The sequence below is a fragment of the Helicoverpa armigera genome, chromosome 2 (assembly GCF_030705265.1).
Source record: "Helicoverpa armigera isolate CAAS_96S chromosome 2, ASM3070526v1, whole genome shotgun sequence".
In the NCBI taxonomy this organism is placed as follows: Eukaryota; Metazoa; Arthropoda; class Insecta; order Lepidoptera; family Noctuidae; genus Helicoverpa; species Helicoverpa armigera.
In genome coordinates, this window is record NC_087121.1 from 9128306 (window position 1) to 9189253 (window position 60948).

Consider the following 60948-nt stretch of genomic DNA (forward strand, 5'->3'; position numbering starts at 1 on the left):
TGGTTTTCTCTTTCATATTTTTTAAGGTAAATTAAACTTTATATTTTTGTTGTAATAACAATGTAGACTTGTTTGTGTTCTAAAGCCTCTATATTTTATCTCAAGTTTGTTGAATTGGATTGCTGTAAATAAAGTCCTATGCATGGGCAGTTGATTTTTATTTTGACTACTATCATGTACTGTGTATTGTAAAATATTCAACAAAAATCTTTTGTGTAAAATATATTCAGCCAACGTAAAACGTGCGCAACAATTATGATCCACCTATAACACTATTATAATTTATAACACAAATAATTCCATCCTAAACTAACAAAAGAACGATAAATTTGATTACACCAATCAAAAAACAAACAACTTTTCTCAGGGACGAAAACTAACGGAATTATTCCCCCGTATTACCCCATCAAATTGAATGGATACCTTCCAATGGGGATAATCAGAGATCACAAAAAATGGCGTATATAGTGTATCAAATATCAATGCGACGTCATATCCGGATTCGATACGGCAGTTTTCAATTTAGGATAACCGGTTGGTTATACATATACAAACATATGTGCACGTTTTGTTGTTGCGAATTTTGCGGATTATAAAGCTGTGAACACAAGGGGGTGTGTTGTTATGCATTATTGAAAGAAGTGTTGGAGGAACTTCATCCATGTAGCATCTTGTAGCTTCATCATAGCAGTAGTTCTTTATTGTAATAATTAGTAAACAACTCTGTATATAAACTACTTAAATATTTACTTATACTTAACACAAGGTAAAGATACTTTAATGTAGTTTCAAAATAACCGTCTGTAGCAAGAAAGTCTAATTAATCAGTCTGTTTGAGATCTTTTGCGCTTGGATTAATAAACTGATTTAAGACGTATCATACTCATTATGTAATTTAATAAATGTTTCAGTATAAAAATTCTTGATTGCACAATACTGGCTGGTCATATGTATGGCAAATGACAATAACATGTATTGTCATTTGCTTGGCAATGTTTCCCTCCAGTATGTCCACGCCCTACCGCTTACGGTCCGCATCGGGCATACGGATGGACCAGGGATTACCGATATGAAACTTGACTGAATGAAATCGTTACATGTTGCGATACTCGTTCCGTAGGTTTTAAAACGCAATACGTACAACTTACTTGCGGGAATAACGAGATTAGGTACGTAACAATATTCTGGCTCTCGATATGGTAAAGATTGAGTAAAGTATTACCTATAAGTCACGTAAGGACTTGGTAGGTAATAAGTGGCAGATTCACAGTTTGCTACAAACAATTAACATTTGTAACCTCAAACAATATGTAGGTAAGTGTGGCAGGCGCCTTCAAATCTCTGTTTAATTAAGTTGTACGTGAAATTAAACTACTGCCCATATTTCAGTTTTTGAGGTAATTATTCTCACAGGGTGTGTTAAAAACCGCGATAAAAAGCTAGTATCATACATTTGTAATTATTAAATAAACTAAACACTAAATAACAAATGTGGACTAAATAATTTTGTGTTTTCAATTTACACTTGATAATGTTCCACAAACTAAGTATGCCAAATATTATGTGAATACTTAGTGGGTGCATTTTGCCTGCAAATTATTTGGCAGTAAATACTTTAAACATTTTATTCGCTAGTGCAGCGAATTGGTTATTACTATTCACTATTTATAATGATGAATGTGTTAATTACGCTGTGGCCGTATGTTACTGTAATAGGTCTAACAAATAGTACCTACTATAAACGAGGAATTTAATTGGCTTTCTGTTGTCTATGACTTCTTTCTTTTGTTTCGGTTTTATATAACTGTAAGTCTTCCACATTACATTAATTAAATAAATTACTAATGGTTTATGTGGATGATCCATGCATTATAAAAAGTTCAAAGGCTATGTGGCAAAGCAGGATTGTACCTTTCTAAATTAGAAGTAATTTTACAAGTAACCGTGTCAAAAATTTGTCCGCAAAGTAGTTAACCTCTTCAAATATTTAAACTAGCTGTCATTTTACTGAAAAAATCAAACGGCTGTCAGTTTCAAAACCCAGTGCGTCCATATTTCAAAAATCCGGCTTGGTTTTCGATGTCCAAAATGTATGTCCGGCAAACCGACAGAGCTTGTAGACCGCTGACCAACCCTTCAATCAATCAATCAAGTCAGCCAATTGCAGTCCACGCTGGACCAACTGGTGTCAGCGTCCGTTTAGTACGACAAACTATAGTGGTGTTATTTGTAGGGGGAGGTACAAAAATACATGATGAAAGGTTCATGGTCTATGGAAAACCATGGGTATGTCAACACGTTAGGGTGAGTATAGACTACAACATTTCTGTGTAATGTAATTTTTTTTTTATCTTTGAAATATTCTGTATTTTTCTTATGATTCAGTCTTCGTTATAAGTAAATCATGTCATAATTAACTGCAGTCTTCTTCTTCTTTTATCGATAGGGAAGAAAGAAGACTTCTTCTTAGGATACAATTACTTTTTTCCAATTCATAAACTTTTTTAATTAGATGTGACACAAAATTGTTCGCAAGGTACCTACATAGTGAAAAAAAAGAATGAATTGATTAGGAGGCCATCATTTTTTAACTTACCTTATTATCTTATTACGTAGTTCCTATGTATATTTTTCTATTCCCAAAACGTCTATATATCTTGCTTCGTATAAATAAAACGGTACAATCCTACGACATCTTCACATTTTCCAATACCAATAGGAATGTCTAATGATACTTCACTCTTCTCTTAACGTTATCTCAATAAATGCAAGGTCTTCTTTTACTGTCCAAGTCTGATTTACAACTTCCTTGAAAATACGATGGATTTATACGTAAGAAAATCGTGTTGAACTTTCAACGAAAGTGTTAGGGAAACCTGAGTGCACATTGAAATTATTCAAAGTCGTTCTTTTATAGTTGAATCTTTAATTTGTGTAAATCATGAGTCTACTATCTACTCCTTTTATTTGAGGCATTTTTACGTATTATGCACAGTGACAATAATAGTTTATGGTCATCTTATGTCAGATTAAATTCATCTTTTAGACATTAACATAGGCACGAGAGATTTTTTGCGTCGTGCCTTCAAAAGAGTTACAAACACTAGCTCACAAAAATTCTAAAGACATGTCTCCGTTCATCAATGTCCCTGGATTTTTTCTAGTCAGTAAGAGGATGACACTTTCTTCTATTATATAACTCTATTTAAAACCACTGTAACCTATAGCTATTCAGTCAATAAACAGCAATATCAGATTCAGACACTTACATGACAAGAAAATAACTCTCGATAGTTTTTCAAGCAGACTCCACTTGTAAGAAATCCGGTCGCTCCATAAAAACCCAGTCTTCACGTAGTTACAATAAATCTGCATTGCTATTCAGCACACGCTATTAACTTCAAATACTGGTTAATCTTTTCTTTTAGTTCTTATCTGAATTCTTACACTAATACATATAATAAAGAGGTAAAAAATGGTTTGTACCTTAAAGGCTCCAAAATTACTGAACCGATTTGAAAAAATTGTCCACTGTTGGGTAGCTGCACTATGCCTGTATGGCATAGACTTAATTTTTTCTGAATACAGTAAATCAAAATCATGATTCCGGTTCCATAGGACGCAAGTGAAACTGTGAAAAACCGATATCCCTGATACTGATTTCAATAATTAAATATTTCTTATTATAAGAATATTCTAGTGTTCACAACTTAATCAACAGTCACTTTAATAAAGCCAGTATTCTTTCAAAATGTGTATTACAAATCTAATTAAGCTTTCTCTTATCATACTCGTAATACCGTCCATTGTGCCCAAAGCCAAGTGCACTGTTGTTAAAACAAAACAAAAACAAATGAATGAACTAACTACAAGCGAACAGAACATTTTCTCCAAAAACTTACACAGTAAAGACTAAAGAATCGGCCGACAGTTGACAAATACGTAGTTTAAAAAACTAAAAAACACGCGCGCACATAGTATAGAGAAAGATTGGAGCGTTAATGTAATCTTTACTCTTTTTGGACAAAACGCTCCACGCTTTTTTTGTGCGCGTGCGTGTTTTGTAGTTTTTTAAACTGTTATTTTTTTACTTTTTTAATCTAAATCTTAACTAGTCATGTATCAGAACCCAGAGCGTGTGCAAAATTGCATCTTTATCGAATAGTGGGAAATGGTTCAAATAAAGATTCCAAGTTTTTTTGCATACATAGTTACAAGTGAAGAAGCGTGTTAATAAAAATAAGAAAATCTTGACTCCAAGTACAGTTTTCAGTCGGTTCAATACCGACATTTATTCTGATCTTTGTAATGTGCGTACAACCATTCATCTTCATACTGATTTATGAACCCAAACAAACTATCGGCCGACTAAAAGTTTGCAGTATGCGACTACTCTAATTAAAGAATGTTGCAATGTGAAGGTTTCGCGTACTAGCTTGCGGTTGCACCGAACTTTTGTAATGGCTGCAATAGCATATTTATGTACTCACAGCGGTTTTTATATATCTGTTTTATTATTATTTTTGACGTTTTTATGAGCTTAAATTATGGGTTCAGTAATAGTGTGGGAGGTTAAGCTGCACGTGAGAGATATATCAGTGAAGATAAATAAGCAAACAATTTGTTTTGTTGTAATCTCGAATTTGTTTCATTATTACTAAATGGGATTACTGACATACAGCTTCTTCCCCAAAATATGGATCAAATTGGAAGGAAATAGGAGCAGTAGCCAGGTCATTGCCATACGTTGAAGGGCATTATGTATGAATAAAAAAAAACTGTAATTCGTGAACTTGTCCTGTTCACCGACAACATACCTAATCATCAGTTTGTTTTTAAAACAACTGTTTGTTGTGAAATTTCACAGCAAAAGAATTAAGAATTAATTAATTCATTTTAAGAAAAAATACTTTCATATTGTTGGGAACTAGAGCATAAAAACTGCCTCACTTACAAACATCGAAACAAACAAAATAAAATCAGTCAACAGGACAACACAATCTTTATGGCAACAAAAACAAATGAAGGCACTACATGATTTCTTCCCTTATAACAGGTTTGTCGCTGAAAACCAGCTCGTCGAGTCCATGGAATGGCGAGCTAAAGGAATCGAAGTATCTTTTAACTGGTCTGTCTCCTTTTGTCATCAGCATTACCAGAGACTCCAAGAAGTTCACCAGCTGTACTGTATTTTGGCTGAAAGGAAAATTGGTTTGTTAAAGGTAAGAAGTAAGTATTACAAGGACTTGATATAGAGAATTCAGGCTACTAGGGCAATCGTCAGAATCGCTGTCACTCCTCAAGGATTCCTAATTGCTACCAGCTGCCATTATTTGCTACCATTTAATAATAATAATAATAAACTTCTTTATTCAGATAACTGAGATCCATACATTAGGTACACAATACAATTAATATATAATAGTAAGCAGGGACTTAGTCCTCTGCACTAATTTCCACATTAGTGGGCAGTCGTGCCTACTGGCTATAGCACTCAAGATGCTGTGGCGACTTCCACGCAACCGACTGATGAAGGATGCGGTCTTTTTACGCCATATTGCTGCAAAGCCATCTGTGTGCGCAACAGCAAACATTGCTGATGCGCTACAGAAACGTGGAAGCCGCAACAGCGCCCTGAACGCGTTATTAAATTGGACCCGCAGAGCATTGTATGTTCTCTGAGTATAGTTAGCCCACAGAGCTCCCGTGTACAGTGATGTACAATACGCTTTAAATAATGTAATTTTAACTGCGTCTGTACAACGGGAGAATCTGCGTGCTAACATATTCGCCCGAACTGACAATGATCTGCGTTCCCTCTCCATATCGACATCATCTTTCAAGTCATCGGTGACCCAATGTCCAAGATATTTAAATTGGTACACTCTAGATAACGCTTCACCGTTCAGGTGAAGTGGCTGTACTGGTGGACTTTTGGGACCCGATTTAAAAACCATGTAAACAGTCTTTTTCACATTATATATAAGTCCGTGTGAAGCCACAAAAGACTCACAAGCTGCGAGCAACTTCCGGAGAGCTCCGATTGAGGGGGCCAGCAGCACCATGTCGTCCGCATAGCTGAAGTTGTTACAACAAACACCATCAACATAGCAGCCGACATGCATGCCGCTGAGCTCCTCAACCAGGGCGTTTACGTACAGGTTGAAGAGTAGGGGTGAGCTCAAACCCCCCTGTCGCACCCCACACTCCAACCTACTCGCATCCGAAAGTTCACCCGCCCACTTCACACGATTCTCTTGATTGAGATACCAGTACCTCAGGATTGATGCCAACTCTGGTGGCACTCCAGAACTTGCTAACTTCTGCCACAAAACATCGTATGACACTAAATCAAATGCTTTACTCAGGTCCAGGAAACAGGCATAGACGGGAGTTCGTCTATCCGTGTAATACTTGACAGTGTGTTTCAAACTAAATATCGCTGTCTCTGTGGACAACCCAGCTCGAAACCCGAACTGAGCGTCGTGCAGTTGTATGTACTTAGAAAAATAAGAGTTGAGCACACTGTCAAGTACCTTGGCAACGATAGTCGCTAAAGAAATTGGCCTGTAATTGGTCTTATCTGCCATGTCTCCTGTCCTGTTCTTAGCTATTGGTACCACCAGCGTTTGCATCAATCCGTGGGGAAGGTATCCGTGACTTATGCACATGTTAAACAACATGGCAAGCACTCGAGGTAGATGGTCGCCAGCGTGTCTCAAGTGTTCGACACTGAGTCCGTCATGACCGGGGGATTTACCTCCTGTCATCTAAGGGCACGGCAGTGCCCCAGCCAAGACTCGAGCAAAGCGGGCACGGCCGTACCATCTTTTCTCGAAGCGTTTCGCGGCTATTTCAGCCCCCTGTATCTTCCATGTGAACAAAGCTAGAAGTTTAGATTTTCGATGACCAAGAGTAAGTATTAGAATAAGCTCAGTCTCAAAATTACAAGACATTTGAATAAATAGTTTACGAGTTATGAGCGATCAAAGTTACACCATTTTGTCACTGACTCACTCACTGACCGATCATCAAAAGTCTAAGGTACTTCTAGCAAACTGAGAACCTTCAAATTTGGCACCAAGACAGGTTATTAGCTACATATAAAGGGAAAATTATAAAAACCTTAAAAATTAATAAAAAAATAGGAAACAAATTTATATTTGCGGTTTTTCAAGAACATTGTGTATGAATTTTGACTGCATTGATAACTTTGTTATTTATTTATGTACAAAATGTGACTTTTTGTTTTATTGTTACATAGTGTGGTATATTGTTATTATGTATTAAATATGAATTAAATACATATGAATAAAAAAGCTGGGTTAAATGAAATGAATAATGATAAAATCTTTTATATAAATGCAGTGCGATAAATACTCCATGCTCGCTCATAGATGGCGTTGTCCTGGTCTAAATCGCGCTATGGTTACGTTACATAGCTCAGTATAAGTAGTACTTAAAAAAAAAAACAAATAATTTCATGTGATAGTGCCATCTATCTCTGAAATAAACCCCTTTGATTCTAAAAGATATTCGATTCGAAAATTCGACGATTTCGAAAAGTTTTTACTTTATTTAAAAAAATGCATTTTTCGTGCTACTTTAGGTGTACATATTTAGTTTGTAATATATTTAGTAAGTTGCATGTAAGCTAATTTAATTTGTTATATACTTAGAAAAGAAAGAGACCTACAAAAAATAAATTAGATCCCACCAAAAACATTAAATGTAAAAAAAAGCCAAGCCTCTACGCAATTCTTCCACCGTAAAAAGTTGTGAGATCGCATAGAAGCCAAGTCCTGTTCAACTTTATTTGTAATAATAAATTAATATTTTGTGACTATATCAATAGTTTTGTTCACATTTCAATAATATTGTCTTGGCCATGAGCACAAGTTAAAAGTCGCTCCTTGTGTATCCCCGTGTAAATACCGTTGGATTGATAAATTTATATATGGACATGATTTTACGATTGGACTGATTATGGACTGATTGGAATTTGAGATCACGATAGACTAAACATGCGCCATAGTACATGTGCAGTTCATTGATGTTGGATGATTCTGACTGTCGGTCATTTAATAACAATAAACTAAAAGTATTTAATTCTATGATATTAAACTTCATGTTTGACTTTCACCTCTTCCAGATATGCTGTATTATATATATTTATAGTTTATTGTGCTCATGGCCAAGTCAATATTCTTGGAATGTGAACAAAACTGTTGATATAGTCACAAAATATTAATTTATTATTACAAATAAAGTTGAACAGGACTTGGCTTCTATGCGATCTCACAACTTTTTACGGTGGAAGAATTGCGTAGAGGCTTGGCTTTTTTTTACATTTAATGTTTTTGGTGGGATTTTCTTTATAGCAATTTTGACATCTTTTGAAAGCACCATTGTTGTAATATCAGTATGACAGGCGACACCATCCCGGCATGGCGGACCCAGCGGAGACTTAATGGAATAATAGTCTTTAAATAAATTGGCTATTTCTTTGGGACTAGAGACGCCATCGATACTTACAGGAATACTAGGCTTAGTGTTGCTATTATTCGTACATTTCCAAAAATTTTTAAAATCGGACTTTGAATGATGCTTAGCTAAAATATTCATCCTGATTTGTTCCTGGTGGTTCTGACACCACTTTAATTTACTTTTAAATTCTTTACGTGCCTGTGTCATTTCAGTAAACGTTACCGAGTTACTTGGTTTACCACTAGATGCCCATATGTTGAACTTTAGCCTAGCATTCCTGTAAGACTCGCTTACATGTTTATTCCAACCAGCCAGCAGCTTTTTACGTCTACCCTTATTTGTTACATAAGAGAAACGTGCAGCGTCACATAAAATATTTACTATATTTATATACATTTTATCTATAATTTGCTTATGACTATATAAATTACAATGTTTACCACTACAAGATTGAAACTCTATAGGGAAATCTACATATTTTAACTTAGCATTACATAAATTTTTATATTTATTAATTTGAGATCCATTTCTATTACCCCAGTGTACTTTATTACATGGTGATGTTTTTAATTGAGTTTTATGCAATACTATATTTAAATTACACTTAATAACTAGTGGGTAGTGATCAGACCAATATATGTCATGTTTCACATATATATCTGTAATACAGATAGCAGCTGCCTGAGTAACAATACAGTGGTCTAACCACCTTTTACTATTATGTGCTTCACTAATGAAAGTAAAAGTACCTTGCAAATTGTGATGATTTAGATCCGCACAAATCCACCTTTGCTCGCGTGAAAAGCTTAGGAGCTCATCACAAAAACGTTCACCGGGATGTGCGTTAAAATCCCCCAATACAAATACTGACTCTACATTGCTGTCCTGTATGATTGCACTAATTGCGCCTAAACAGTCCGTAAACTCGGGTAAGTTCTCACTACAATCGACGGGCATATATACACTTAACACTAACACAGATCGATCATTTAACGAAATACGGATTGCTGCGATTCGCGGATTTACACAGGGTATCACTGACACATTCTGAAACACTGACTTGCGCCACAACAACGCCACCGTACGGCCGTACGCCGTACGGCCTGCCTCTCACGATGCCAGCTGTTGTGTCTACCGCCGATGTACCGGTACTGCCAAAGTCCACGTGAATAGTATCAAGAAAAGGTAGATCATGTGGCATAAGCCACGTTTCTTGTAGGGCTATGATATCAGCGAAGTCGCACAGTTCCTTGATTCCATCAACTGATCGTTTTACATTTTTGCAATTGAACGATATGAAATTCGTGTCGTGTATATCCATAATCAAATATTAAATCTGTTCTCCGTTCTGCACAATAGGTCTATAAGGTCTGAATCGCCGACAGATGACACCGTCGGGCCAGATTTCATTATTTAAAAATATATCTAATGCATTTCTATTTACAATTATTTTATAGGCATTATATGGTTTTTCAGTTTTCATATTAATCTTTTGCAGAGATATCTTTTGTTTTGTTTTGGACATTATGTATTCGGTGACATCATTCTCAGAAGTATCTTTATGTACATTGGTCAAAAACAAGGATATTTTTATTTCAGCCGGCTTAAATTTATCGTCTGGCCCGATGGCTGCCTTGCCTTTAACTCCATCTTGTCTATTTCGCAGTTTGCGCCGCTGAAACTCCTTCCATTCCTGATCAGGATCTGCCACCTTCCAGGCGCCACCTTGACGAACCACATCCGCCATAGACATTTTATTTTTATTATAATCATCAGTACAGTATATGTCCGGTGACACATTTTCATTTAAATTTTGTTTGTTAACATTTTGTTCTTTCGAAATAATATTGGTTGCCTTTAATACATCAACATCTGCACGTGCATGCGCAGTAGACAAATTTTGTACTTTTGCGCAAACACCTGCGCTTGGGGGCGGGACCTCCTGGCTCGCGCGCCGCGCTTCGTCGTTCAAGGTCACGCCATTGTCACTCAAAGCGCGCTCGACGCATAAATCTTGCGTAAATATTACATTTTGTAATTGTTGTGACGACAAATCACAATTCTTGTTTATGGACTGATTACATCCAGCATCGCCATTGGTCTTTAATTCATTGACATAATCAATCGTAGCATAAGTTTCTTTTATATTCCTGATTTCTGATTGCAATAGAACGATATCTTTTAACAATCTCGTTACGTCGACATGGTCGAATGTTACCGGCGGTAATTTTTGCAACTCCCTAGCTACGAAGATAGGAGTTTTATCAGGATCAGTGCTCTTGAAGAGGCATATGATATCTTCGATATCCTTTTGCTCCTTGTTCTTACGTCTCGAGATATTGCGGGTAGTAGTAGAAACCGAATTGAACAGCAGGTTTTTGGCCTCATTTATTTCTGCACCAGAAAACGCACTCACTATTATTCTTATTAAACTTTCTTCATCCATAACGTCTATTTTGTTTTGTGTAAAACATAATAACTCATTAATGACTATATTGCACTGTGTACACTTTATTACTTGCGCAGCCATTATTTCTGCGCCCGATCGCTTACGCGGTCGCGCGTAGACTGATTTTGATACCATTTGATACCTTCGTGGTTTTGGAGATACTCCACTCCCAGTAGGACGATACTTAACTTAGGTACTTAAGAATAACAAAAGTTGACATGCACATTTTTATTTGCAAATAATTTTGGTAGAATCTCACCATAAGGAAGGAAAATATCAACACGGATTTAAGCTTGAAAAGCACTCAGCAGTATCATTTGTACCAAACAGCCACATTATCACACTCTCTCACTCCTCATTTTCACACATAAATCAATCAATTACCTTTAAAAAGTAAAGCAAAATGCATAAGATACGTTGAATAAATAAATCAGGGATTCCGATCCCCCCGGGTATAACGAAATCATGAATGACATAGAACGTTTGACTTGATTCCGCATTTACTGAGCAAAATTGGCGAATTAACTTGATTTGCCCTTTTTTCCTAGCGATCAAATTGGAGGGACCTTATTATACTGTAAAAGGAATTTAATTTGGTTTGTTTTGTTTTTGAAATATAGCTGTATAGCTAGTGATAGATATATGAATAAAATGGATGCTATTATAAGACTCCGTTTGCGTTTGATTCCAGGGTCTCTTCAATTGGTGTTGGATTGCACACCCGGTAGTCCGATAGGTCTAGTTTGTGGTAGTAATTAAGTACTATCACAAACCGTTGTTTGGGGACACGATGGTGAAAATTAGTGTATGAGCTTCATATAAAATTGGACTGATAAAGTTCAGAGATGAAATGAATTCAATGACACAATGAGACACCATTTTCACACACGACATATTTCCATAACAAAATATTCGACACTCAAATGGATGGAATTAAAAGTTGGACGTAGTTTGCTTTGGGGATGTCAAAAAAACAAATATTAAAAAGTTTTAATAGCCTATCCAGAGCCTGCTATCGCTCGGTATTTAACATGAACACTCGCACATATTATGTATGTATGTATCTATACTGACGAAGAATTAAACCATCTATGTATATAAAAAAAAATCCTGTTAGTTACACTATTGGTACCTCAAGAATGGTTGACATGTTTAAGCTGAAAATTAGAGAGGAGGAAGCTTAGACAGACGGGAGAAGGACATAGGATAGTATTTGTCACCATGCGTCTAAAAGCCATTATCACGGGACGAGGGTAAAACCGCGGGTGCGCGGGATGTTAGTGTTTTACAAAAAAAAGTGTAAGCTTTTTGATATCCTCATATGATGTACGTTAAAGTTACCATTCGTAAGCAAAACGAACGATTTCTTGTTTTCATAAACTGGGCAATATTTAATTCAACGTCAGTGGCCAAACACTTCTCATGTTCCTTAAATGTAATAAACCTGCCCTCTGAAGTTTATTCATTAAGCTCTTCTATGATACATTTGTCTCACCCTGCTCTTCTTTACAGGGCCTCTAAAAATTACAGTAATTCTAACAGTGAGTAATATTATTCAGTACTTTGTTAATATAAATTAAAGGCTTCACCGATATCTCGGAATTGTCTGTTAATATTAAAGAATCAGTTAACAACAATATGTTTTTTCGAAAACTGCATTTTTTCAAATTTGAATCTGGAGTTTAAACAGCAAGCTTTTACAAAAAATGTTAGAAAATTCGTTAATTTTCATGAAACTTGCTATGTATGTATAGATTACGTATGCAAAGATATCAGACTTTCAATTACTTACCTGAACGTGATAGTAGTAATTTCTTCAAAGTACGTGGGCATTTCAGTATGATCTTCAGTGCATAAAGTTTGTATACTGATCTGAAACATTCGTTCTAGATTATAACTAAGACCTTCTCTGCTCCCGGGGTTGCGGGATTGGTCGAAATAGTTACCCTGGCCCTGGTACATAAAGGGTTTAAGAAGGAACATGAAGGGTTTTAGTCAGTAAGAGTGTGACACTCCCTCACGCTGCTAACCCGCTGCAGGATCATTTGATGATTTACCATTTTATATGTAGTAAATATAGTTTAAACCGTTAACGCGATTGACGCAGGCTATTTACTTGTGAATAAAATTATACACAGCCTTATGTATGCAGTTAATGACTACAAACGAGAAAATTATTCCTATGTAAATATATTGTGAGACAATTTCTGATATCATAAAAGAAATACAGTGTGAAGGAAAAACCCGTTTAGAAGTTTACATATTTAATGCAATCAGTACAGGTAGCTTGGAAAAGTCTGAAAATGGCACAGTCATGTATGTGCTACCTATGGCTTTATAAAATAGTTTAGTTATATTTTTACATATTTTTAATACTTAAATTAAGGTACAATGTGATCAGTAACGAGTTTTTTTTCATGCTAATCTTTGAATCATCATCCGAGCCTTTTTCCCAACTATGTCGGTCGGCTTCCAGTCTAACCGGATTCAGCTGAGTACAGCGCTTTACAAGGAGCAACTGCCTATCTGACCTCCTCAACCCAGTTACCCGGACAACCCAATACCTGCTAATCTTTGAATAAGACTATAAAAATTAAGTTAGCCTGAAATGGCCGGTGATTAATAGAAAAAAAAAACTGATTTTTGTTATAAACGCTAACATTACAATAAATAAAATACTATTTCCAATTAAAGGTAAATGGTAAACATGGTGGTATAAAATGCAAAAATAATAAATAATATTTACCATAGATATAATAGCAGCAATTTGAGCGATATGTGATAATTTGATCTCCATACTCGTATTTCACACATAAAAAGCGTTACTTTTAAAATCCTTTTTGTTATTTTATTTACATATAAATATTTTATTCACATTTCTCGAAACGATTTTTCGCATAAAACTATACCTATGGCCGTGAGCATTTTTATCGTTTATTGGTAATAAAATTGGACTTGCTTTTAGTTTACAAACGTAACGAAATCTACTGATATTGTTAAGTTATTTTTCTTAGTGCATTAAATTAAAATACTCTCGGGTAACGCTTCAGGTGAAAGAACTATGAAAATCGCATTATTACACACATGACGTTTTCCAGAACCGTAAAAAAGCAAGAATTCTTTTTAGCTTAAATTTTAAACACAATTTTTATTACAGAGCAAAGCATAACCACTTTTCAGTCGCAATCGGGTAAAAACACATCGCATAGGCACTGCGCAGAAAAGGTACCATACTCTCAACTAAAACTACTTATATCTTTCACGCGAAAGTTTATACGGGCAAATGGATGTATGGGTGTTTGTTACTCTCTCACACAAAAAGATAAGAACTGAAACTTGGCACGTAGATGTATCATGTTTTGCACTTCTAACACACATTAGTTCTGAGGTACTAGGTTCCGTCCGCGGTTTTTCCAATTCCTTGAGAAATATTTGGCTTACCCCAATAAAATGAAGCGTATTCGTATACTCTCTTCCTCGATAAATTGGTTAATTTATGTGATGGTTATCAAACAATGATAGAATATTTAGCATAAATAGGGTCAAGATCAGCCGTTGTGTAGATTCAAATGTATTCGATTTTACTGAATTGGTGCAGAGGTAAAGCCAAGGGATGGACATTAGATTAGAAGACTTTTCATCTAAACCTTGGTACGGAAATAATTTGTCTCAAAACGTGAGTGATACCGGAGGCGGAGGCTAGTAAATAAATAGTAATATAAGTTCAGATGCGTTTGGAAAATTTCAAAACCCAAGATAATGTAGATTTCATTCACATTACTTGTTAGTAAACCTAAGATAACCAAACTGGGTACATCAACGGGTTGTGTAGGTAATCCAATCTACACCTTATGACTACTATCGCACCGTCATGCGACCAAAAACTTATTATTAAGTTACACAATCTGTTTACAGGTTACAGAATTAGGTCTCATTAGATTAAACCTGTTTAACAACGAAATTGTAAACTACACTGTACAAACATAACAGCCTAACTAATTAAAATTAGTATTAGTCTTCATTTTCAACCTTATAGGTGTTTTTAAGGAAGCTGGTGGTTAAGTACGTCGCACGGGTTGTTCGATCATAAGGTTAAGCAACGTTTATCGCGGTCAGTCCGTGGATGGGTGATCATGTATCTTATAATGAGTTAGTGAGTTCCTCTGTAAACACAGATTGTTACGTACGTTTATGGAAGGCAAATTGATCCCGGCTGCCATTTGAACATCTTCGGTAGTCGTGACAGCTAGTCAGAAGCCATATCTGTGAACCAGTCTTACCAAGGGGTTGCCCTGGTAAATGGGTTGAGGAGTTCTGATAGATAGTCGCTCCATTTAAAACACTGGTGCTCACCTGCATCCAGTTGGACTGAAAACTAACCCCATTATATTAGGGCAAAGGCTACCAGGCATCGCTAAGCCATTTTGAACCTTCTAGCCCAAAGCGCTTAACAGCGACATCGCAAATAATTACCCAACAGAGACCAAGATTTATGTAATGTGTTGTTAAATACAAGCGCTGTATTAAGCGGCTGTGTGTGATGCATTATCGATGTCATTATGTGCATATGTGGACGAGTGGGCAATCGGCGCGTTGGAGGAGTGCTCGTTTCATGCATTAAGGAGATTGTAGTGGATTTCGAGGAGTGAAGTTAGTATGAGATGTTTCATGGTCATGCAGGTACTAAGCAATATGTACTATCACACCAGTAAATTAATACGTTAAAAATCTGAGAGCAATACGGAAAATATTAACTGAAAAAAGAAACTAAAGATAGAGGAATTGATTTCATTTATTATGCAAGATTTATTTACTTTGAGGAATTCTGAAAATCATATTCTCGTATAAAAAAAAAACACAAAGAGTAAGTATTCAAATCATATTGTAAGTTTATTTTTAGACCAAAGACGAATGGATGTTTTATCAATACGCAGGTGGAAGCAAAATTTACTTACTTTTACAAATTCTGAAATATATATTTTCATGTAAACAACACAAAGGATAAATATTCCCTTCATATTGTAACTCTATTTTTACTCCTCCCCTGTAAACGTATGAACAAAAAACTTTCAGAAAATAGTTGTGCAAAGAAAACGAAATCCTCTGGAATTGAGCATCAACCTAAAAACGTGATGACAGTTTTATCCGTCGGATTGGTGCATCCAGCAAAAACTAAGGTGAACTTTACCTAACTATGTATGTAAAAAACGTATGAGAAGATGCGAATTGAGATTATATAAAAAGCTACGGAATTTTGTAGGTATTAAAATCTTTTTCTCACAGTTTTGGAGCTAGGATTTTGTCGATAAAAATTAAATAGAGAAAAAGAAATCCGGTAGATTAATGGTCATTCCCAATTTCTGTCTGTGATTCTGCTTACTAAATATAAGAATTTCTGCTTACTAAATATAGGAATTTCACATTACTTGTATGAGGCTATTGTCAAAATTATATCTCTAGTTTGCAAATAAAGACAAGGATAGAATATTGGGAACGGCTGTTAATCAACAGGATTTTTTCTCTATTTTACTGTAAAACAACCAAATAGGTACGAAGAGATCGTTTAAAAATCCATCAAGAAAACTCTAGTACAGTCACAACATTATTTTTACCGCAAAAAATGGAAAAATCCCTTTTTCAAAATGATTTTCTATTTTTTCGCAGCATTTCATAGGAATCTAGACGGGCGGGATTTCATAATGCGTTGCATTTTCTGTACGAAGAACGAGGGGTCATTAAAATCTGCTGGAGCGAGATAATGATAATTAGTGATGTGCCGGGAACGTTAGTCGAGGGAATCGACTAATCGATTGTAGGTTTAAGCTGAGGATAAAAAACTGCAGTGGTCGTGTTTTTTTTTTTACTACGTTATATTATGGTCTGCAAAATTTTATCTATTACCTAGTAGGTTTTGCTAGAAAAAGCGGTAAAGCGGTAAAGTGGGGAAGAGTTCTTATTTATAAATCTCATCCAATCGATATACAATACAAACATGTCCTATTACTTCTGTAGCATTGGCAGTCTTTCCATTTATTAAAACAATAATATTGCAGTTTCTAAAATGAATTTAACCGTGCACAATGGTGTTTTATTAAAATCAAGTTTTAATAAAATTAAAAAATGTCTCGATTATTCGTTTCACTATATCGACTAAACACAACCACAATTTCACACCTCTAGCAGTAATGATCACGACTGCAGACGTTCACCGAGTAATTGATATATAACGAATTTTAAATTATAATGGCGTTTCGAGACCTCCTCTGCCATTATATTATTATCTTATAGCTACAAATTACGTACTTATCATAACGAAGGCCATTTCGAAAATGTTTTATCGATGTTAAAAAATGTTGAATTGAATTTGACGGTGAAATAGTTTTAGATATTGAAATGGTGTTGAATATAAATGACGCGAAGGTACTTATATTTATGATGATGTTTTATGGATCAAAATGAGAAAGACCAAAATACAGTAAAGACGATATTGTAAGTCTGAAGAGTTTGTTTGTTTGCTTGAATATACTAATCTCGGTATGACTGAACCAATTTGAAAAATTGTTTTAGTGATAGATAGTTACTTATGTGCAAAATTTTATACTAGAGTGCGCGATATTTTTTTACGTTACAAGTTATAATAATAATCCATTTATCAATCTCCTATATGCAGAGTGGAAGTCCTATCAAGTCAACATAAAATTGTGTCATCTGGTCGCAATACAGTACAGTCCAATTTATTCAGTTTTCGCTGAGCATCCATCAAACTTTACGCAAAAGCAAACTTTGTCAGTTCAGAATTGTTCCCTAAACGTGCACATTCACATTTATCAAATAAGATGTGTGTTCTCCCTAAAGGGGTATGACAGTAAAAGCTTCTGTTATGTTTCTACTAAATTGATTTGTTTCTACCATGCCACGAGGGTATTTTACTGAAAGTGCTTTATTGGTAGAATTGTTTTGGAATAGTAAAATACGCCAGTCACTCAATTAAGTATGGCAAAAGATGACACTACGTTTTTGACCCTATGTAGTTTTTCTTAGGTACCTATTTATTTATTGGAAAACTTACAGCTAAGTACAATACTTAAGTAAGTTTACTGATGCAATGATATCAGACTAATATTATAAAGACGATAGGCGTATTTGGTACTTCTTCCATGCTAACGGCTGGACCGATTCTGACGACAATTGGAAATCATATAATATTAGAGGCTATTTATTCGGGTGCAGGAAGTTATTCCCTCAAGGAACTGCTAAAAACTCTGCTCGTTGATAAAAGGTCACATCAACTTTCTGATCAAAAGTTTTGTTTGGGAACTTATTTACAGTAATAACTCTAACAAACTTGCTGACACAGATATATTATTGGACAAATGTACGGAACTAACAAAACAGGGTACAGTATAAATGAAGTTCTAAAGTTTAAACATTTGGAACTGTAGTTAGATGCAAACACGATTTATACGTTTTGTAGGTATTTCTATTATAACAATCATGTTTATCATGATTACCTATTTCAAACTTGGATAACTAGTATTCATTTAGCAATAAAAGTCTATTTAAAAACCCAAATAATATAATATAGAACACTAAACTTTCTAGAAATTAGCAGACTAAGAATAAAATACCCTTAAACATCAAAGAAGTGCAAAAATCTATTTAATTTGAAATTTTGTTCAGGTATCTTAAGATTTTATTTTTAATTATCCAGCTTCATCTCTCACGCTTACAGTATCCCACACTGCGCAAACAAACACGCATGGCGATTAGTATGGGCAAATCCCGCCAGTTTTTGTGAGGCAGCAGAACATTTTAGTCGGTGTCGACAACAGACACTAACATCAAATTAATTAGTAATGCTCTCGTAGTAAATAAGATATTAATGTTATCATTAAGACCATAACAACAAAACTCGCTTTCCCCTTTCATACTACAACATACATAGGTATTTTATTTCGTCGCGTCACGGCTGACAAATGACTCGGCCGACGGTGCGGGTCACTCTAGTTAGAAGCAATTTCGTGTCACGATGATTTTTTTATTGCTAACAACTTGACCGATATTGTATTAAAATTTTTGTATTAAGTATGTTGTATTGTTGTGTATCAAATTGCCTGTGAATAATTGATAATTTTGGTTGGTGAAGTGGCATTTGTTTATGATTATGATGAGGAAACAATACTCACCCTTATTCATTTCTTTGCATGCAAGCTAATTTCAAAGAGTTGAAATAAGCATTGGTTTTTATTACGCGTTCAAATAGGGGTTTATTTAGTCTTGCTTTGCATTATGAAGACATCTAAATAAAAAAAGAAAACACAATAAGAATACACAAAGATACACACACAGAAATAAACCCAACTCGATAGAATCTCGACGGAAAAGTAAGACTTCATAACGATCAATTACAATTTCCCGCAGAATTTGGAAACCAAATATCTAAAATTATCTCCGCAATAAATCATTTGTGACGTCAAGAACCTTGAAGTAAGTTTCATAAATTAAGTGTAGGATAATATTCTTAGGCTTAGCTTAAATATAAACCTGCCTAATTTCTTAGGAACGATACGGAATAAAGAGGCTAATTATTATAAAGATTTTATCGACTACACCTGATGAAAATATTCTTTTGAGGTCGTATTTTAGGATTTTATCGATTAATACGTCAATCTTTAACAATCGGGGCTATGATTTATCATAGTACAATTATTTGATACATTTTGAATGAAGTTTGTTTATATTTTTAGCATTCTAATGGTAAGTGGCTGATGAAAGACAGTATCAGTTTGCTCTGTTCTCCTAAGCCAGTTCTTTCTTAGTTTTAAAAAGTCCCAAACAGAGGTTCTTGTGTTTATACTTCAGATTCGTCAGGTGGTTGCTTAATTCACCTTTTGAAAACTTTGTCACTGATACAAAAAAGCGTCTATTAAAGCTGTAGCTATACAAAATGGCTACCATTGAAAGAGAATAATTGAATACCTAGTCAAAGCATTAGGACCCACTTTTCAGCGCACAGGTTTTTGCTTGTCAAAGTTAGCAGTTTGCCATGGAAAATGCAGTTTAAACCGGACCAAACTGGATTGGTGAAACGAGACTGTGAAAATCTACGCTCAGTGAAGAACAATTTTGAATATTGACAAAATTTTAGTGCTCAATATATGAATGAGTTGTAACACTCTTTTGTCAGTTGGATAATTTTGACAAGCTAATAGGTATATATGTTACGGGTAATGCTAGAAGGTGGAGTAAACCTAGGTTTACCCGGGTTGACTTAGTATTACCCAAGCTTCTTGGGTGAAGTCCGAATAATAAGTAAAATAAATATTAATTCGGGGTTTACCCATGCTCACCTAGGTCTACCCAACTCTGACTGGGTAATGTTAGGTGTTGCGTAATTTTCGAGCCCGTGGCGTAATTATAGGACGAACGTGGTACTATTGGGGAAATGTTCTCAAGGAATCATTTTTCTGTGTGTCATGATAAACTGATAAATATTGAAATTATATCACCAGAAAAAAAAGCTTACGAGAGGTTGAAATGAACAGTCGCTTTCGGGAGGCCAGGGTTATAAAAGGTGTAATTGCAAAATAAAATGTGCTACAAAGAAGTGTTCATGCAAAGCTGCAGGAAAATTGAGAAATTCAAACAAAATGTCACAGCAGTTTATCTTGCTCAGACAAATAATTTCAATTTGAACAACAACGACCGTTATTAGTTTTTATATTAAAGCTATTAAGTTTATGCTCTTGAAGCAATTACGATCGCCTTTGTATGTGTTTTAAATAATAAATGTTTAAAATGACCTTGGATATTCATTTCACTAATCAAGTAGACACATTTTTAACATTACCCAGTCAGAGTTGGGTAGACCTAGGTGAGCATGGGTAAACCCCGAATTAAAATTGATTTTACTTATTATTCGGACTTCACCCAAGAAGCTTGGGTAATACTAAGTCAACCCGGGTAAACCTAGGTTTACTCCAACTTCTAGCATTACCCGTAACATATACATACATCTAGTTTTTATGTATGTTAGGTACGCGTATGATAAATTGTGATGTGGTCGAAGGTGGAACACCCTCGCCAATCTAATGGCGTTATCCCCCTGCATTGTTTTAAAAGACTCTAAATTTGATTAGCCAAGAAGTTTAAGATTGAAAAACAGTAACGGTGTTTTTCCTACACATAACCGCTTTGATTGACTCAATATTTTTCTGAATTTATTTCTGAATCAACGTTGATGTTATTTTTATTAATTGGTCAACAATGGTTTTTTAAAGCGTTTGTCAAAATAAAACAGACTATCAATTAATCGAAGTGTCATATTTTATTACTGAACTGAAGCCACCCCTGTCTCGTAAACAATATAAAATAATTGTCATTAATTTTACAACAGACCCAATATGTAATCGCATGAATTATTAATAACCGAATATTATCGATATTCATAAAGATAATTCAATGATTCAATGACGCTGTAATTTATTGGGCTATTAATAATCGATAAATTGTCAGTTGATATTGGCAGTTTGCGTTGTTACATGGTCGTGGTACATCGAACTTCTATATAGGTACAACCTTAGAGGTATTGAGCTAATGTGACGATGAAGATAAAAAATGACATAGAAATAAGACGAATTTATGGGTATAAAAGTGAAATAAGTTTACTGTTACTAGCAACAAAGGTGATGATTAACAAATAAGTCACACTTCATCGGTATATAAATAAAGGACATATTCCTCTAAAGACAATTAAATTATTGGAGTACAATGTCACTGGCAGTCTTTTCATATCGCCTTATCTTACCCATACTAGTTTATAGCCTTCGCACGTGTAATAAGGCCTACGTCACAGTTTGTGAAAGTTGATCTACATACTTACATAAGTTCTTCATTATTGGAATCATACTTTTGTACTACAATAATAAGTTTCCGTAGTGTAGCGGTTATCACGTGTGCTTCACACGCACAAGGCCCCCGGTTCGATCCCGGGCGGAAACAATTGATTTTTAGTTTTACTTTTTAGTATTATAGGTATGTTTGAAAAAAGTCGTGGTTGCCTATTGGGTAAAGAACCAACCTCTCAAGTATGGGTGAGGATGAGTTTGTATATACTTTCTAAGTATATCTTAGACACCAATGACTGTGTTTCGGATGACATATTAAACTGTAGGTCCCGGCTGTCATTGAACATCTTTGGCTGTCGTAGCGGGTGGTCAGAAGCCAGTAAGTTTGATACCAGTCTAACCAAGGGGTATTGGGTTGCCCGGGTAACTGGGTTGAGGAGGTCAGATAGGCAGTCGCTCCTTGTAAAGTGCTGGTTCTCAGCTGAAACCGGTTAGACTGGAAGCCGACCCCAACATAGTTGGGAGATGATGTTTAAGTAAAATGTAAAGCATATCTTTGCCTAATAATAAGCGACAAGTTTGAGCACCAGTCGTAACTTTTTGAAAGCCTAGTTGGCACTTAAGAATTTTTGAAAGCAATTTTACTGGTTAGTACTTGGCAAGAACTTAGTAATAGGCTTAGCTGTTAAGACTTCTAAATAAAATGACCCAAGTTTTAAGGGATTAGAAATAGGAAGGTTGGTGAAATGACAACTAAAAGACGTATTTTTATTTGTAGTTTGTGTTTCAAAATAATGCACTAAATAAGTCATTGTCGTGAAATATATGATTGAAGAATTGAAGGTTAACTGAATTAATTTTTAATTAACTGTTTTCAAGATTTTTTTGTTGCAGGTCTATTCTATTGAATATAAATATTTAAACTGTAAATAGTAAATAGTTTCATTGGATTATCTGAGGCGAAGGCTTCTTTCAGAAATTGTAAGTTTGCAGTCATGCTAATTTCATATTTTACTTCAATAGCATTATTCTTGCTATTCTATTCACACTGGTTTACCTCCATTACCTATAAGAAAGGCACTTGCACCTGCATTGTGGTACGAGTAACTTCATATTTGCTACCTCTGGATCTAACAAACGCGTAGAGTGCAGGAGTATTTTTCGCATTCACCCGACAAAGCATATGTTGTGGAATATCATTGAGATATCTGATATATGTCTTGTTTGAGGTGGTGCTGGAACCTCCTGGTACCTCCTGGTAACCTGGTACTTGTTACCTCGTTTAACTGTCTTCTTGTTAACGTAGTGATAAGATTTTATACCTAGACCTAATTTCCACTTGTACTGCACGCTATAGAAAACACACGCATGGTAAAATGAGTTCCAAAATAATTTTCAAATAGAGAATGAGTGAGGTCTTCTCTCTTGTTTTAATTAAAGTGAATTTAGATGATTGTAAGGACTCCATCGGACAGGGCCGACATTCGGAATAGTGCTGTAAATTTATAATTTTGACTTGTATCTTGTTATTTTGCTTTTCCCCGTAAAAGCGCAACAGACAGACAGAGTTCCTTTCACTCAAAGAGTTATAACAATGATAGCTATAATATTGTTATGATCTCAATGTCACCACTTTGGCCGAATGCAATAAGTGAAAGGTGCTCCAGTTAATTCTATTAAGCTAAGCAAGTAGTTTAAGCTATTACATATCAAGTTTCCGTAGTGTAGCGGTTATCACGTGTGCTTCACACGCACAAGGCCCCCGGTTCGATCCCGGGCGGAAACAGTTACTTTTTATTGATTCCAGAAGAAAGCTTTATAAGAGTTCGGGTTTTACAAAAAGCCTTCTTTTTCGGTGCCTAAGGCTGGTTTTACCAACACACAGATTGCGTGCAACATACTATATATAGCCGGAGCCGACAGTCAGCAAGACTGTGAAACTATCTATTATAGTAAATATCAAGGCATCAAACTCCATCCCCCGCCCTTCTCGTTCCATCTCAGTTTTCATTTTTCCAATATGAATATCCCAAATAGACCAAGTACCCTAAATTAAGAATGAGCTTGTGAGAGCCTGCTATGGTTCATAGAAAACCAAAAACGAAAATATTTTATTTTTTGAGAGTATTTTACAGACAGCCCGGAGTCTAGCTTTATTTCAGCTACCTAAATGGTTTTAGGGTTACTGACCGCAGATTCTCTCGAACGTTGCCTTCCTAGAATCTAGTCTTGTTAAGTTATATTATATTGTGGTTTAATATTGTTTAATATTGCAATGCCCAATTATTATAATGTAATTCTCCAAGGCTGGAAGTGAAAGTTGCTCTAGTTTATTTTATCATACAAGTCAATTAGACCAGCTGCTGTCAAGTTTCCGTAGTGTAGCGGTTATCACGTGTGCTTCACACGCACAAGGTCCCCGGTTCGATCCCGGGCGGAAACAATTTTTATATGTTGTGTTCTGAATATCAAACTATATTGAGTTGGTTCGTATGTATTTTTATCCTACACCGTCCTACAGGAATATTGAATTTTCTGCTGCTATGTTGATATGTTTATTTTTATTTTTATGCATTGCAGCTATCATCCGTAACAACATGTAGGTTTTCATTGTCATGTTAATGTACAACATAATATTAATTAATTCAATTATGCCATAGTATGACCAATGCTACACGTTAATCCATTAATTACGCCAGTCATAATCAGGCTCATTACCTGTAGTTATTACTTACGCATGTATTATATAAATTGACAACTCAATTTATGTATTGAAATAAAATAAACGCTTACGTCAAAAAGAAGAAATCTGTGAAATACTTCATAAAATATATTTATTACTTGGTGTGTACTTTGTTTCTTCTGGAGCTGTTTGTCTACCAGGGCTGCCGGAACTCTTTCGAACAATCTCGCCCGACAGGAATCTGTAGAAGGACGAAATTAAATAATGATTGCTGAGCTGTTTTCGGTTATAGAAACTACAAAGTTCCTTGCTCTGGAAAAACTCCTGTCCTACAGTTAACTACCAGCATAAAAAATATCCTGTTGTTTCCAAAGTCTCCTTAATTTTGAAATTATTATGTCTACTGAATCAGCACTTTTGCATTGTCAAGTTAACAAGGGTCAGTCCTAACCTATCTCATTTCACCATTCCATATGCTGGGAAGAAGTTGTAACTAAGACTTCAACTAAATATGTATACTTTGCTTTCCATTCAAGTATTTCTTGAAACAAAATGTACATCCACAACCAAGTGATACCAACTGTTAACATCTCGAGTTCATACGAATGTGTGTCGACATTTTAGCAGCCCATTACCGCAATGTACCGAATGGCTCCGAGCTTTGCTTTTCCGGAACAACGTAATGGATACCTAACTTGCTGTATATTCGACTGTTATCTAGTTACTTATTCAATTTGAAAATCAGGTTGGAATTAGTGGTCCTGTATTTGATTTTTAGAAATAATTTTATACGGTTGCTATCCAAAGTTATGCATTTATACTTAAAACAACTGAATCACCACTATTATCACACAATAACACCACGGCTTGTGTTTTTACTATCTTTGTCATCAGTCCGCATAATAATATGCACTTAATTTAAGGCAAACAATATTTTAATTTTGTGGTGAATCCGTGAATTCAGTACACACACAAATTAATAAATAAATATACAGCATTTTAAATCATTTAAACAATGTTTACGTTGTTAAAATAATGATGAATGTTGAACTTCAGCGCGGTTTTCACAGTACCGCTTACACCATAAATAAACTAGGTATCATTGTTAATTTAAATAATACATCATTTTAATTCCAGTTCAAACTTATTTCTTGTAATTACTGTAACAGCCATTTTTTTTATCGTCCCACTGCTGGGCACAGGCCTCCTCTCACACGGAGAAGGATTGAGCATTAATCACAACGCTTGCTCAATGCGGGTTGGTGATTTCAGACTATATAGTCCAGGTTTCCTCAAGATGTTTTCCCTCACCTTTTATCAGTCATTGGTGTCCAAGCTATGCTTAGAAAGTACATACAAACTTAGAAAAGTTGCATTGGTACTTCCCTGACCTGGAATCGAACCCACACCCTAGTACTCGAGAGGTTGGTTCTTTACCGACTAGGCCACCACGGCTATATCTCATTTCTTGTAATAAGTTCCCGAAAATAATTAATTTATATTTTAAAGTAGGTGTGGGATATGGGCAGCACAATAATGTTAAGTCAATGTTGTATTGGTCAGCCTGTAGTTCCGGGAAAATTTTCTCATATGTCAATATAAAATTCTTGTTTAAATGTCATTATGTTGGGTAAATATTTGTATTTTAATTCAATTCCAGGGATTTTACAAAACACTTTTTCACTTAAAAAGTATTCGAAACTGAATTCAAAACTTCACCATGTTAATAAAATAATTGTAGATTTAATAATTATGTTTTATTATTGCTTAATTATAAACGACATTTTTCCTTCACAAAAAAAATACTTCAGGAGGTCTTTTTTATTTTTGGAAAATAAATGAGTTTCTCTTAATCAGAGCTCAGTGCTTATTTAAATTCTATGAGTCCACCTGGATGTCGTTATCCTTATTTTATTGTTACCTGGCTCATCCACCATTCATTCAATCTTGGCTTTATTTAGGCCGAAGCTTACCTAGATGGTTTTTTTGTCTTACTCATTTTCTGTACCTATTCGCCGAATTTCTTTCCAGTTAATGATGATTGGTGGAAATGAAAACGGTTTCAGATGGTCCCTTGGAACATACTTTCCTATATTTTATTTAAAATTAAAGAACAACTTATCTATTACTTCACGCATAGGGTTATAAACGCTGCACTTGTTGAAAAATCCTATTTTTTTTTAAATAACCGAATAACTAGATGAAAATAAAGAATAAGAATAATACTAACTTAAACGCTTATATTCATACGAAAATAAAAACATTTAAAAAATCATTATCATTAAACATAAAAGATAATACAAGGAAACCTAAATCCCACCAAAAACATTAAATGTAAAAAAAAGCCAATCCTCTACGCAATTCCTCCACCGTAAAAAGTTTTGAGATCGCATAGAAGCCAAGTCCTGTTCAACTTTATTTGTAATAATAAATCAATATTTTGTGACTATATCAATAGTTTCGTTCACTTTACAATAATATTGACTTGGCCATGAGCACAATAAACTACAAATATAATACAGCATATCTTGGAGAGGTGAAAGTCAAACATGAAGTTTAATATCACAGAATTAAATACTTTTAATTTATTCAATTGTTACTAAATGACCGACAGTCAGTATCATCCAACATCAATGAACTGCATGTGCTATGGCGCATGTTTAGTCTATGGTGATCTCAAATTCCAATCAGTCCATAATCAGTCCAATCGTAAAATCATGTCCATATAGAATTTATCAATTCAATGGTATTTACACATTATTTCAAGGAGCGACTTTTAACTTGTGCTCATGACCAAGACAATATTATTGTAATGTGAACAAAACTATTGATATAGTCACAAAATATTGATTTATTATTACAAATAAAGTTGAACAGGACTTGGCTTCTATGCGATCTCAAAACTTTTTACGGTGGAGGAATTGCGTAGAGGATTGGCTTTTTTTTACATTTAATGTTTTTGGTGGGATCTAATTTATTTTTTGTAGGTCTCTTTCTTCTCTAAGTATATAACAAACTAAATATGTAGACTTAAAGTAGCACGTAAACAACATTTTTTTTAAATAAACTAAACAATTTCGAAATTGTCGAATTTTTTAATCGAATATCTTTTAGAATAAAAGAGATTTATTTCAGAGGTAGATGGCGCTATCACATGAAATTATTTTTTATTTTTTTAAGTCCTACTTATACTAAGCTATGTAACGAAACCATAGCGCGATTTAGACCAGGACAACGTCATCTATCGAGCGAGCATGCAGTATTTATCGCACTGCACTGTATATGAAAGATTTTATCATTATTCATTTCATTTTAACCTAGCTTTTTTATTCATACGTATGTATATTTAATCTATACTAATATTATAAAGAGGAAAACTTTGTTTGTTTGTTTGGTTGTAATGAATAGGCTCAAAAACTACTGGACCGTTTTTTAAAATTCTTTCACCATTCGAAAGCTACATTATCCACGAGTAACATAGGCTATATTTTATCCCGGTACGGGCAGTAGTTACCACGGGATGCGGGTGAAACCGCGGGAAAATGGCTAGTACATAATAACAATACACCACACTACGTAACAATAAAACAAATAGTAACATTTTGTACATAAATAAATAACAAAGTTATCAATGCAGTCAAAATTCATACACAATGTTCTTGAAAAACCGCAAATATAAATTTGTTACCTATTTTTTTATTAAGTTTTAAGGTTTTTATAATTTTCCCTTTATATGTAGCTAATAACCTATCTTGGTGCCAAATTTGAAGGTTCTAAGTTTGCTAGAAGTACCTTAGACTTTTGATGATCGGTCAGTGAGTGAGTCAGTGACAAAATGGTGTAACTTTGATCGCTCATAACTCGTAAACTATTTATTCAAATGTCTTGTAATTTTGAGACTGAGCTTGTTCTAATACTTACTCTTGGTCGTCGAAAACTTAAACTCCTAGCTTTGTTCATATGGAAGATACAGAGGGCTGAAATAGCCGCGAAACGCTTCGAGAAAAGATGGTACGGCCGTGCCCGCTTTGCTCGAGTCTTGGCTGGGGCACTGCCGTGCCCTCAGATAACAATACAAACAATTAACACTCAACATAACACAATTGTATTTACTTCACAATAAAAACAAACATTCAAAACATACAAAACATTGAGAAAAGCGAAGTAAGTTGTTCAAGATTTAGAATTTGCGAGGCAAATGCTACAGAGAGGCTTTATCTCCCAGACCTTAGCCCAACAAAGCTACTCCACTCAAGTAGTTCCCAGGATAAATTGAATTTTATTTACTAGCTTGGAAACAGGTTTCTTGTGTTCTCAATAATAATTGGAAGAGGTTTTATTCTATAGTTTTATTGCAATTCTAAAAAAAGGCACAGATTGTATGTTAATAGTTTAATAGCTGCTACATGCACTTCACGCATCTAGATAAAAAGTTTAATTCCTTATCTGATAAATAGGCTATCTAATACTGAAAGAATTATGTAAGTCGGATCAATACCTAGTTCCTGGGATTAGCGTGTTGAAGTTAAAATCTCTTCAGCCTTACAATATAAGTATAGACATTTATAAAGGAGTAGGTAGCCATAGACATTCATAAACAGTTTTGAAAAATAGCTCTGGAAACCATATTCGGAATACGTTAATCTATTGCCAATCAACACCCTTAATAGCTACCATTAAACGTAAAGGATGCAAATTAATTTTCGCAGAAAAGCCCCGCAAAGTTCCACACATCATTACCGAAATTATTAGAAGTAAATCATGTAACAATTTTCGTTTATCAGCTATATGCTCACTGACCACAGAGGAAAGAAAGATTGCGGAGATTCCGTAAGGAAGGTAGGTCAGGCAACTCCAAGTGGCGAAGTCAATTGACGTAAGTACGGTAAGCGTGATCCAGTTACTAGAACTAACAAATATATCTGACATATCAAATCAAAACCAATTAATTTGTCAAAGATTAGTCTAGAGGTAGATTGATCGGTGCTTTTATTTTGAAAATAATGCGGGTTCCCTAGTAAGCGTGTAAGGGCGGAGCTAGTAACGTTCCTCGTCCTCCAAACGCCCGCTTTTTTGGCACGCTACTTTCTTAAAACATTTTGCGTTATGACATCTCCGCTAGTGATTTAGTTCTCCATGCCACTGACACAACTAAATCCAATTATGGGGCTAATGGCTGGCTCAATCAATGTAGCCTTGGAACTAATCCTTATAATGCGTACCATCTTATCAAAGCAAGTTCGGTTCTATAACAAAGGGGGTTTAGCTCCACCAAGTACGAGGCCCTTCGTTTGTTTGGACTATAGAAATCTTGAGAATGGTTAGAAGTGACGTTATTGTAATTAGAGTTTAGAATTTTTAATGGAACTTTAGATTTTGATGCAGTAATTTAAACATTGAAATATGCTTGACACGAATAATTATATAATTTTTTTAATGAATAAAGAATGAGATCCTTAATAAATTCATGTTATTTATTTCTGTGGCTCTGATCCGATTTAATACCTTGAGGGTAATTACTTACTCATTTCGTAAATTACCTAAGGCGTAAGTTCTATTCTGTGGCTTAGTCTAAATATTAATCATAGGCATATCTTAAGTCATAAGTAAAATAATGCTGTGTTCGTAAACTACGGCTCGTTTTCATTAATATTTGATTTTAATAGAAAACGCCCTTTCTCTTCATAGTTTTGGGAAGTAACATAAGCAAAATAATCATAATATCCCTTGTCTTATGGTGGTAAGCTATTTGGTTGAATACGTGGCGTAACTCCCATGTTGTTAGTCATAAAAAATTATATGCTTTTTTTTGGGAAGTTTTAAAGTTCGTTAATAATTAACTATTATATATTGGGCTATCTTTCTTTAGTTTATACTAAAGATTACGTGACTGAAATCACTGGTACAAAAATAAAAAAAAAACTTAAAAAAGCCTGTGCTGAACATTATTAATTTTAAAAAAATATAGCCAAGAGCAATTTATCAAAATTCCTAAAAACAGCAAAGAAATCCAATAAATAGATTCGAAGAATTTGCTTCAAACTAAACCTTTGTAGAACGAAATTGCGAAAAACAGCAGATAACATTTCCTTACAATTCAATTATATCATCTGATTTCCTCGCATTTCAATTTAAATCTATTTTCCTTTAGACTAAGAAATCTGAAGGCCTAACAAATCCTTTCACAAAATTGTTGAATTTCAGAATAAGCGCTGAAATCGTCTGTCTATAAAAAGAAAAACGTTTTCAGACATTCAGCAAAAATCTTTGCTTCAAAATCGATGGATTTGTTTGCTGAACTAATAATTCCGACAAGACAGTAATCTATTTTTCAGCTTAAATCTCAGTCTTTTTTATTTCACCGTGTCTAATTCGACGGAAATAATCGAATGATTTCATTGCTGCTTAAGTTTTTTAGGAAAGTACTGAATAATAAAGCAATTTCATTTTCAATTAATTATGTAACGGCATGACAAAATGGTGTACATGAACTCATTATTATAAACGCATATCTTAAAATAGTTTACTATTTTAAGCTCGTCCTATTAGTATAAAAGCCAATTCATTTGGCAAATAACACGAAAGATACTCGTAGTATGAAATCCACTCCTCGAATGTAAATCAATTAAACAGCACGAGCTTTCTTAGTTACTCGCGCCCCATTTCTTTGTCTACAAAATACCGCCTGATTCATGGAGACGACCTTAGAACAATTTACCAGCAGGAGCCGAAATGAGCGAGAATCTCTATCCGAAAAACACTGCCAATTTACGCTAGGAAGGCGAGGCATCACATCAAATAGTGATAGCATACTTACGCATACGCACAATATCAAATTATGCCGTATGCGACTGATCGTGCACACAGCGTTGCCAACTCTACGTACTTTTGGGTAGGTCTACGTATTTTGGACTTTTCCTGCAAACCTAATACCTTCATTCCCGGAATCTCCTAAGTATCTTCATTTGCATTTTTTTTATTTTTTCATCTAGTCTGCGCAGTTTCCAATTCGTGTTGGCAACACTGTGCACGAGCATAAACTAGTAATAAGCACACATCGAGTTGGTACAACCGACGTCAGTCTCGTCTCTCAGGAAGGAGGAACCGCAACATCCACGACGTGTCCAGTTGATTAAATTATCTAAGGAAACGACACATTGAGACAAGCCCGAGATTAGACCTTTAATTTATTACCTACGGACGTTGGTAAATCCGAAACCGGGAGTTTCATTGTGTTCAAATTACACTGACACGGAGTTCTTGAATTGTAAGAGTTTAAGTGCTCGGGTATTTTACTAGGAAGCATCCGGGAAGATTTGCTTTGTACGACTTTTTGTTGACCTTAATTTGAGTTTCTGTTTGAGTATTCTTAACCTACAAAAGTACATACATTATGCGCACATTACAAAGTGTTATAACAGGTGCATATACCTTAAATCAAAACAAACAACAATAGCTAAGAATAATAATTTTTCTTGCAATTGAAGCGTCTTAAAAACCAGAACTTTTTATTGAAACACCTCTGTTTTCTGTGTGGCCTGTTTCCTACTGAAACATCTAAAAATACACTTTAAATTCGTCCTAACACGTTCTGCAATATTCTAGTTGTAAAAGTTTAGGTGTCAAGTGGTCCCCGTAAGTGAATACCCCACATCACATTTGCATTTATAAGGATGACCTGGACATCCCAGGTCAGACGGGAGTACATAAGAATGTCTTAGGGAATAGAAGAATAAGGACAAACAAGTGGGGAGGGACATAGGTATAGTGTTCTCACTTTCAGCACTTTTGGTCTTATGGACTAACGGTCTTTTGGCGGTAAAGCCGAAGCTGGTATACCTCGTTCTAGCTAAAATTAAGTGTATGTTGGGAGATATTGAGCATATTTTAAGAGTCCGTTCAGACAGATCGTGTATAAGTGTTTTTAAGTAAAAAAAAAAGTTTTCTAAATTCAAAATGTAAAAGTATTGACAAAAAAAATGTACATTGAGTTAATATTTTGACGCCTTTTATTTTTGTCGTAACTCGTGGCAGACCATTAGGGTAAATTATTAACATATCTTTGTAAATCCAAAAAAAACACCATACTGCACAATTTGAAGTATAATACAGCTTAATCTTCAAAATGCTGGCTAAGTCAAACATTTTAACTTAATTTCAGGCAATTTCAATCTGCTCGTAAAAGCTACTTCAGTTGTTAGATAAGCACTTTAAGTTGCAACACTAACAAATTTCCCCGCAACTCTTACGGTGCAGACCATAATATTATGGTAATTTATTACCATCGTTGTTCTTTGAGATTCTTCTTCTATGTTGTCTTTTATTTTTAATTAAAATTAATGTTTAATAGTGTTGATTATAAGCCAAACCAACATCGTGCCATCATAATTCTGTCTCAAATTCAAAAACGTCCATTCAAATTAGGCTGATAAGTCAATTGCCAACCTGGCCTGCCCATGGAGCACCCTGCTGAAAAACGGACGACGCTCTGGTGACCAACTGGTGACGGTATAACTACCACGCAGCACCAAGTGGGATATTGTATACCTTGCTCGAAGGTGGGCACCAGAATCCCCGAAGTCAAAAATATTCTATCTAGAATTTTGAGTGCTAAAATTAACTAATTAAAGTACCTACACTACTTTGATTCTTGCTTTTTAAATAACAAAAACCGTTTTTTTCGTGGGTTCGCCCGCGCCCCGTGGGAACTACTGCGTATAGTGTGATAAAATTTGCCTATGTTACTTGGGAAGAGTTTAGTTTTCTAACAATGAAATAATTTTACAAATCGGATAAGTTTCGAACCCTTCAGGGTGCAAGCAAACAAACAGAAAAAAAATATTCCTCTTTATTAAATTAATGTAGATAAGTACTTCACTCCAACATTGACAATACATCTTCATATTTAAATGAGGCACTTAAAAGCAATTGTACTGTGATAATATAAACAAAGGATGATCTTTAAACGCTTAGTTTGCCATCGGCTTTAAGAAGCTTAGCGAGCGCCGACATTGGAAATACTCTACTACAATATGCTAACTATGGTAAGTCGTGGTACGATTTATGTGGACTTTTTGCAAAGAATTTTCTGGGGGTTTTATCTGATCTAATTATAGATAGATATCTCTATTTTTAGGGGCTCAGTAAAATAGAGATTTTCAAAACGGAGACCCTATTACTAAGACCTTGCTGTCCACCCGACTGTCAACGGGCTGTATCTCTTGAACCGTTAGACAGTTTTTTTACAGATGATGTATTTCTGTTGCCACTATAATAAAAAAATATATAGCTATACACATTAACGGCCAATTTCTTCATCAAAAGTTAAAGTTAATGTAATGTCTAAAGTAAAAGTAACGGTCAAATTCGTTTTTTCAAGGCTAAAGTGACAGCAAATTTAATAAAAAAATGATGAAGAAACTGGCCGTAAGAGAATGTTTTAGGGATATTTTAAAGCCAACGTGATTTTTTATTTACATATTCTCCATAGTTACGTGTTGTGTGTATAATTAATAACGCTTGACATTCTTGTATCGCGATTAACCCTGATTTATGTACATACACATTGTTGTAAAGTTCGCAAAGTTTGGGGGCGTGACTGAACATACGCCCGATTGATATTGAGTTGGAGAAACATAGTTACACGAGTGGATATTAATAAACCACACACTGTCGGATTTGATAAGATTAAGTAATGTGTATTAATGAAATATTAACGAAACCGTGTATTTTCTTCGTGTTTTTAAACCATGTGAAACAAGTAGATAAAACACTACTATGTTTTAGGTACCTTTAATCAATTTAAGCAGACCTTTTATAAACTTTTTTTTATATATATTATTAACTATCCAAATAGGATAGTTGATTTTTAATCCGTAATATGGGCCATAATCGGCTCTGAACAGCTCTGTCAATATGATTTAAATATACTCAACTTATTGCAAAAAACATTTATTTAAAAATGAATGATTATAAAAATCTCTAGGACATAACCACCCCTTTCAAACAAAAAGCCTCGAAAATCAACAGCAAATAAATCAATTAGACTCCAATTAATTAAATTATTACCCAACCGAAAAATGAGCGCAAAACCCGAGCCCCCACATTTTTGCGCGTGCTTACGCAATTTTTCCTCGTTTATAAGCAGATGATAATAAAAATACACCTTCGGGACATTGTTCGTTAATCCTCGGGAATACTCGGAATATTTCGTAGAATTTAATCTCAGTGATTATATGAGTATGCCCCATCCCTTAGCTGAAAGGTCGACGCTAGGGCCTTTTACCCTAATTTATTCTGGGCACCTACCTCGGTAGCGGTATGAACCATACATAATATTTTCATTGTGAACTGAAATTTCAGCAGAGATAATAACTTATGTTTCTAGTATCCTATAAATAATAGATTTTGATAAATTGCTAGTAGTTTTAGTTAATTCACAATAAAATTAAATGTATTGCGTTCTGTATTCACGTTTGAATATTCTTTTTTTAATCTTATTATATTTCTTATTCCATCTTTTATGTAGCGTGGTAACTAAATAAACTGATTCATGAACAGCTAATATAAATTTTGTATTCTGATAAACTAATGTACCTACCTATTCTGTATATTGATACGATTGCGACCACGACCAGTACCTATCAATGGTCTTTCTACAATCAAGTTCACAGAATCAGTCCCTAGTTAATATGATTAATATTTCTACGAACTGTGACTATACCATTGAATACTGGTTTCTGAATTCTTGTAAACATAGACGGATTGGACGGTCTAGACATGACATCTAGCAATCATAACCTGATTATGGTCTAACTAACCTGGTTATGGTTGCTATGATTTCGTCGATACTCCACGAAAAGCCATTATTCGGTACACAGTGAACATCTAACACAACACATACACATACTTTTGCAATCACATCAGCAAAATCCAGTTAATCCGTCAAACGATCGCAATTAATCTATAGCCGAAGTAATGACTAATGACAACACATATCGCAAATACACCACTACCCAGTCCATGAACACTATAAGGGATAATTACCTAAAATCAATCTGCACGATTGACAATTTCGTCCTACTAAAAGTACCTACACAGTGCAGACCGAACACTAAACAGTTGGCCGACAGTTGACCCGATGGTTGGCAATTTTCTTTAAAAAAGGAAATCTTGCTATCCATCAAAGTTTTAGTCGGCCTGATACGGATTGACGGCCTGATACGGGTTGACTGCCTGATCTGTGTAATGTGTGTGTATTCATCTTCATACTGATTAACGAGCCCAAACAAACTATCAACCGACTAAAAGTTTGTAGCATGCAACTCTAAACCGCTGGGAGGGAACCAGCGAACACAATATCTTTGCAAGAGTAATAAACTATGGGGATATCCCGTATTAATCATCTGGCGGTTTCGGATCACCGATGGTTTTATAAGGATACGGGAGATAAATAATTTCTCCGCCATATTTCATGAAAGGACGCGGTCAAGGGCGAGTTGGTATTTACAATGGGAGGCAGTGAGAAGGAATGTTTTTTGATTGGGAGTTGATGATTTTTCGTTCGGTTTTTTTGTTTTTTTTTTTCAAACAGTATATCCTTCTATTAATTGTACCTGGAGAGATAGACGTGCTTCATTGGTAGTCTTACACTATCCCACTTATCAACAACTAATAAGTCTAATCAAACTAGTGAAATATTTTTCTATAATAACCTTTCTATGTTCGAACACGCTAAAATGTACATAGGTTAACATACATATTACAATGTAAAGAAAAGCTACATCAAATACATATTCATTACTCAAGCCTACACTTGTAAAGCTTTATAATTCAGAAATGTTCTACAATTTAATTATAAAGGTAATCCTAAACATGAAATTATTTATGAGTAAAACCAATTTAGTAACTAGAAGTTTGCCATTTGGCAAATATTGGTGTGTACACACGAAAATTAATATTCTAACTAATTTCAAATTAGGTATACAGCTTGTGGGTTTTCATTTATAAATTTTAAAACGTTATTTTCGTAACCTATATTTGCCTTCAAGCTTTAGATACAAGCAATTAAATTGAATAAATTATTATCTAATAAAGAGATTTTATAAAAAAAAACATTCTATCCTAATTACTTATTTTTAGTAAACAAACTTGTAAATATTTAGAACACCACCTACACAATATGTATTTGTACAAGCTTCATAGCATTTTCAGTAACCTTTTTATTAATTTATATTTTGGCGTAAGGAAATAGAATTTGAAAATTCGGTGATAAGAATTGAGCTCTAACACACACATGGTCAACTTGATTATGATCCATATGACAACGATCAACAATTATGATGCATATGAATCACCAATCTAAAATAGTTAAAAATAATAAGATTGCTAGATTTGTCGATATGTTTTAGAACGGCTACAGTTACCATGAGAAAGGCAACAAGAAACTATCCCTCATGCCTTACGTTGGCTAGCTTTTAAACAGCTTGGTTACTTCGTACTGTATCAAGGCATTTACTTTTGCTTTCTAATTAAGTAACAAACATTGTTTAAACCGCCCCTAAATTTCGACACAACGACTATTTCAAAAATATTTACCAACAGAATAAACAGACACAAATAAAACAGGTTACTTAATAATCTGCAAACAACGAAACAAAATAAAAAGTCTACCATATTATTGTCACGACGCGTTTTAATATTCAGAACCGTTTCCCAGCTGTCGGCGCCATTTTTAAAACGCCAACTCGTTACAAATTAGCATGCTTTCCTTTTAACTGGAAAATGGTGAAGCGGGGGTTTCTTATAGCCATTTGTGGGAGGCAAATGTGATCGTTTGCCGTATAGCGTATAAGGTAGACTTAGAAAGTGTGAACAACCGGAGAAGCTATAGCCGTAAAGGTACAAGAGTCTCAATAATACAGATATGTAATACGTATCTGCAATTTGCGCTAATTGTTGTCAATTTTATGATGTGTGTTTTTACAAGTTCAACTATGTATATTGGGGTCGGCTTCCAGTCTGACCAGATTCAGCTGAATACCAGTATTTTCCTAGAATCTACTGCCTATCTGACCTCCTCAACCCAGTTACCGGGTCAACCCATTACCTATACTTATATAGTACTGGTTTTTAAACTTTGACTACCCGTAGCGACTGCCAAAGATATTCAAATGGCATCGCAATGGTATGATTGATAATTCATGATTGAACTATCACTATTTGTTTTATTGCCTTTCCCCACAAGTATGTTACTAGGCTTTTTGAAAATATATATGCACATGGCGATTCCGGTTGGTTTAATGTTCTAAAGCTAAAGTACTGAAGAGGTAACAGATCATTAGTGAAGGGTAAGTATGGTGAGGTAAGTATGTTCAGCCGTTGAAAACCGGAAAATGTGGGCTGTATTGTGGCTGGCTTTTTGGATTTTATATGCGTGGTGTGTTTTGTTGCTTTAAGATTTATTTTAGGTGTTTTAGAAAATTTTAGTAAATGGTTTGTTACAAGTATTTATTCCTGATTCAACAATTCTGATAACTTTGGACACCATTTTTTTTATATTTCTTACTACAATAACCAGATACAAGTTCATAGCTTATAGTTTTTAGGTTTATAGCTAAAGCAAACAGTCTCAAACATTGCAAACGATTGAATATAAATTGTACTTACGTAAAAGCCACTGACTTAACTCTCTGAAGACTTAAATTAGTACAAAATTTAGAGCGAGTAGATAAACATTTAATGCCCCTGCTTAGAGCAGCTCATACTCTAACATATTTGCAAACCTGTATAAATCCGCAATGAAATCTCGTTTACCTTATACGGTAGTAAAACAAAGGTAGTTTATATGCGCTGTATACAAAACTATGGCTCCGTCCGTCCCTTGTTACATCTGCCTCACCATTATGATAATTCGTGTCACTACGATAGCTCCCGGAAAAATTCGAAAATCCCATTATTTCACTACGTTTGCTACATTCCTTATTTAGATCCGACTGGCTGTTTGTTCGAGATCCTATTTGTTATTCAACAGTTTATTCCGAGTATATTTTTATGTCTTGTATTGAATATACAATGACGCGATTGGCAGAGGCTTAAGATTTGTCGGGCGTTTTATTTTTCACATACGATTTGAGGAATGAATGGCGATTCTATCAAAAATACTGACAAAACATCAGAAGTGGTTTTGTGGACAAAAATAGACTTATTTAAATAGGACACCATCCTGATATTTGATAGGTATTTATAGAATCGAACCTTTGCTTTTAGACTATCTACTCACTTAGCTATTATATAAGTGCGATCAAGTTACTTATAAATCTGCGATGCAATCAAGAACGATACACCTAACAATTTGTTTGAATCTACATACTCTTCAGTATTACAATTGAATACTAAACTTTTGAGGACGGAGAATACACTACACACACGTGCCAACAACAGGCGAAGATAAAAACTACTCTACATAATAAAATCATTTATTTTCATATCTTTATTGTAGCGAGTACACTAACCGCAACATATAACAAAAACATTGTGAGTGTGATAAAAAAGTAAAAAAGTTTATTCTTAAAGATATATAGTAGACCTATCATTACTGCCATTGCTAACCTTCACAGTATTTTACATTATTTTTACTTACTTACAGTATTTTTATTATAATCCTCTAGTATCATTTCAGCACCTTTTTCTGCCACCATTCCCGTCGGTCCATTGGTATTGCCACTAGTAAGTGTCGGCATAATACTAGCGTCTACTACTCGGAGATTGTTCACTCCATGTACTTTCAACCGCGAACTCACCACTGAAGTCTTTGGATCAGGTCCCATCTTACAAGTTCCTACAGGATGATATATTGTAAGCACCATCTCTCTGCAAACACATTTCCAGTACTCTCTACTGTCCAATTCATACCCGTTGCATGGTCCCCACTCCATTCTTCCTAAAGTGGCGTTTACTTCTTTTAAAGCTGTAGTATTTAGCGTCTTAGTTAGAATCTTTAGACCCGTTGCTGCTGATTCTAAGTCTCTAGGATCATAAAAATAGTTCGGATTAATGATCGGGTCATCTCTTGGGTTATCTGAATTCAAAGTGATGTTCCCTCTTGACTCAGGATGCAGGAGATTGAATATATGCATATAAACAGCTTGCTTTTTGTTTTGTTCAATAATTGGGTCTGCTACTTCGTCCTTGAACCTATAATTTGTTTTTAAAACGTGTTCGATTGAGGAACTGTTTTTAAAAAGCATTGTAAAATGACTTTGGAATTTTGGATAAGTGGCGTTTTCGGAGTCAGAGAAAAATGCTAGAGAGTTAGATTTATCATATTGCGCTAAATATCCTGTGCGATTGTAAAGATACTGTATGGTACCAAATTGTTGTTCTGCAGCAGTCAATTGACCCGGATCGTCCGTGTACATTATTATAATTATAATACAGTGATCTTGTAGATTTTGTCCTACCATTGGTGAATCAACTATGACTGGAATATTCTTTGAACTTAGATGTTCTTCGGGGCCAACTCCAGACAACATCAGAAGTTGAGGTGAGTTGATAGCTCCTGCGCTTAAAATAACTTCATTTTTAGCGTAAAACGTGAAGTTCTGTGAGCCATGTAATACATCTACCCCGTAAGCAGATTTACTTGAAGGATCTATTAATACTTGTGTGACCAAGCTGTCTTTTAGTATTTTTAGGTTTGGTCTGTGTAGAATTGGATTCAGATATGCTTTGTTGTGGCTTTGTCTTTCTCCATTAGCCGCTGTGCATGCCTGGGATCCTGATCCTAACACGTTTGCGACATTCACGTCTTCAACATTTTTTATTCCAATTTCATCCCACGCGGCAAGAATTCTATCGTTAACAGGTTGATAGGTACTGTTGAATTTATTAATAACCAGATATCCGTCTCTCCCGTAATGGTTTCTTATTTCGGGATTTTTCAGAGCATCAGCATTTTGGAAATTTTCAGCTTTCCTGAAACATCTGCGCACTTCTTCTACAGTCCATTCAGTGTTACCCTCATCGTACCAATTTTGGTAATCCTGATCATTTCCTTGAACATATATCATAGCATTAAGGTTACTACTGCCTCCCATCATTTTCCCGCGTGGCCAGTAAATGGATTCATTAATGTGAGCGCCGTTAGTTACTCCATCTTTATTAGTTAGGTAACTCCAATCATATTTGCTTGTATATAGTCCACCGTACAGACCTGGAACCTAATTGCTTATGTTTAGTTCCACACAACTATTCAAAGAAGAGATATTTCTAAATAATTATTCGGTACTTACATCAGCTTCTATTGGGGCATCACCACCGGCTTCAAGTAGTAGTATTTTCCATTCAGATATAGCACTCAAGCGATTTGCCAAAACACTACCGGCTGTTCCTGCTCCAACTATTATGAAATCAAATTCTTCGAAATCTGTAAAGTAAAAAATGGGAGTTTAGAGAAATGAGTATAAGCAAAAATGTAGGAGGCACAATCTTAATGAAGATATTATTAATATGCATGCTTAAATAATAATTAATAAAAATAATAGTAATGATAAAGTTTTTCCGAAAATGGTATAACAAAATCAAAATATATAATCAATGAATATTCACCTTGAACATCAGAATCCGGTATTGATCCTTCTGAAATAACACACTGGGCAGCCGCGAAGAACTGCAATGCTGACGCGAAGGTTTGAGGAGCAGTCCCCGTCGTTGGAGTCACGCATGATGAGTTAAAACTTGGAAAGATAAGGTACGTATTATAAAATACTCAAAGAGTTACAGTTGACGTTAAAAAACACATCTCAAGTTATATACTTAAACAAAAAATACTATAAAAAATATGTATGTCTCACCACTCCATGCTATAGTCGAAAATATCATGAAAGAAATTGCTCTGGCACTCGCATTTTAAAGCAATTATAAGTAAGCAATAACCTTCCAATGACGACCTATGATATATTCTGACTCACATGCAAAAAAATCCTTATCACTATCCATAAAACGAGCATCTAAAATTTAATGTGTTTCTCTTCACGGACGCAGCCGATCTAACGTTAATCGCTTAGAATTTAAAATTAAAAATAACGTAATATCTCCACGTTTTAAGTTAATTATCATTAAAATTCTGACGTTGTTCCAATTAAACAATGCGAACGCAATTAGTCTCATTAATCCGAAGAGGACGATAAAAACTTTATTGCATACGTTATTGACAGGTGCTATGACATAATTACTTATACGTAATTCTGTATAAAAATCATTGTCATCAGATTTTTATTTTCACACTGCTGGGCACAGGCCACCTCTCACACAGAGAAGGATAGCGTTAATCAAATTATTAATCCTAAATTAATAATAAGATACATATACGTACATTCACAAGAAAACCTGCCTCACAAAAATACCTACCTAGGCTTGGGCTACTTTTATCTGGGTGCAAAAAGCTGGTCTCTTGGGATGCAGTTAGTTAGTTAAACAACTATTGATCATGATCATCGGCTGTTTTACTTGTCACAGGCTTCTCAATCCTGTTCAAGAATTTGGTAATGAAAGTGTCATCGCTCTAGAATAACACACCAAAACCTAGGTAAACGTTTTTCAACTGTTTCGGATTGTAAACTTCCATATGTATATGTTAAAACATAAAACAAAAGAAGTAGCGGTTAATTAAAATTTGACAGTTCAAGGACATTCAATGTATCGTCACATGCCTCAATAACAACGTGTAAACTAATGCATGAATTAGTATGAGAATGCCAAATTGCCAATCGAATAGCTACTTGTTTTTTTTCATTGTTGCGATGCAGAAACTTTAATAAACTGTTCTTCTGTGTTTTTTCAGCTACAGTGGTTTGTAGGTCAAAAAGGTCATAAAATCATGGTGAAATCGCAACTCGCAAAATCAAATGCGCGTGATTTGTGTCTTTCCTCAGTTTTTAATGCTCCCTAAATTGGCGAGGACTTTAGAGTGAGTTCACACTAGCGGATTTTACACGTATTTGCTCGCTGATCAACTTGACTACTTGCGGCACATTTCGCTGGTCGAAAATCGCAAAAGGCCGCTAGCTTAACAGCATTCTTATGATTATTCAATTAATAATTATTTTGGTTATGGTCGAACAGACCCAGGCCTATCATTTTAACTACCTGACATTTTAACTATCAATCTGAAGGTTTATCTATTTTTTTTTTGTGTTGTTTCTGTTCGTGAACGATAAGATAGGGCATCATTTTATTTTAGCAAACACTCATCATTATCTGCCTAGTAAAAAAAAAAACTTTCGGAGTTAGATATCCCATTTATCTAGGACAGCTAATTAGTACCTATTTAGGTAGTTAGACATTGTAGAGTGGAATGTTAATATATAAAGAAAAACAGAGACCCCAAAAATACTCAAACTGAGAAACGACCTAAATTCTATATTATTCAAAGGGCAAAATGCAGACAATACCACAAGCTAAACCAAGTTAAAATATGCATTATTTACTTTTCATCATAACCCCATAAAACCCCATGGCGGTCAAAAACCCCATGATTAAAATGATAACAAACTTTAAAATGGACGGAAATTGAGTCATAAATATTTTGGGGTTAAGCGGGCAAAAAAAGCATTTCAAACCAAATTGCCTGTCATATACTTAAACGGGGTTGTTTAAAAATGTTGACAAAGCTAATATAAAGGGTTCAGTACACATTTGCAAAATGGACGACACAGTGAAAATGTTTGTTTTGTTGAATATTTATTTCATGGTTTTATTAGGAAATTATTTTTTTGTTTAACATGTTGATACAAGTGAATTAAAAAATGTGGCCAAAATTTCGTCGCTTTAAGTACCTATCTTTATTATCCCGTAGTATATTTTTGAGTGTTAATCTGCAAATCTAACGCTTTTACAGTTTGTTTGTTCAGAAACTATGATCACCTACACTATCTCGTCGAGCCTAAGTACCTAGTAACAAGATAAAATTGTCATAGATGTAGACAAGAACGATCACAGTTGTCGGCTACATACATACGATTACGCCACTATTGCAGTACCATTGTGAATCAAGTGTGTTAGAAACTCCTCAAGGGTAGCTGAGCCCATTTAAGTTTTTACTCCTTATGGGTTGCAATTACACACTAATAACAATTTAAGCATGTTCTTACAGAATCTGGAATCATGCACTCCACACAGACGTGGAAAGCCTAAAAAAATACAATAGGATGGTTCTAGAAGGTATGAGACTGCTACTCTCCGTTCTTCGGCGGAGGATGTACCTCATAGATATCCTCTCTCGTCAGTCATGTAAAAAAGGGACCTACAGTAAATACCTTAATTTGCGGGCACCTATGCGAAATCTTACTTTTAAGGACTTTACGTGTATTTCAAAGGGTTTTAATGATTGTAGTATGTTTCTAGCATCAAAAGAGTTAGCCAAGCATGCGTGAGAGTGTATTCTAAATTTGAATTTTGTACAATTGCTAAGAAATTGGTTAAACCTTGTTTTGAACTAATTGCTGGCAGAAAGTTCGTCGGTGTTTTGAAAAGTTTTTGAAGTGATTTTCAGAAAAATGATAATGCAGTTTTAATTAATGATTAATGTACTTTTTTGTTAGATCAAAACATTTTTGAAAAACTATGCGTATTTGATAAAATACGCATAGTTTTTCAAAACGGACCCCCAAGAGACGAGGTTGTTTAAAAATCAGTGATTACGAGACCTTAAGACCTCGTGCTCACAGTCTATGCGCTATTTTCTGTATTTTGTAGAATTTCAAGACTTTTAAAAATTGACAAAGTCAGATAGTCCGATAGTCCGGCCTGTCAAAGTTCGAAACTTGGTATAACGATCTTTGAAAGTTTTGAATTAAAGTGCATTGTCATCGTGAAATCCTGTAAGTACTATCTTTTTTCAACTTAATTTATTACTGAGAATTCTTATTCTTCGTCTTTACCGGACAGAATAATTATCATCATAATAGTGCCTAGAAAATAGTTTCTCACACAAACTAAAACACTTTCATAAACACCTACCTGAGTTATTGTTTTTTCTGTGCAAAATGGAAAGAATAATGACCAGGAAAGCCACTGCACGTTTGGAGGAAGCTAAACTCCAACAAACACTAGTGGAACTTAAGAAATATAAGGATTTGTGTGGGGATCTACAGAGGGAACAGGATGACAATGAGAAGGAAGTACTAAATATTTTAAACAATAATAGTAAATTAAAGAGTGAGATGGCAGAACTGCACTGTCAATTAATAAACACCACAGAAGAACGGGATAAGCTCCAACACATTGTTGACCAGTTTGACCGGTGTAGCGATGAGTTTGACACAACTCTCAAACACAACGCTGAACTGAAGTGTAGGTTGAGTGAGGCCCAGGACACTATTATTAGGATGGAGAGTACCAGCCAGAGACTTCAAACAGAGCAAACCAATGCACTGTTTGAGGAACTGGTTGGTACCACTCCGGTGCAGTCTGCTGACTCACTCTTGAAAAATAGTTCTCAAATAGTGACTATTGACCTGACTACTGACAACAGCTTTGCATCAATATCCCAGGTCAAGCAAATTATTGGCAGCAAAAACAAAGTAAAGAAATATGCCAAAATAAATAAATTTATTAAAAGGACCCAAAAGTTAATAAAAAATAACAAAAATAATTTCACCAAAACCTACAAATCATTAAACAGTTGTAAAAAATTGCAATTAAATTTCAATAATAGTAAAAAAGAATATGAGGTTGATATGCAGCGTCTGCAGTCAAGGATTCTCCATTTACAAGAATCATTGATGGCAGTTACATGCAAATATCAAGCCTTTTATCGACGTAAAATCATCAAATGACCCCTCCCGCTGTGGGTTAGCAGCGGTGAGGGAGTGTCAGACTCTTACTGACTAAAATCGTCGTGTTCCGTCATAGGCCTTTTATGTACCAGGGCCGCGGTATCTCTTTCGAACAACCCGCAGCCCCGGCAGGCCTTGGCCCTGCTGGGCCCCGCTGGGGTTGCTGACGTCTCTTTGAGGAGCGCGTGGAACAACGCGCGCCGTCGACACGGGTCTGTCGTCTAGGAAGACAGAGGGACGATGAGCCACCCGAACTCACCGCCCACAGACCCACGCCTACGGTGGCCGGGAGTCATCTCGCGACACCCGGCGCCCATGGTGTCATCAAGCCTCACAAAGAGAAATGGGTGAGTACATACTGGCAATGAACAGCTTGGTCGATCTGTGTAGTGAGAATGAGAAAATGTTTAATTCATTAACAAACAATCGAACACCAGGTTGTGAACAAGATCTGCCAGGCTGTTCAGGGTTAGATGGTTCTCATCAATCTTCTCATTGTATTAAATTAAATAGTTGTAAAAAAAGTACTTCCTTCGACACACAAAAACCAATAAAATTAATACAAAAGGAAAAAAATAATTGCAATAAAATAGTAATATATAGCGATGAAATTGGACAAAACATGTGTCACAGATTACATCAACATTTAGGTGACCAGGTAATAAACTATTGTATGCCTGAGGCTACTTATGAACAAATATTAGATAAAATACTAAGCAGTAGTTACTGTCCAACTACTACTCTGGTTGTACTAATTGGGAGAAGAGGAAATGCCACTATTAAATCAGTTATTAAATACTTTGAGTGTTTATCTCAATTAAACGTAGAGAAAATAGTTTTGTATGCTTTTCCCTATGGCAAGGGCTTGTCGCAGACAGAAAACAAATATAGACATAAATGCAATCTTAAAATACAAACTATGACATTGTATAATGAAAAATTCAATTTTATTGACTCTAATGTACTCATTAGTAATAATTATTTTATGACAAAAGATAATTATTATCTTTGTAATTTTTATAAAGAACAAATAGCAAAATCGCTATTTTATTGTATTTATAACAAAGCCAAATGCTTGGCTAACGATACTGCTCCTTTTCAGCAGTCTAGTTTTATTTTTTCACAGAACTTGGAATTAGTTCCAAGTGATTTAAATTCCACCACCAGACAATAGAGCCAATCTCTAGCAATAGTCAATCGATTATTTTGGATTGTGACATAAATACAATTATATCTTCAAATGTACAATTAAATACCGCAAAAAATGTTGTCACTTCTGATCCATCAAACCCTTTGAGTATAAATACTAGAAACAAACACAATCTGAATATATTCCATCAAAATATTCAAGGTTTGATTGGTAAAGAATTGGAATTGGAGTTGTTCATGAACTGTAATAATATAGATATTTTATGTTTAACTGAGCATTGGCTTAAAGAGCATCAGTTCATGTTTAGCTTCAAGAACCATTGTGTAGGCAGCTCGTACAGCAGAGTAAATATAATACGTGGTGGTTCTCTAATAATTCTTCGCAATACCATTAAATTCAAAGAACGGAAGGATATTGTGAACCTTTCTGTTGAGCGAGTAATTGAGATATCATGCGTTGAGCTTGAGCAGTTCATTGTAATGAGTGTATACAGGCCCCCATGTGCAACATATACAATTTTTGAGAAGCATCTGGAAGATGTATTATTCAAAATTTCTAATAATAATAAAACAGTTGTCGTCTGTGGAGACTTTAATATTAATATACTGGAAAATACTGCTATTGTTAATAATTTTATAACTCTATTTAAATCATACAACTTGTACAGTACATTTCTCGAGCCAACTAGAATAACTAGCACTAGTGCTACATGTATAGACAACATTTTCACAAACCTAAAACCTTTAAATAAACAAATTTTAAATGTGTTGGATTCTGATCACTCTGGTCAATTAGTTATTTTTCCTATGAAAACTAACAGAGCTCTGAGAAAAAATGTAAGTTTTATTCCTGTAAACAAACATCGCTTGGAACAATTTAAAAATAACTTGTTTGAAAAACTGCCTGAATTGCCCTATCATGATAATCCTGATCAAGCTTACAGCCTTTTATTCAACTTAATTAATTGTGAATTTAAAAAAGTTTTTACTACTAAGTCCATATCTGTTTGTGATCAGGCAACATTTAGTGATTGGGCAACGCCGGGTATTTACAAAAGTAGACAGAAATTGTTTGAATTATACTATGAAAGATCATTCAATCAAGATGAAACATTTAAACAGTACGTTAAAAACTATTCAAAAATATTTAAACGAGCCTGTACCTCCGCAAAATCAGTACACATAAAACAGAAAATAAAAGCTTCTGGAAATAAAATAAAAACCACCTGGAATATAATTAATTCAGAAATAGGCCGATCCACTGTACGGAATCGAGACTTTCACTTAAAAATAAACAATGTAGACATTAAGTCAGACTCGGAGGTAGCATCTGAGTTTGAAAATTTTTTCACCAATATCCCTATTTTAACAACCAGAACTCTGATGGCATCTTCCAGTTCGGCTCTTACAATATTAAAAAATTGTGTTGCGGAATGTGACAAAGGTTTTGAATTCACGGTTGTCAGCTCTAAGGATATTATTCAAGCGTTTAAAGATCTCGATGTAAAAAAGACTGCTGACCTTTGGGGATTGTCAGTTCAGATAATCTCATCGATAATTGAAATAATTTCACCTTATTTAGCAACTGTGTTCAACTCTTGTGTTGCATCTGGTGTTTTTCCTGACTTGATGAAACTTAGTAAAGTAATTCCATTGTTTAAATCTGGTAGTACAACCGATCCATCAAATTTTCGGCCAATTTCAATTTTACCCACTTTGAGTAAAATTTTTGAGAATTTAATATTACGTCAATTGTTGAGCCATTTTAATAGAAACAACTTGTTGCACACAAAACAATTCGGATTTACCAAGGGTCGTTCTACTACGGATGCGGGCGTGGAATTGCTTAAAAATATATTCGAGGCCTGGGAGGATTCGCAGGATGCGCTCGGTATTTTCTGCGACTTGTCCAAGGCTTTGATGATATACTCATCAGGAAACTTCACCACTATGGTATCAAAAACAAGGCTCTTGACCTTCTAACTTCTTATTTGCATAATAGAATTCAGAGGGTGGATGTCAATGGTAAGAGGTCTTCTGGATCTACGGTCACCATGGGGGTTCCACAGGGTTCAATTCTAGGCCCTTTTTTGTTTCTTATTTATATTAATGACCTCCCTTATCACGTAAGGGATAATCACAAGATTGTGTTGTTTGCTGATGATACTTCACTCGTTTTTAAAATCAAGCGCCAACTCGACAATTTTGACGAAGTTAACAATGCACTCTCAAAGGTTGTTCATTGGTTTAATGTCAATAATCTTCTTTTAAATGAATCAAAAACGAAGTTAATTAAATTCTCAACGCCTAACGTAAGGCAGTTACACACCAATGTACAACTAAATGGAGTAGAGTTGAAGCCTGTTGAGTCAACGGTATTTCTTGGTTTGACCGTTGATTCCAAACTCCAATGGGGCCCACATATAGTTAAATTGTCAGGAAGGCTTAGTTCAGCCGCCTATGCCATTAAAAAGATCCGACTTATCACCGATGTGGACACAGCCAGAATAGTTCATTTTAGTTACTTTCATAGTTCAATGACGTATGGGATTCTCCTTTGGGGAAACTGTGCGGATGTTGAAACTATATTTATTTTACAGAAAAGAGCTGTTCGAGCCATTTATAATCTGGGTCCAAAAGTTTCTCTCAGAGAGAAATTCAAAGAAATAAACATTCTGACTGTTGCCTCTCAATATATTTTTGAAAATTTAATGTACGTTCGTAAAAACATTTCAAACTTTGTTCAAATGTCTGATGTTCATTGCATAAATACTAGGAATAAACATAATCTTGCTGTACATGCTACTCGCCTCCACAGAGTAAGCAACTCGTTCATGGGTCAATGTATACGCTTTTACAATAAACTTCCCAAAGCGGTTCGTGACTTACCTATCAGGAAACTTAAAAATCATATAAAATCCAAACTTTTGAAAAAAGGATATTACAAAATATCTGATTATTTAAATGATAAAGAAGCTTGGGAATGAGCTGCTCGCTTAGTGAGTGATATCTTTTTAAATGCCTGTGAATTGTTACTTTTGACATTTAAATATTATTATCATCAGATAACATTTTATTAATGACATTCTTTTTATTGACATTTATATGTTATAATTGTATTTTTTTTTAATTTATTATTATTATTGTAAATGTGAGTATCGTGTATGCGAGCAACATTATATATTCTTATAACATAAATACTGTCTGGCGGGTTTGAGTATTTTTGAATGGCCTACGCAAATGTTCTGCAGATCTGGTATCGTCGTGTGACAGGTCGTTGAGCTCCCTAAGATATGGTTGAGCTACACGACGACTGATGCATGCGTGCCGTCTGTTGGGACTGGTCAGCTCCAGCCTGATGTGGCTCTTTCCTCAAAAGGCCATTCCAGACCGCGTACATGGTGACACTCACACATAATTATTTCATTTATAACATGTTTGGACTTTAAAGGAGACTATGACCCTTGAGTTTGTTTCGGCGTTTCTTCTCAGGGATCAGTCAGTTAGGAAATGCCGGCCTCAGCGTTCTTAAAATGACGTGTAAAAGTGATGTAATGTCCAACTTGCAAAATAAACAATTTCATTTCATTTCATTTCATTTTCATTTCGATAGGAGACGAGTTGTGATCGGCAATGCTTACTTTAAATTGGTTTTGTCGCAGCTCACAGTACTGATACTCTTCTAAATAGTGTTTAATTATGCAAAAAAGCGATATTTTAAAACACGTGGGTACAATATCTAAACAATAGAACGCTTTACACTAAAATACCGAAACTCTTAACATTGCCATCAATCATCAGTATAGCCCATTTAGAGCAGGTGAAAATTTTATCAAATACGCATAGTTTTTCAAAAATGTTTTCATCTAACAAAAAGGTACATTAATCATTAATTAAAACTGCATTATCAGTTTTCTAAAAATCACTTCAAAACCTTTTCAAAACACCGACGAACTTTCTGCTAGCAATTAGTCCAAAACAAGGTTTAACCAATTTCTTAGCAATTGTACAAAATTCAAATTTAGAATACACTCTCACGCATGCTCGGCTAACTCTTTTGATGCTAGAAACATACTACAATCATTAAAACCCTTCAAAATACACGTAAAGTCCTTAAAACCAAGATTTCGCATAGGTGCCCGTTTTTTTTGCAAAAGAGTGTATATGCCCTTTATTTTAAAACTATGTAAATAAGCAAGTACTTACCTATGCCCTTAATGTGTTAGTTACATGGATAAGAGTTTTATAGTTCACTTCCTTGGCAGTTATCGAATAGTACCTAGTTTAACTAATATCAGAGTTCAATTACTTCAGTTATCTTTTAATTACAAAGTTAAAATTAACTAGTCTAAGATAAGACGTAGTTGAAGGTTATATTTATTTGTTTCCTTGAATAACTTTCAATTATTTTCCCGTAAAAAGGTAACACACGATAACGATAGATACACTTTAATTAATTTTGACTTATTTAGAAATCCATTTTATTTGGCTGCATTTTATTTTATTTTGCAATAGTTTATCGAAACATTTCAACTATGCAACGGTAATTAATGAATAGATAATTGTTTTTTGTTTACTATCTGAAATTAGTTGGATAAACCTGTCGAAACTTGAGTCTATTATTTAAAAAAAACTAAGCAACATATGCTTGGAAGCGAAAAATTTCCTCAAAAAGCCATTTCAAAACACCAAAAGGTCAAAAATATGTACAGAAAATTAATTTTAATTATGTATTACAAATAATGAACTAATATTTGTGACGCTATTCGTTCACATCTGTACAAATATGCCATGCAGGTATATTTACCACTATCCTTATACAAAAATTAACTATTAAACACCATCAGATACAAATGTGCATGTAAGACTTTATATTGGTACTTTTAAATTTTATTTTATATTTTTTTATGTGCTGTCAAAACTGTGGCATTCTATAATCCTGTCAAATCAAATAAATTCAAAGAACCTGTTTTTAATTCCGTCATGATAAAGGAAGTTCATCATTAGAAAGTGTATCATTGTAAAAAATATACCTAATAGTAAAAACACTACGATAAACCAAACAATTCATAATCTCTCTATCCGTCTCAAAATATTATCTAACGCCTCTTCTAAAAAGTGTACATCTTTAAAACGTATTTTATCTTTAACATTCACTAATACCACACTAAACCATTGTAGGGTTATCTCTGTGTACACTTAACACTGACTTAAAAAACGAAAAGCAAAATGAACACTGTTCGTGAATTTTCGAACGTAGGATGGAGTGGTAAGACACGACTTACAGTATTTTTGTTTATACAAATGTAAACTAATAATTTTGTGCAGAGTTCTAATATCTAATAATTTAAATTTTTGAAATAAAAAATATTATCACATTATTTTACTAACGATTTACTCAGTAACTTCGATTTTACCAAAAAAAAAACGGATTTTCTAAAAGAACACTAAGTTTGTCCCAACTATGTCGGGGTTGGCTTCCAGTCTAACCGAACGCAGCTGAGTAGGTACCAGTGTTTTACAAGGAGTTGCCTATCTGATCTTCTTTTTTAATTTAGTTTAAATGTAAATAAGGAAAATTAATGAACAGTTTCTGTTTGTTACAAGTTACAACGCATCATGTGTGACTCCAACGACGGGGACTGCTCTTCAAGTCTTCGCGTCAGCCTTACAGTTCTTTGCAGCTGCACAATGTGCAATATCAGAAGGATTAATAGCAGATTCTAACGTTCAAGGTAAATCATTCAATGTTTTAATTTCGCGTCAGTGTCCCCTGTTAATAGTACGTAAATATTTTCAATACCGAATAGATAGATCATTGAGGAAAGATAGTTTTAGTGGATGGTTAATATACATTTGGGTAAACGCTTGCCTAGGTTTTAAATTGTATTCTAGTACAATCGATCGATTACAAAACAAAATCTTTGAGCATCAAATATTGATGGGTTTTGTGCATCTTTATCATATGGGATACCATATTGATAGTTTCAAACTTGTTGCAGATAATGAAGAGTTTGACTTCATAATAGTTGGAGCTGGAACTGCCGGTAGTGTTCTAGCAAACCGACTGAGTGCTATAGCCGAATGGAAAATATTACTACTTGAATTTGGCGGTGATGCCCCCATCGAAGCTGATGTAAGTAACATAGAAAGTGTTTAAGACATCAACAACAATTTTAAAGTTATTTGATATAATATATTAGATATTTAGATTCCAGGTCTGGACAAAGCAATGTGGAAAACCAGATATGATTGGGGTTACGTAACTAATGACAATGGAGTAACGAACCGCGCTCATATTAATGGATCCATTAATTGGCCTCGAGGCAAAATGATGGGAGGCAGTAGTAACCTTAACGCTATGATATACATTCAAGGAAATGATCAAGATTATCAAAATTGGTACGATGCAGGTAACACTGATTGGAGCGTAAAAGAAGTGCGCAGATGCTTCAAAAAAGCTGAAAGCTTTCAAAATATGGAAGCGTTGAAAAATCCGAAAATCAAAGATCACTATGGCCTAAAAGGACCATTAGTTATAAACAAATACAACAGCACCTTTGCATCCATTTACTCAAGGCTTCTATCTGCATGGAACGAAATTGGAATTAAAAATGTTGATGACTTAAATGTCGCGAACGTACTTGGATCAGGAATTTTAACATGTACAGCTGCTAATGGAGAAAGGCAAAGCCATAACAAAGCATACCTGAACCCCATACTACACAGATCAAACCTAAAAATACAAAAAAATACTTTGGTCACAAAAGTATTAATAGATCCTTCTAGTAAAACTGCTTACGGGGTAGAAGTATTGCAAGGCTCGCAGAACTTTACGTATTACGCTAGCAAAGAGGTTATCATAAGTGCAGGAGCTATAAACTCACCTCAACTTCTGATGTTATCTGGAGTTGGCCCAGAAGAACATCTAAGTTCAAAGAATATTTCAGTAATAGTTGATTCACCAATGGTGGGACAAAACCTACAAGATCATTGTATTATACCTATAATAATGTACGCTGACGAGCCAGGTGAACTGAACAATGCGGAACAACAATTTGGTGTCATACAGTATCTTTACAACCGCACAGGATATTTAGCACAAAATAGTTTCGCTGACGTACTGGCATTTTTCTCAGACACACGAAGAGCCACTTACCCAAAATTCCAAACTCATTTTTCACTATTTTGGAAAAATAGTTCCTTAATTCAACAAGCTTTGAAAATACGTTTCAGATACAAAGACGAAGTTGCAGACCCAATTATTGAACTAAATAAGAAATATGCAGTTTATATGCAACTGTTCAATCTTTTGCATCCAAAATCCACAGGGAACATTACCTTAAATTCAAATGACCCTAGAGATTATCCAATCATTAACCCAAATTATTTCTTTGATCCCAGAGATTTAGAAACAGCAGCAACGGGCATAAAGATACTCACTAAAATACAAAATACCAAGGTTATGAAAGAAATTAACGCCTTCTTGGGTAGGATGGAGTGGGGACCATGCAACGTGTATGAATTGGATAGTAGAGAGTACTGGAAATGCGTTTGTTTAGAAATGGTGCTTACGGTGTATCATCCTGTAGGAACCTGTAAGATGGGACCTGATCCAAAGACTTCAGTCGTGAGTTCTCGGTTGAAAGTACATGGAGTAAATAATCTCCGAGTAGTAGACGCTAGTATTATGCCAACACTTACTAGTGGCAATACCAATGGACCGACAGGGATGGTAGCAGAAAAAGGGGCTGAAATGATACTAGAGGATTACAAGAAAAGACAGTGACATAATGTGGTAGTAAATAAGTATGTAAGTAAACGCGTATTAGCAATGTTGCCGACCCCTTGTCTGGATTATTGAAAGTCATCATTTTACATAATTTTCTAAATCTATGGTTATTTAATATTATGCAAATATGTTTTGAAGAAACTATTCTGCCTACTCTTTATTATTGCTTGACATGTTAAGGAATTCTCGAGATCGAGTATTTTTTTTTTTTACTATGATAGTGAGCTTTTGTTTGCCATTATAACTAGGTATCAAGTGAATACTTCTTTTATATCCCATAGAACCTTTTATGAAAACCGTGTAGGAGGAATGCGAAAGCAAATATCAATCAAAATAACAATCAAAATGAAACCTACACAGTGTGTTTTTATGATGTTGTGATTTATCATCTATTCAAAATATATATCACCTTTTGTAATCTGAATAAATCATAATGTGTGTCGCCTTTTTCTAAATTCGCTATAGTTAGTGTCTCGACCCCTATCATCCTCATCAGCATCATGTTAGTCAATTGCCGTCCACTGATAAACGTAGGCCAAAGAAAACTTCTTTTTATATATGTAGTTCCTTTGCCATTCTATAAACATTATTATCTAACATAATCTCTATTTGCGATCCAACCCTTTCAAATGTTTGTTTGAAAACATATCTTTCATTGTCAAGCGCGTAATAAAATTCAGCCTTGTGTAAAAATTGAGGTAGTAATAAAAGCGTAATCTCTTTAACTGGATAAATTATAATTATTACCCTGCAGTGAAATTATCTAACCAACACAACTAAACCAACAGGTAAGGTGAAGGTTTCGGGCCTACAGCAGTTTAGGTTTTGTAACTCAGTAATTACTACTATTTTGAACTGATAAAATATCTTTCACAGTTTTCACTAAAAACCTTAACACATTTTTTTAAGGGTAAATTATCGAATGACCCGTCCCGTGGTTGCAGCACGAGAGAGTGTCAGACTCTTTCTGACTAAATCGAACTACGTTCCTATTTAAGCTCTTTATGTACTATCCTATTATTTATACCTATATCCTATCCCGCAACCTATAAGTACACCTTAACTAACAATAAAAGAATTAACAAATATATTCAATTACCAAAATGAATCCTGGAATTCCCACTAATATTACTATTCCGAACTACAATACCTGTCGTGCCAAAAACTAGGATCCATATAATAATTGGAGCTGACACATAAATCAGAAACCTAACAATATCTGAAACTGAACAGATATTCTTCAAGCTATTGTGAGAGACGACCCAGATATTCTAGATTATCGGAAATACATTTATCGAGATTTGGCACTACTAAAGACCTAGTTGGCGCCGATGTAACCCGAAACTGGTCGCTGATATGAAGATTATTAAGAAAAATGGTCATTTAAAATTTTATGCCAACACTTTGAATTTAATAGCCTATATGAAAGCCGGTTGATGAAAATGATATTTTTTACCATTAAAGTTGAGGACACTCTTTGAAATAAAGTTTTAACAGCTGTGTATACACATTTTTTTCAATTTTTTAAAACTTTTTCCCCAATTATTTTTCTTTATTTTATAAAAATTAAGCAAATAGTAAGTGTGTGCCATGCGGGTATTTTTCTAATGTGGTGCATATTTCCTGAAATAATACATACTCAAAGACACATATAAAGTCACAATACCGGTAAGACCGTGTGACCTTCGGAACCATTTCATGACAGCAGTAATAGTCAAATACATCGATATATTTGCACTTAATTTTTTACACCGCAAAAGTCATCAAAGCAAATAAATCAAACGCCACATTTAAACAACAGACCACAACAGCAAACATCAAAGTGTTACAACTGGCCCTCAGTCTCATTGTACCCTGTGATGAATGGAAACGTTTACAAAAGGTGTTCTCACTAACCCACATCGATTCTTTCACTTGTTTGTGCCATTTTAAATTAGTAGCGCTAAAATCCACCGATAATATAAACGCCAGTTTAATTAAAACAACCGTTAACTATGAATTTTCACATTCAACAGTCATCATCTCCCGAGCCTTTTCCCAACTACATATATTATGTTGGGGTCTGCTTCCAGTCTCACCGGATGCGGCTGAGTACCAGTGTTTTACAAGGAGCGACTGCCTATCTGACCTCCTCAACCCGGGCAACCCAATACCATAATCATGGTTAACATTTTCATAATAAACTGTAGTTTTAAGAAAAACGAACGTTTATCTTCTCGGTGAAATTGAGCCTAGGAAGTGCACTGCTTCTTTTGTTTCTAGTAGACAATGTCGTTTACTGCGGCGTTCGAGAGAATTCTTTCGCTCGAATACATGAGGATTTAAATGCGTACACAGAAAGTCACTCTGAGTAAATCTTCTGTCTGCGAGTCTAGAAAGTTATTGGTGCTGCGCTAAATTGAGGGTGGGTGTTTTGCTTTGGTGCGAAAAAGAACTTGATTGCAGAAGATATTTAAGTACTCAGAGGTGCCAGTTTAATAACAGCTGATAATAAAATGTCTTTATCTTTAAATAAATAGGTTATACATAGATATAATTCAATTGTTTTTGTAGTATTCTTTGTTAAAAGCATTAACGCACGTCAATCCATAACAATGGTTTACTTATATAAAAGGCTCATTGTGTATGTAAAAATATCTTCATTCTTTTAAGCACTATATATTTCACAAAAAGCATAATTCATTGAATGTCATAATATCCATAAATATTTTACGCTATTTTACTCCGACTGTCTATCAGCTGCTTTAAGGATTATTCAAAATATAAAATGTTAAATACACGCCATTTTCATGCATTACTGTAAAGTGGGTGAGATCAGAATACATTGTATAATAAGTGTATTATTATAGAAGAAGTTTTATAAAACAACTAGCGATTTGCCCCGCGGTTTCTCCTGCGTTTCGTTGGAACTTCTTCCCATACTTGGACTAAAAATAAAGTCTTATTTACTCGAGGATATATACCTAGTGTAGCTTTCCAAGAGCGATTTTTTCGAATTTACTTCAGAGTTTTGGGATTTTATGGTCCACAGAAACCAAAAAAAAAACATCTCATCAGTAAGTACCTATATAGATAGTTATTTCTCATGTTTTTTTGCAGTACGAATTATGCAAATACATACTTCCAAAAGCTACGGACTATTGTTCCCCATCCCCACAAAATATTTCACTATGCTAATTCTATCCGAATACGCAAACTGCAAAGCAGTCGGCACAATAAACAAAACACGACCGAACCCCGCCTAGCGTTTTGCCAGAAAAGCGCCTATTTACGAAACGTTCCATATCTTTCCAGACTAGAGAACAAACCCTTGCATATACCATTTATTTAGGGACCTCTCTACACAAAACTATCTTGACCCTTTATTGACATTGAAAACGGGAAGCTTTTTCATGATTGCGGTCCAGAGTAAACTATTTACTTTAGTACGGGAATAACCCCTATTGTGTTGTGTTGTCTTGCCTTTAAGCTGAGGACGAATATCAATATATCACATGCATAAACATGTCCCAATATGGACTCTGATTCGGAAAAAGGAAATGTATTGAGCACTTATTTCTGTATCAAGTAGTGGATTTGATGGGGAAAATGGGTTTGTCTGTTATTGTTTGTATCTGACCCGAATATAGATCTGCTCCATTAACCAAATGGCATATCTTTAAAGGCTTCTTAACATATTTCTCTTACCTCCTTTGTATTCTATAGACTGAGATTATATAAATCCAGTTTTGGTTAAAATATTAATGTGAAAACCACTTTAAAAATGTTCTCTTCGAGTCAATTTTATGAACGTTTCAATGCAGTTTCATCGTATCCACCGATATCCTTTCTTTAGTTCGATTTACCCCATCTTCCCGCATAGTCCCCGAGAGAAATCCGGGAAAAGCTCCACAGACTGTGTTGCAAAAATACATCGAATAACATTGCGTTTTTATCCCAAAAAATCTTTGGTATGTATTGAGGAAAAAATCAAATCGTAACGCACTATTCGCGCGGGTTAAATGACATCCCTAATACTTGTTTATTTTTATAGTCCCATTATAAAGGAAACGTGGCTATCTGCGTTCAGACGTTATCAGGTCAACCGTGACTTTCTCCGGTTTGGCCAAAACAGGACAGTTTGTTCGATGATTATGTGAAAATTGGTATTCAGTGTGATTGTTTTGTGACACAGATACGGTATTTTGACTTTGTTCTCGTTAAAAAAAATACGTTGATAAAAATAATAAAATTTTTTGATGGGAAACCAACAAAGAAAAATGTTGAATTCTATTTTATATATCTACGAAAAACATACCACCCCCGAAGCAAAATCTGTTTAGGATAATTTTTCTAAAAATACAGAAACAAAAACCATAGGGGAAAACATAAAACTACTCAAACACGAATCGCACCACAATACTCGCGTGTGATCTGATGTCTGTTTATTCCCAAAATCCTATCGTTTTCCTTATGAAATTATTTCCAACAAAAGCACCTGGATTTTCACATGAGAAACTGTGAAAGGGTACCGTAAAACGGAACGAAAATCATTGAATAGTTTACATGAAAGGGTGAGCTGAACAAAATGAATTGGGTTCTGTGATACGGCGAAAATCGAACGTCGGTGCAAAAACATTTGTTGCTTTGACCACCCCTGATTTAGGTTATTTAACCCGTTTTACCCTCTATCATCGCTCGAAAGATGAAAGGATTATAAAACCTATTTACTGTGGAACTTTAGTTTGGTATGCAACCTGCTTTGTCGAAACTTGTTTGTTTTTTAAACCTTTGGGGAGTGTAAACTAATGCATGTAATGTATTTTCTTTTTCATGTCTTACGTTTTTGTCATCAATATTTCTTTAATACATTTAAAGGTATCACATTCAGATTGGAAGCATTTTATTTTTGAGTGTTTTTGTAATAGGATTTTACGCTCGGTTATTTAGATTGTCTTAACCTTTATTACAAGTCATTTTTCAAATACTGTTACGAAGTAACATAAAACGCAATAACGTTCATTTATTGTCCCCGTTTTGTGTTACGAACAACAATATTTCTAATAACTGCTTAAGAACAAAAAGGGATTCATCTGGAACCATCGCCTTAAGCCAAGACATTCTAAGTTTCTTTTTAAAAGTTGTGAACTTTCCGTCAAGACGGATCACACACTACCACGCACCAAACTTCGAGTATAAGGAAGCTAGAGCAACACACAATGATAGTTGCCAGTACCTTCTAGCTGACAAAAAAAAACAGTCTTGATTGGACCGTGGTCCGTGACAGTGTGTGATCCACCTATATACGTACATACCCAATCGTATCTTATCTTGGGAAACTTTAATCAGATGCGTAAGAAAAATAGCTCCGATTTGTTAACGTCGCCACAGAAGGCCTTAGTTTTTTCAACCTTCCCCTTGAACATCTGTTTTACTATTATAGTGGGTGGTAAATAATATTGGTATCACTGATTCGAGTATCTGCTCCATTTGTTTAGTCTGTGACTTATGAAATGTATTGGTATACAGACTTTTTTTTTGGGTATGTATGTAGTTTTATAAAAGTATATAAGTACTTCAGTGGAAAGGTGAACGATGTCACAGTTCTTTGTTTTTTTTTACTATTTTTCATACAGAGTCTTTCAGTAAGATATTCGTTAAATAGTAGTGCCTACCTGACTCATAGGATCACTTATATCATGTTGAATATGCAACGTTTATAGTTTACTGATTATGCCTGCAATACTGGTGGAGATAACATAACGATATAGAGGTAATAAGAATAAGGCGTTGATCAAGAGTAACTAAAGAGTAGTTACTCTATGTTTTATGTTATGTTATGGCCATAGATACATTTAACATCATGAACTCATGACAAATAAATACCCTATTGTTTCACTCAGTAGCGAGAGTATTATCGTCTGAAAATACACACACAAAAGGCTTGGAACCAACAGCCGTTCCCGAAATCTCGGATTGTTTTTTTTTTCAGGAATGCTAGCGTTTCTACCAGTCCCTTTCATACAAATTATATTTAACAATGTTCTTTTCAGCTTTCCACATACGTTGAGATAAGCTGACGGGAGATAGTGAAAAAAATAGTTTTTTTTTTTGTTATGTTACATGAATTTGAATGTGGCTTTAAAGTACTACAGGCACGAGGTTTGGTTTTTATAATCCATGCTGGATTATGATGATGGTTTGTGTATCAGGTTTTGAGTTTGAGTTTGCTTTGTGATTCCAAAATCGTGTGTTTCCAAAAACGTATAAAGTCAATTACGATGGCAATTATGGTTTTATTTTGAAAATAGTATCTAGATGCAAAATTTTCAAAACTGCGTGAATGATAGCTGGACTATATGAAAATTTAATACAACGTACAACAGCATACTTTTCTATATTCACAGATGAATAAGGTTTCCATCAATATACATCTTTTTATTTTATTTTTTATCTTACAAAAATGCAGCATTTTTGTTTCATCACATTGGCAAAACTTAGATGACAGTTCTTTATTTTAGAAATAACTTACATCTTCTGCAACTGAGTGTAAATATTTACTTCTAAACACCCACATTTATTTTGTTGTTTATAACCGGAGTCATAACAATATTTATGGCTCCGGTGTGATAAATTCGGCGTATTCAAATGTACCCCATAGTTTGTGGGTCGCATTAGAATGAGGCGGGCCATATCCTAAGCTATTTCGAGACGAGAATGCTAAT

At 34.8% G+C, this 60948-nt stretch overlaps 2 protein-coding genes and 3 non-coding genes across 5 annotated transcripts; 4 read left to right on the plus strand and 1 right to left on the minus strand.

The window, feature by feature from the left end:
• The first annotated feature begins 21864 nt into the window (after positions 1-21864).
• Positions 21865-21937, plus strand: Trnav-cac (transfer RNA valine (anticodon CAC)). Its single transcript has one exon. It is a non-coding gene; the product is annotated as a tRNA-Val (tRNA).
• A 1559-nt stretch (positions 21938-23496) lies between these two features.
• Trnav-cac (transfer RNA valine (anticodon CAC)) lies at positions 23497-23569 on the plus strand. Its single transcript has one exon. It is a non-coding gene; the product is annotated as a tRNA-Val (tRNA).
• Positions 23570-24153: 584 nt separating this feature from the next.
• On the plus strand, positions 24154-24226 carry Trnav-cac (transfer RNA valine (anticodon CAC)). The gene has a single exon. It is a non-coding gene; the product is annotated as a tRNA-Val (tRNA).
• Positions 24227-38991: 14765 nt separating this feature from the next.
• LOC135118152 (ecdysone oxidase-like) lies at positions 38992-41459 on the minus strand. Its single transcript, XM_064039327.1, has 4 exons — positions 41320-41459; positions 41075-41202; positions 40759-40892; positions 38992-40686 (listed from the first exon to the last, which is right to left on the minus strand). Exons 1-4 carry the CDS (start codon positions 41325-41327, stop codon positions 39100-39102), a joined length of 1857 nt encoding a protein of 618 aa, XP_063895397.1. The 5' UTR covers positions 41328-41459; the 3' UTR covers positions 38992-39099.
• A 9933-nt stretch (positions 41460-51392) lies between these two features.
• Positions 51393-54686, plus strand: LOC135118153 (ecdysone oxidase-like). The gene is made up of 4 exons (XM_064039329.1): positions 51393-51721; positions 52060-52187; positions 52455-52588; positions 52664-54686. Exons 1-4 carry the CDS (start codon positions 51714-51716, stop codon positions 54239-54241), a joined length of 1848 nt encoding a protein of 615 aa, XP_063895399.1. The 5' UTR covers positions 51393-51713; the 3' UTR covers positions 54242-54686.
• The last annotated feature ends 6262 nt before the right edge of the window (positions 54687-60948 follow it).

Coding starts and splice junctions, on each gene's coding strand:
- LOC135118153 (XM_064039329.1), top strand. Junction 52,188..52,454: donor AGCAGATTCTAACGTTCAAG/GTAAATCATTCA, acceptor AACTTGTTGCAG/ATAATGAAGAGTTTGACTTC. Junction 52,589..52,663: donor ATGCCCCCATCGAAGCTGAT/GTAAGTAACATA, acceptor TTAGATATTTAG/ATTCCAGGTCTGGACAAAGC.
- LOC135118152 (XM_064039327.1), bottom strand. Junction 40,893..41,074: donor ACCGGATTCTGATGTTCAAG/GTGAATATTCAT, acceptor TTTACTTTACAG/ATTTCGAAGAATTTGATTTC. Junction 40,687..40,758: donor ATGCCCCAATAGAAGCTGAT/GTAAGTACCGAA, acceptor ATAAGCAATTAG/GTTCCAGGTCTGTACGGTGG.